Source organism: Saccopteryx leptura, chromosome 2 (assembly GCF_036850995.1).
Source record: "Saccopteryx leptura isolate mSacLep1 chromosome 2, mSacLep1_pri_phased_curated, whole genome shotgun sequence".
Lineage (NCBI taxonomy): Eukaryota > Metazoa > Chordata > Mammalia > Chiroptera > Emballonuridae > Saccopteryx > Saccopteryx leptura.
Window position 1 is genome coordinate 386,203,362 of NC_089504.1, and position 64,849 is coordinate 386,268,210.

General features: G+C 43.8%; 1 long non-coding RNA gene across 1 annotated transcript; it reads right to left on the reverse strand.

Annotated features, from left to right (window-relative positions):
- Positions 1–26,605: 26,605 nt before the first annotated feature.
- On the reverse strand, positions 26,606–59,748 carry LOC136392864 (uncharacterized). The gene is made up of 3 exons (XR_010748999.1): positions 59,677–59,748; positions 59,281–59,564; positions 26,606–26,649 (listed from the first exon to the last, which is right to left on the reverse strand). It is a non-coding gene; the product is annotated as an uncharacterized lncRNA (long non-coding RNA).
- Between the last annotated feature and the right edge of the window lie 5,101 nt (positions 59,749–64,849).

The following is a 64,849-nucleotide window of genomic DNA, read 5'->3' on the forward strand; positions in this document are numbered from 1 at the left end:
ATGCAGTGACATTGATAAATCAGGGTACATCTGTTCCGAGAAAACATCTCCAGATTATTATGACCTTTGATTATGCTGCATACCCCTCACTCAAAGTCAAATCGTCCTCCATCACCTTCTATCAGGTTTTCTTTGTGCCCCTACCCTCCCCCCACTCCCTCCCTCTCCTTCCTCGCCCCCTTCCCACCTCTCCATCCCACTCCCTGTTACCATCACATTCTTTTCCATGTCTCTGAGTCTCATTTTTATGTCCCATCTATGCATGGGTTCATAGAGTTCTTAGTTTTTTCTGATTTACTTATTTCACTCCATATAATGTTATCAAGGTCCATCCATGTTATTGTAAATGATCCGATGTCATCATTTCTTATGGCTGAGTAGTATTCCATAGTATATATGTACCAAAGCTTTTTAATCCACTCATCTTCTGATGGAGACTTGGGCTGTTTCCAGATCTTCGCTATTGTGAACAATGCAGCTATGAACATGGGGGTGCATTTCTCCTTCTAGAACCGTTCTATGGTATTTTTTGAAACCAGGTGCATGGGGATTCTGTTCGCATCAGGAAACCAGTAATATGATAAGATATTTTTGTTGACCCCATAAACATAGACGGTGGTGAGAACATGAGGCCTCCTGTGTTGTAGCACAAGTGACAGAAGAAGACCAGGCTTCACTGAGTTATGGTCCCAGTCTGGGTGTGATGGGCCACAGGAGTGGGGAGGGCAGATGTTTAGCTTGCTTATATGGCCTGGGAACAACTGTCAATTTATGAATTGTTTCCCTTTCTTAAAATGACACAACTATAAGATTCTACAAAATACCCAGATTCTGCAGGAGTGATTGGACTCATTTGGCACCAAGTGCAAATGCAGACATTCCATGTCATGTGGTGCCCCCCCCTACTTGTTTATGACAGATAAAATGACCGCTCAGCTGCCATCCTGAGAACCATGCAAGCCCAAAGGAGGAGGAAGGCTCAAAGCAGAACATTATCATCCTCCACAGTAAGGTTGTACTCAATTTCCTTGCTATTCTCATCCCTAATGGCTTCCTGGCCTTTACTTTGAAATTTAACAAAAAGTTTATCTTTGCAGGAATGTCAGGAAAAGCTTACATTGGGGAGGGATCTGACAATTAGAGGAGTTAAAATCACAATAGTTGTTTTTAAAAGACTAGCCACAGGCCCAGAGGCACCAGTACCAGCTGTTCCTGGGAGATACCTGACCCAGGCTGTCTTGGAGATTTACTAAGGACACCAGATAAGACCATGCTGATTAGGCCTGTGTTATATCAGAAGAACTTGGAAAGGACGTGTTTCTGCAGGTGAAATTCCCCACCTTCTACTCATCAAGTCAGTGACCAAGACCATAAACCAAGATATGCTAATCCGCCCCTAGCCTGTATCCACCACTCCCTCCCACAGCCCAGAGCTGACACCCTTTCCTGATCTCAGCCTGCCTGCACCCAGGACCTTCTAAAATAACTTCGTTTTGGAACATACTAGCCTCAAGTGTTCTATTAAGCCCATGTATTCTGGCTTTCTGTTTATTGAGAAAATTACAAATATGTATTCAGCAAAATCCATGGCCCTTTTACACTCTCCTGAGCCTCCTGAGAAACATACTGGGTGGGACCAGGGGCAGCAGGATGGATGTGGGGTAGCATTTCCACCTTGTATCCACACCTGAGATGCTTTGTCTTTATAAATGAAGTGGGTGAGAGGTGATGACGTGAGACCTGCAGAAGGAGACTGAGCGGCAGCTCTGAGAAGATGTGTGGTCACAATGGATCCCTGTTCATGGCACCTGGAGATGCGGGGAGTTAGGTCACCGGGGGAGGCACAGATGGCAGTCAGACCCAGCTCAGGTCAGAGGGCCCTGAGAGAGACTTGGGAGTCACCTGCAGACGGTAGCTTCACTTTAAGTAGGAAATGAAGATGGCACGAGGGCTGACCTGGTGCTAGTGGCAGGAAAAGAGAGACAGGAACAGTGACCCTGATGACCATTGCCAGAATTTCCTCAGCCCTTCACCTGTGTAGCATCCCTGGAGCCACAGATAATTGCTTCTTCTGACCCTCAGGAATGACAGTTCCCACAGACAGGTGAAAATGACCAAGTGTATAGGGCAGGTGACAGAACTCTTGATGCATGTCCCCAGGTTAGGAGTGAAGTGTAATGTGATCCCAGTGACCAAACAAAAGCACTCACACCACCTATGTCTCTGAGTCAGACTTCGACCCTGGGCTGGGCATGGGTGAGGTCAGACACCTCCTTCCTCACCCATTATCCCCATTATTGCCCTAAGCCCTGGTGATGTCTGTGTGCACATGGTCGGGGTGAGAAAGTGTTAGCAATAAATGAATTCATATTATGACTAAGGAAAATGAGAAGACATTAACTAAGGAAATGAGAAGACATCAGCACACCCACAGGTACAAGGAAAAGAGTTGCTGACTGAAGAGGTGACCATACATTTCACCTTGCATTACACTTGGTCCCAGGGTGAGAAAAGTTGACAGCCCCAGGCAGGGAGAGCACAGTGAGATTTTAGTCTCACTTCCCCGTGACTCTAGAGCACTGTGTAACTCTTACTGTTGTCGTCCCATGCATTACAGTAATAGTCCGCCTCGTCCTCAGGCTGGAGCCCATAGATGAGCAAGAGCCCTGCATTGGCTGAAGTGTCTTTGGATCCAGAGAAGCGGCTGGGGACCCCAGAGCCCTGGTGCTTATCTGAGTCTGACTTAAACATCAAGAGATACCGGGGAGGGCTCCCTGGATTCTGCTGGAACCAGTGTATGTGGTATTCACTAACACTGAAGCCACTGCTCAGCATGCAGGTGAGTCTGGCTGATTCTCCAGAAGATACAGAGAGGGAGGGCGGCTGAGTCAGCACAGGCTGGGACAGGGAACCTGCAAACACAAATGGCACATGAGGCAAGAACCAAAGTTATTGTGAGGGACTGAGTCAAAGTGGCTGACACAGGTTAAATGTCTGCCTTGTGTCTGGAAGGACTCTCCCCACCTGCACAGTGAGAGAGGAGCACGAGGAGGAGAGGGGTCCAGGCCATGGTGCTCACAGCCCTGAGCCCACAGTGGGGCTGGGCTGCCCCAGGCCTCCTTTTCTTCTCCCCCCTCTGCCAGAGGAGGGGCTGTCCATGTAAATGTGTGTCCTTCAGTGACTGTCCAGCCCCTCCCTGAGCCCTGGGGCTGAGCTCAGCTCACACCACACACTGAGGAGGAGGAAGTTTGACTTCACCCCTTGGCATAGCGCCGGGAAGAAACATGTGCTGAGAACACACCAAGGTGGGGACAGGGGACTCTACAGGGTCAGAGTGAGAATAGCTGCTGAGTCCCCATCAGGGAGCACAGGACCCAGCCCTCAGGCCCAGACACTATTGAGTGAATGGTTCTCACCAGCTGTGGTGGGAATTCAGGACTGTCCCACAGCGCCTCCTGCCAGTCACAGAGTACACACCTCCTCTTGGCCCAGAAGCCTAAATGTCTGGTGCTTAGTGCAACTCACCAGGTCACTGTGTCTATTCACATATCCATGGTCTGATTCCTAACACTACACTGCCGTATGGTTCAGCTATTCCATCTCTGGGTATTTATCTGCACCAAAAGAAAAAGTAACTAAAAAATATAATACATGCACCCCCATGATCAAGGCAGCATTATTTACAACAGACAAGATGTAGAAACAACCTAAATGTTCATCAACAAGTGAATGTATATTATGTATATGAACATATATGAAAATCATTCATTTCAAAAAATAGATAGACCTTTTGAACAACAAGGTAAGTGAAATAAGTCTGACAGAGGATGGCAAACACCACATGATCTCACAAGAGAAATTAAACCATAACCAGGGGATCACTTGCTCTATTCCATAATTCACATAAATTTTTTTACTTTTTTCTTGTAAACTTTCATTTCTAAATTATAATACTAAAAAGTTACAGAAACTGAATTAACTGAGCCAACAAAAAGCATTTAATAAGAGAGCATTCTCGGCTCTCAATAATTGAAATTATATAGTAATAACAACAATAACAATAACAATAGTACACACACCGCTGAGTTAGTATTGGTTATGGGGGCAGAACCTTTGCTTCTCCAGACTCGTAGATTCTCCGGCCTGTGATAGTCATGAGCTGTGTATGTGTGCATGTATGTCTGTATGTAGTGTTTGTATGTGCATGTATGTTTATCCATGTATGTATTCAGGTTTTTCTGAATCCATCCCTGTGATTTATACATGTCAACACTACTATATATATATGTATAGTTTTACTTCACAAAAACTAAGGTACCGTTTGTAGTTTAGCACTATATATACACATGCATACATAATTATATGTATAAATACATAATTATACATTTATAGATATCTATATCTAATTATATAGAGAGAGATCTAGACACTGAGGATGGCAGCGACAGCCCCAGCACCTTCTGGCCCAGGACCCTGAAGCAGGTTGAGCACCCTCACAGCTAATGGAACAGCCCCGCTGTGTGCAGCTGGTGGAAGGAGAAAGCGATGCCCGTCCCCCATACCGGCTCACTTTCCACCACAGGAAACTCCCTGTGCAGGGAGTGAGGAGGGGAGGGGAGGAACCCGGGCCATGACAGAGCCCAGAGCTCTGCTAGCTGAGGCCTAATGTTGCCACTGGGAAAATTCCTCCTTAGGTGTCTCATCCTTTGCCCACGGAGCACTGTGGGTCATGTTTCTTCATTTTGTTCTGTCATTTTCTATCTTTCCCGTAGATCAGATTGAGAGATGTCTCCATAAAAGGAGAAGATAAAATGGGAGGCAAATATTTGAGTCAGAGTTGAGTGCTCGTGTGACTCCGGGCGCAACAGGTGCAGGCAAATCACACCTCAGTGTGGACACTGCCTGCCCAAGTGTGCAAGAGCCAGTAGAGAACATTCCTAGCCTGCCTGGCCCAGAACCCTGAGCCTCAGGCGCAGTCCACCAGCGCCCCCTGCTGGTCTCAGAACACACATCCTGCAGCCCATTTCACACCATCCATCCCTCTTGGAAGGGCTCTGGTTTGTAGTTGAATCTTTCCAATGTCACTACTCAGGGCAGTAGAATGAGCAGATCCCCTCTGTGATATTGATGTTGAGCCATTAATTTTTCCAAGTCACTAATGAGCTCTGGTCAGCTCAATAATATGCTATGTTACCAGATACTAAAGGATTACTCGATAGCCGAGTTTACCTCTGACTGGTCCCTGTGCTCATTACCATTTCATGACCGCATTGTTTTTTCTTGGTCATGAGCTTTTTTTTAATTGATTTTAGACAGAAAGGAAGGGAGAGCGACAGACGGAAACTTTGTTCTGTTTCTGTATGTTTCCTGACTGGGGGTCGAACCCAAAACCTATCCATATTGGGAAAATGTTCTGACTCAGCAATCCAGCCAGGGCCATGACCACAGTGAGTCACATCTTAGACTGAAAGTTCCCCATTGATCTCATTAGTTCATACCAGGTAATAATTCTACTGGGATGATCGTGACAGGTTGAAATATTTGGTTGTTTGGCTATTGTTTGTTGTTTGCTGTGAGGGTTTCCTGTTAGGTCCCCAGCCCCCAGTGGACATACCCTGGCTTTTTTATGCCCCCTTTACCATGAGAACACGGAGCTGTCAAGAACCAGCGTCTCGTGTTCTTGATACTTCTGCAGGTTCTCATATCCCCTGAATGTAAATATAATAATTCTTTCTTTCCTCTGACTCTTGAGGTAGTAAAGATAGTTCTGTCCATTTATGTAATTTTTCAGTATAAGAATTGATATAAATATTATTATGAACAGAATATAATGGATTCTATGTGGATAGCATGAATAAGGTCTAGGTCCATATCAACTAACATTTATTCCATATCATTCCAACAGGACAGCCCACAGGAAAAGTAGGACGGGTCATGGGGTTAAACTAGAGGAAGTGAGCAGGAGACAGGACTCAGAGCCATGGCCTTTCTGGAGAGGAGCTCCCGGGGCCTGGAGGTCAGGAGCTCCTCAAAGTGTCATCTCAGAAACAAAATAAAACCTCAGCTTCCCTCAGGTGTCAGGGTTCAAAGAATGAGCATCAAATCATAAGACAGGAACAAGGACAGGTATGGGGTTGGTAGATGCCATCTGTGTCTCCCAGGTCGCATATCCTGAGTTTCTGTTGTCCTTCTCACTCCGCCCAGAACTCTGAAGGATATGTTGTATCTGGGTACAAAGTGATTCTGTTTGAACTGAAGACCTCTAAGAAGTGGAGATGTTTTCACTGACCTCTAGAATCAGGCCAAGGTGAGATCATGAGAACTCCTGTTTTTAAAGAAAAAGTGTCAGAAGAGACGAAACCTGAGCAAGCATGGTCACAGTCAAGGACAGAGCAGGACGGGTATCAGGGGAAGGAGGGTAGACTTTCACATCACTTCTCTATGGCAGGAAGTTCTCTGTGACATTGGGTTGTGCTGAGTTGGTGGCAGTGATGGTCAGTCTCCTCATCAGCTGGAGCCTGGGGGTCAGGGAGGCTGTGTGCACACACAGGAGCCAGAGCAGAGGAGGAACCCCATGGGTCAATCACCCCTGTTTATGTCACAAAGTAAGAGATCTGTCTGGTGTCTTGGAGCCCTTGGAAACATCGCCATGGTAACCCTCCATGTATGTGCCACACCCTGTGGAGGAGAAGGCTACCTCAGGTCTGGGCTCATCAAGAGCTTCACAGGGGGAGTGACAGACTCTGGGGTGTTCCTGCTCCTGATGTCCCAAGGCCCAGCCCACACCCTAGATTGTTGGAAACCTCCATTGGGGTGAGTGGACAGAGGACACAGTCTAGCCCTGGGTGCTCAGTAAACCCATCCACGAGGAACCCCATGGCTTTGAGTGCTGTCGGCTGTAAAAGGGTCTCATCCATGGTCCCACCTCTTCCTCTTCTGTGGAGCAGGCTCCACATTGTCCCAGCAGTGGTGGAGTGTCCCGACCCCCTCAGGTCCCATAGAAATATGTGCTGGACTCAGACAGCAAACCACATCTGCTCTTGACTAACTACCGTCTCCTGGACATCACCCCTGAAGGGACAGGCACCTGTGAGAGAGCAGGTCAGCTTTGTCAGTATTCTCCCCGAGCCTGGGTCCTCACACAGCATCTCACATCAGGTGCCTTGAGCCGAGGACACAGCGCTCCTTGGCCGCCCTGCGCACAGGAGCCTGGGAGGGACAGGAAGGTCACTGCTCCGACCCTGAAGGAAGGAATCCACACTGTGGATGATGGAGCTCCCACTGGGATGGCCCTGGGGACCCGATGAAGGTAAATGTTAATGAATCTCACTTCCCTTTGTATGAAGACAGACGGCGGCTCCACAGGCTCTTGTTTTATCACATCGATAATGAGGCAACATCAGTGTCATAATGGGTTATTTATTCTTGTTTTATTTTCTCTGATAGGATTTCAGAAACATTGAATGTAAAAAACATAAATAGACATATTATGAACCAGAAAGTACTTCCAAGTACAGTTTGTGTATATCTAAGTAATGTTAAAATGATTAAATTGTCATGGAGCAAGATTCTAAACAGGCTGATGTTTATGTCCCATGTTCCCATGTTATGTGTCACTGTGAGTAACATTATTGTGCTCGATCACATCACACAGTGACAGCCTGGTCCTCAGGTTGGAGCCCCGCATTGATTGAAGCTCCTTTGGATTCAGAGAAGCAGCTGGGGACACCAGAGCCCTGGTGCTTATCTGAGTCTGATTTGTTTGTTATACAGAAAAATTCTGGGGAAGGGGAGAGTTTCAGGCTTCTGCTGAAACCACTGTATAGATTTGCTGCCAACACTGATGTCACCTCTCATAGTGCAGGTGAGTCTCATGGAAATTCCCAGAGATGCAGAGAGGGAGGCTGGCTGAGGCAGCACAGGCTGGGACAGGTAACCTGCGAACATACATGGCACATGGGACAAGTAATTCTAAGGGTCTGAGTCAAAGTGCTCAGGCTGGATGTTTGTCCTGTGTCTGTCTGGCTTGTCCCCACTGTGCACTGAGAGAGGAGCACAGGGGTCTGGGCCATGGTGCTCACAGCCCCTTCTTAGGACACAGAGCTGGGGCTGGGCATCCCAGACCTCTCTTACCCCTCCCAGCGGCCCTCACAGAGGAGGGACTGCTCATGCACATAGGCCCCATCCTTCCCCTCTTCTAGGGGAGCTCAGCGATAGTCAGGGAGCCAAAATTGCCGGACTCAGAGCCAGAGAATCACCTGAGGACTCCTGAGGGTCTACTGCTATGCTAAGAGAAGGAAGCAGTTATCCTGTCAGAGGAGTGAGGACGGCCCAGGGGAACCCATTTCAGGGGGACAGCAGGTTTGTGTCTCACTTCCCCACAGGCCTGCAGCACTGTGTGATCACTGAGACTCTTGTCATAAGACTGGCAGAAATAATCGGCCTCGTCCTCAGCCTGGAGCCCAGCAATGGTCAGTGTGCCTGTGCTGCCCGATCAGGAGCCAGAGAATCTGTCGGGGACCCCCAAAGGATGACTGCTACTACCATAGATGAGGAGTTTTGGGGTTGTTCCTGAAAGCTGTTGGTAACGTTGCACATTATAACCATCCCTGATGTTGAAGCTGCTCCCAGTGCAGGAGATGGTGACACTCTGTCCCAGGGCCCCAGACAATGAAGGCGGCTGAGTCAGCACAGCCTGGGCCCAGGATCCTGGAAGAGGGAGAGACACAGAGATGGTGATTCTGGGTCAAGAGACAAAAGGGGGAAGCAGACACCATGAGTCTTCTCAAGGTCCTTTTTCTTTCCCCCTTATCCAGTCACCTGTGCAGACACCGATGAGGGTGAGCAGGAGAGGGGACCAGGCCATGGTGGGGATCATCCCTGAGTCCTGTCTCTGTGGCCCCACAGCTGAAGCAGAGCTTCCCCCACATCTCTCCCTGCCCCTCTTCATACTCTGCAAGGGAGAGGGGCCACTCATGCCAATGAGTATTTTTCCCCAGGTTTTTTACTCTTCACTACACCCTGTGCCTGAAGATGAGTAGGGGTAAGACTCTAAGGTGACAGCTGTGAGCCCTGAGCAGAGAGCCTCAGGCAATGCCAAGTAACAGGTCCCAGCTCTGATTCCCTCAGACCTTCAGGAACAGACCTTTTTCGCCCCCTGGTGCCCAAGCCTAGGTACAGCATGGTGTGACATGGGGACTAAGGCCCATCGGAGACAGCTTCTGCTTCCCCAAAGCCCTGTCCACTGACCTTTGCTTTAAGGGAGCACAGGTGTCCCCTTACATGACCTCACCATCACTTCAGGACACTTTTTATATTTTATGAAGACTCCTAAGGTGATTCTTTTTATGCCACCTTTTGCTGTTCAGTGGTCAAAACTGAGCTTGTTTTATTTATATTGTTTTTCTTACAGCAGGATCAGGTGAAGAGCAGTGACTGTCCCATGGAGGCGTGTTCCTTTTCCTTGTTGTTAGATTTATCCTTAAGTGTTTTTTATTTCGATGCCAATATAAACAGAATTTGTTTTTGTTTATTTATTTCTTTACTTATTTTATAGGGAGAGAGACAGAGATAAAGGGAGAGAGATGAAAAATATCAACTAATAGTGGCAGCAACTTAGTTGTTCATTGATTTCTTTCTCATATGTGCCTTCACCAGCAGGATCCAGCTGAGCTAGTGATTTGTTACTCAAGCTAGTGATCTTGGGCTCAAGGGAACAAACATGGAGTCATGTCTATGATCCCACACTCAAGCTAGCAGCCTCAGGATTTTGAACCGGGGTCCTCAGCGTCCCAGGCCGACACTATCCACTGTGCCATCGCCTAATCAGGAAACTTTTAATTTTTGATGGTTCATGAGGGAAAATTTATGAAAAATTAATAGATTTTCTGTTTTGAGTAATTCAACTACTTTCTGAAAATGTGACAACAGATGTTACTCTAAGTTACACCTGGTCCCAGTTAGAGCAAGAATGAATACTGCAGTCAGGGGAGCACAGAAAGGTTTTAGTCTCATTTCCCCATGACTCTGGAGCACTGTGTACATATTACTGTTACTTCCTATGTAGCACAGTAACAGCATGCCTCGTCCTCAGGCTGGAGCCCAGAGATGAGCAGGAGCCCTGCATTAGCTGAGGTGTCTTTGGGTCCAGAGAAGCAGCTGGGGAACCCCCGAGCCCAAATCCATACTTATGTAGTAGGAAAAGAGATACTGAGAGAGTTTCTTGGCTTCTGCTGGAACCAGTCTATACCATAGCTGCCAACACTGAATCCACTGCTCAGGGTGCAGGTGAGTCTGGCTGATGCTCCAGGAGACGCAGAGAGGGAGGGCGGCTGAGTCAGCACAGGCTGGGACAGGTAACCTGCCATCACCGCACTCAAGGATGACAAAGCAGGAAACAGGGTAAGGTTTCTGAGGACACTGAGTATGAATGAAATGAATCTGGGAAATGAGACCTGGTCCTCAAGACCAGTCTGTACCTGTGCAGTGAGAGAGATGAACGAGGTGTGGAGCAGTCCAGGTCACAGTGTTCACCATGGCCGGAGGCTGTGAGCACTGAGTGTGTCCGAATGCAATGCAAACCTGCATGAGCCGGGCTGCTGTGTTGGCAGCCCTGGCTACTGGCTTTACATTTGGCGTAGTCTGTAGCAGGATTCGATACAGATCAGTATGGAGTCACCACCACCTTTGAGTGGTGGAGTAGAGGACTGGATGCTGTTATGGTTCCCAATGGCTGTCCTTTTGGGGACCGTAGGCTGGCTGCATGAGGAAATTGAGAGCTCTGTGGAAGAGGCTGCCATGCGTGAGGAAACTAAGAGCTCTGTGGAAGCCATGCATGAAGAAACTGAGAGCTCTGTGTTAGAGGCTGCCTGGGACCTGCAAACTGAGCAGTGGAAGGAGCTGGAGCAAATGTGGGAGAAACAGATGCTGACCCTGGAGCTGGAGGAAGCGCTGGAGGAGGAGGCCGACCAGGATTGCGAGATTCACCTGGAAATGGAGCAGCTGCTGGAGGAGGATTCACAGGTTTGTGAGTTGCAGATTGCCCTGGATGCTGTGGAGAGCCAGCAGCGGCAGGAGGCCGGGGCTGAGGCAGGGCCCGGGGCTGCAAGCCCGGCAGTGTGAGCTGGTGTTTTCAGTTCCTCTTTGGAGGATGAGAATTGGGCTGGAGTTGCAATTCGCAGTCTCCATAAGATGAGAGCCCAGCTGGAAGGAGCACCTACTACGGCCCTGGTAGGTCTGTGATTTTGGGACCTAGGGCTGGACGTCATCATGCTCTCCGGAGCAGAGATGGAAATGCTGACTGCCATTGCCATGTGCTCCTCTTTGGGACAGTGTAAGACCTGCCAAGATGGCAGGGATGAGGGGGGTGGCTGAGGTCTCATGTGCATGGACTGATTTCCTGGACTACGACTGGAGTGTGCATTGGCTCCTTTGTTGGATGGATTTAGGGATTACGGATTTTGGACAATGTGAAATACCCTGATGGGGTGGGGGGTCGCTTTGCTGGAAGCATTCCCCTGCCCCGGTAAGCTTTTCCTGTGGCTAGAAAGAAGGCTGAGGACATTTTGCACTTTGGGCTAAGTGCTCAGAGACTGGTGATTGTTGAAACTATGATTTGTGCTGTTGTAATTTGTGTAATGTGCCTAATTTCCTTACACAGGGATGCCACTGATGTAGACTGTGGGTAGTAAAGTGAGCATAGGGGTGGATTGTTGGGCAGATAAAATATATACGCTCACTTTGTTAAAGATGGCACTGCCCACGTGGAGGCCGTCACCGAGGTAATATTAGTGTGGGTTGGAGGTGGGCTGTGGGCAGGCAGAATCCTTGTAGCCTGGAGCTTGGTTTTGGGATTAAGCCTTTCCCACCCATTTTGATGTGGGGTGGTACAATCCCATCATGTCTCTGATGGGTGACTTTGTATTAGAGACTTCCCTATTTCATATATTGGATTAAAGGTTTTGATCTCTACACTATAAAATGGGGGCAGAGCGGGAGCTTGCACACTTGTTTCCTGAGATTATCATTAGAGGAGAGAACAGAGCAGAGAGCAGAAGGAGGCCACATGGAGTAGGCCAGGAGAAGCAGCCAAGATGGTGGAGTGTTGAGTGAGAGGCCAGTTTGTGCAGAGTTTGGGCAGGGAGAAGGAAGGAGATGGGGAATAGAGGTGAATAAGGCTGGTGAGTGTTACATCCCAGGAGACAGGCCACAGAAAAACCAAAGTGAATTTTATAAGTTTTATTGCAAACCTGTGCAGGGACTGCAAGCAACCCACGCAAGGGAACACTGCAGCCCCAAGCTTCTAAAATGGCTCCTTTTTATAGGGTGGCTATCTAGGCTGAGCAAGCATTATACAGAAGCAAATGTGGCTGTTAGCTATTGGCTAGGGAGGTCGCACGCAGCATAGCAACGGGGGGGGGGGATATAGCTCAGTGTAGAATTTCAAACATAAATTTCTGATAAGGGTCTCTGACTCATAGCCTGTTTTTCTAAGAGTTAGACTCTGGCAGCCACAGCACACTTCCTTGAACCTAACAGTGAGCTAGAAACCTTTGATTCTAGGAAACTCGGATAAGTCAGTAGCTTTGTGAGCACTGAATGTGAGTGGGTTTTGGAGCCCAGTGTGTGTTTTTACTTGCCTGCCGGGTGCAAGCTAGGATTAAAGATAATGGCCCATCAGTTTTTGGCTCCGTTGTTTCTTTACCAACTGTCCAAATCCAATGCGAACCTGCATGAGCAGGGCTGCTTTGTTGGCAGCCCTGGATACTGGCTTTACAGAACCCAATATTAATTAGAAGCTAATTTGAAGTTACATTTTGCCCACATGCACCAAAATGTTCAAGGTAAATAAAATGATTGAATCAAATAGTAAATGTAATGTAACCACCCTTCCCTAAGTACTGGCAAGATTTACAGGTTACTCAGTAAACTGCTCAGCGTTACCAAGAGATCCAGTGCATCACCCAAGGACTGACTCTCACACAGAAAGGTCCACACACTGTGGTCCTGACAACACCCACTGCTGCCAACGTAGAAGGATGGCATGCCCTACTCGAACCACAAACCAGAAGCTGGTTTGTCTACGTACAGCAAATGTATAAAGAAACTCAGTAAGGACTCCTTTTTAATCAGACTTTGGGGAAAAGGAAAACTAGGGTAAAATGAAAGCCATCTTAATTGTCACTAAAGGTTAAAAGTTTTAAAATTAAGAGTTCTGACTAAAAGTAAATTGTTATAAAAGCTAATTAGTTTTATGTAAGTTGCAAAAGGTTTGTATAATGTATAGAAAATGAATCAATAATATTTGTTTCTTTAGTAAACTGTATTGCTATTAATGCTGTCTGTTAAATATCTGTTGCATGTTATAAGTTAATATCCTTATTTAACAGCCTTACACTTTTCAGTAAATTAAGTCAAAGATTTAACTTAGGATATAAAACCAGTGGGGAATGTTGTAAGGTACCAAAAAGCTGAAAAGTTAATATTGATATTTGTAAAGCCAGAAGCCACGGCCAGAGCCACTATCACAGCAGCCCAACCCATGCAGGTTCGCATAGAATTCGGACAGTCGGTAAAGAAACAGCGGAGCCAAAAACTGATGGGCCATAGCCTTTAATCCTACCTTGCACCCGGCGGGCAAGTAAAAACATACACTGGGCTCCAAAACCCAGTCACACTCAGTGCTCACAAAGCCACTGACTTATCCGAGTTTCCTAGAATCAAAGGTTTCTAGCTCACCAGCCTTCTTCTCCTCAGTTCCCCATCTCCTTCCTTATCCCTGCCATCCTGGCATCTCACTCAGCACTCCACCATCTTGGCTGCTTCTCCTGGCCTCCTCCACGTGGCCTCCTTTAGCTGCTGGCTCTACTCTCTCCGCTCTCTCATGCTAACCTCAGGAACCAAGGGCCGAGTCCCGTTCTGCCTCCCTTTTATAGTGTAGAAATCCAAACCCTTAATCCAATATACATAATAGGGAAGTCTCTAATACAAAGTCACTTCTCTGAGGCATGATAGGATTGTACCGCCCTACAGCAAAAAGGGTGGGAAAGGCTTAATCCCAAAACCAAGCCCCAGGTTACAACGATCTCCAACACACATTAATATCACCTGGGCGACTGCCTCCTCGTGTTATCTTTAACAAAGTGAGCATAATACATTTTATCCGCCCAACAATCCACCCCTATGCTCACTTTACTACCCACAATTTACATCACCAGCATTCCTGTGCAAGGAAATTAGAACATTACACAGATTACAATAGCAAAAATCATACAGTTTCAACAATTACAAAGGTACACTTCACCAGTCTCTGAGCACTTTGCCCAAAGCGCAAAATGTCCTCGGCCTTCTTCCTAGCCATGGGAAAAGCTTCCCGGGGCAGGGGAGCGCTTCCAGCAAAGCCACCCCCCACCCCCATCAGGGTATTTCACATTGTCCAAAATCCATAATCCGTAAGTCCATCCAACAAAGGAGCCAATGCCCACTCCGGTAGTAGTCCAGGAAATCAGTCCATGTACATGGGGCGTCAGCCGCCCCCCTCATCCCTGCCGTCCTCGCAGGTCTTACACTGTCCCAAAGAGGAGCACGTGGTAATGGCAGTCAGCATTTCCATCTCTGCTCCGAAAAGCATGTCCAGGCCTATGTCCCAAAATTGCAGACCTACCGGGGCCATAGTAGGTGCTCCTTCCAGCTGGGCTCTCATCTTACGGAAACTGCGGATTGCAACTCCAGCCCAATTCTCCTCATCCTCCAAAGAGGTACTGGAAACATCAGCTCCTGCTGCCGGGCTCGAACCCTGGGCTGCCGCCACCTTCTGCTCTGCAGACCTTGCAGCTCCGGACCCGGCCTCAGCTTCAGCCTCAGCCTCAGCCCCGGCCTCCTGCCGCTGCTGGCTCTCTGCAACATCCAGGGCAAGCTGCAACTCACGAACCTCTGAATCCTCCAGCGTTTGCTCCATTTCCAGGCAAATCTCGAACACCTGGTTGGCCTCCTCCAGTGCTTCCTTCAGCTCCAGGGTCAACATCGGTTTCTCCTGCGTTTGCTCCATCTCCTTCCACTGCTCGGTTTGCAGGTCCCGGACAGCCTCTTCCACAGAGCTTTCAGTTTCCTCACGCATGGCTGTAAAAGTCAGCCAGCCTACAATCCCCAAAAGGACAGCCATGGGGAACCCTAACACTAGCCAGTCCTCTACTCCACCACTCAAAGGCTCCTTGCCGATCTGTATCGAATCCTGCCACAGACTACGCCAAATGTAAAGCCAGAAGCCACGGCCAGAGCCACTATCACAGCAGCCCGACCCATGCAGGTTCGCATAGGATTCGGACAGTAGGTAAAGAAACAGCGGAGCCAAAAACTGATGGGCCATAGCCTTTAATCCTACCTTGCACCCGGCGGGCAAGTAAAAACATACACTGGGCTCCAAAACCCAGTCACACTCAGTGCTCACAAAGCCACTGACTTATCCGAGTTTCCTAGAATCAAAGGTTTCTAGCTCACCAGCCTTCTTCTCCTCAGTTCCCCATCTCCTTCCTTATCCCTGCCATCCTGGCATCTCACTCAGCACTCCACCATCTTGGCTGCTTCTCCTGGCCTCCTCCACGTGGCCTCCTTTAGCTGCTGGCTCTACTCTCTCCGCTCTCTCATGCTAACCTCAGGAACCAAGGGCCGAGTCCCGTTCTGCCTCCCTTTTATAGTGTAGAAATCCAAACCCTTAATCCAATATACATAATAGGGAAGTCTCTAATACAAAGTCACTTCTCTGAGGCATGATAGGATTGTACCGCCCTACAGCAAAAAGGGTGGGAAAGGCTTAATCCCAAAACCAAGCCCCAGGTTACAACGATCTCCAACACACATTAATATCACCTGGGCGACTGCCTCCTCGTGTTATCTTTAACAAAGTGAGCATAATACATTTTATCCACCCAACAATATTCTAGAAGGAAAAGGTCAGTCTTTCCTGTCCTTTATTTGGAAAATTGAGAAAAAGCATATAGAAGTCTCCTGACTTACAAGGACAACTAGGGTCACTTGGTTTTAAGTTCTCTGAAAGGATTAAGGTTGTCTGAAGAACTCCCTTTTGCTTTCAATAAGAGACAAAATTTACATACCACCCTACACTGATCTTAGCTCCTTCTCCCTTTCTGGAATCCTGAGATTAATGTGTACCTCTAGGCAAAGGAGGAGAGATAGATACTGAAAGGATTTGTGAATGTCTTTGATTGTATTACCTTGAAAGTTTTAACGTTTTCTGTAAATCCCCTAGACAAATGTTAATCTTGTCAATGTATGTGTCATGCTGTCATGCCCCCCCAACCTGTATGTAGTCAAAGGATATATAAGCAGCCTCTGAAATGTACTTGGCACTCACGATTTGGATCTGCAATTGTCCCATGTCAGCCATATGTAGCCGGCATATTTAACAAATCTCCTCTTTCAATAAAACTCTTCAAAATTCATCTAGACTGGGTGTCTCTATGTAAACCCAATGGAGCAAGGTATGGTGCCTTTCAGAATCTGGGGTACAGTACTTTATAACAGGTGGGGTACCAGATTTTTCCAACTTGTATCATAAATCAATCTCTTGGGAGCTTGGCCAGACTTCTGCTGAAACCAGTGTGAATAGTGACCATTGGTGACTGTTCCTGTGCTGGAACCACAGGTGAGAGTGACTGTCCCTCCTGGGGACACAGTCATAGAGGGCCCTTGAGTCACCACAGCCTGCTAACTGCATTCTGAAATAGAAACAGACACAGTCAGGAATGAAGAAAGAAGGCAGAGAGATCCCTCCAAAGGCTGGTCTCTGAAATGTTAGTGAACCTGAGCAAAGAGTGAGGAGTAGATGGAGGAAAGGACATGGTGTAGACTTTCCAAGATCTTTTGGCCTCATCTGGCTGATGTTGTCTGGTGTGTCCCTTTATCTCCTCAGCCCCCATGGGTAAAGGATAAATCTCATGGGGCATTAAGCAAGTATAAGCCCCTAACATCATCCATTTCTGGGTCCTGGGCCCAGTTTGCAGTTTTACTCTTAGGAAGAGGCTGGGGTGGTTGTAAGCTTTGCCTTTGTTCATTGAGAAAAAGCACTTGCTGTCACCTCAAATTCAGGTCATGTGCATGAGCACAGGGTCCATTCAGTTAGAAATATTTGAGTTCATTTTAGCCCTTGCAACTTAGAGAAGATCCACAGTTCCCCCTGGTGACGTCCTAAACAGACTATTCAGGGTGGTGGGAACTGCAGTAAGAATGGTAGCCAATTTTCTTTTCAACAATCAACCAATAAATCTATAAACATATTGCAAACAAATAAAATCAATAAACATTGCCTATTATTGATGCATCTAATAAAGTGTCCATCTATTGCATATTTTAGTTCTACATTTCTATTTGGCTTCTTTTTATTACTTCTATTTTCTATTTGAGATTCTTTCCCTTTTCTTCTAAGAGTGTCAGTAGCTGCTTGTTGAATGGATTTTATGATTTTGTCCTAAAAACATCTGTCTCATAATTTCATCATCTGGGGCATGTCTGTGTTGGTTTCAGAAGATTTTCTTAGTCAAATTTTTATTTATTTATTTATTTATTTTTGGTTCTAGATATGAAATATCCTATTAGTTAGTGGGTCTTGGACATTTGGAGATTACATTAGAAACTTTCATGTTTATTTACTCTTCCTTTAATCAAGCTTTCCTCCTGCTGAGCTGCGGTAGGTCAGTAGGTCAGTGTGTGTGGGGGTGTTCAGCTCCCACTGGCCCTGCACATGTGGAGCTGTTACATCCACTGTGCTGAGCTGCTGACAGTGGGTCAATGTTTGTCACTGTAAGAATGAGACTGCACTCTATCACCAGGTGTGCAGACTTTATTAGGGGAGACAGTCCTGCCGGGGCACTGCTCCGGTAGAAGTGCACCAGTACAAGCTAGGGGAACAAATTATATGGGGTTAAGAAAAATTTTGAGCATGTTGGTGTTAAATCAAAAGTCCTGGTATGTCCGGAACCCCTCCTTGGGGCAGCTTGTCAGCTTCTTGGAATTCCTCTGCCTCAGGGGTGATAGTCCAGTAAAGGTGAGGTCTGACAGATAAGCAGAACATCAAGAGGGCAGTTTGGAATACACATATCTATTATTTCTCAGCTCTGTGGTTACTTATAAAAGAAAGGCAGTTATTAACTTTATAATATATGGTGAGGGGTGATGAGAAAGAGAGGAAAAAATTGCAAAATTATTGCTTTTTCTGGAGAGAACTCAAGAAGGGAACCTTGCCAAGCCAAGTCCCTATCCAGTTAAGAAGGTCGTCAATTTTCATGCTGGAAGGTCTGAATCAGGTGATGTCTTCGAAAACCTGAGTGAGGAAGTAAAAAAATTTTGCGAAGTAATAATTTTTAGTTGCTTGCTACAAATGCCAAGTGGACAGAGTGACATGGTGATACATGGTCTCCTGGGTGAGCCTCATGAGATGTGCTGATCTGGTTCCTCTTGAATGGGAGGACATGTGGAGATTTTTAGAGACAAGAAACCTGTTGGTGTAAGTTTTTAGAAGGACTGAATATGTGTGGTTTAAAAGGAAGGGGGTTTGGAGAACATTCAGGAGGGAACTTCTAGGGTTGAAGGGTGGCTTCTTCCTGCTGTCAACCCTACCTATTTGATATTTCCCTTGTGAAGTTCTCCTAGGGGTTCTGAGGAATAGGAGTGTAAGAGCATTTGATTGTAGGTAATCCTAGAGATTTCTTTCATCTGGGCCTGTAGAAACTTGATAAAGAAAGAGGAAAGTATTTGGCAATTAGGAATGCAGAGATAAGGAGGGTTGTACAGCGCGGGGGGGGGGGGGTGAAAGTTCTTCCATGGTAAAGTTAGAGATATTTTTAACTGGCAGCCCTGGAGAGAGCAGTTAGCTTGAGCTAAAAGAAATGTTTCATGTCCATTTGTAGGCTCTTCTTCAGCCAAGAAGACCCAGTGATCTTGTCCCTTTACTAGTGAAGGGTAAAGAAACTGAGAAGTGTTAAGAGGTGAATGCTATTTATTCTCCTAGTTCTTCAGGGATACAGGAGAGATTTAGGGTTAGGGGACCTGTAGGGGTTGAAAGATAGGATTTAGAAGGTTTGCTGATATAGGGTTTCAGATTTTTCTGTTTCGCGAGGGCAGGTTTCAGGTTTGATGTGTAGGGTTAGGTAGATTTTTACAATTTTCTGATTGGTGAAGGTCTGCATGTGGTTCTATAAGAAACTCATGAACAAACATAAGATACAGTGTCCAAAAGTTAGAAAAACAGATAGGAGAGTGAGTGGACCAATGAAAGGCAATAGTCAAGACAACCAGTTTGTATAAAACCACTGATTCCATATTTACAAATTTGCTGGGCTTCAGAAAGAGAGAGAGAGAGAGAGAGAGAGAATAAGACAGGGCAGTGTTGCAAGTCCCACTCTCCCTATACCTACTTTTATAGAAATTTTTAAAGCAACAATAAGAAAAATTACCTGTATAGCTTGTTTGGTCTTTAGATTGACGGGTAGTGTATTAGGAACTGGAAGAGGCTCATGGGGTGGAATTAGGTTCATATTTGAGGTGAGATAGAGTAGGGTACAGGTTTCTGTCCAATTAGTAAAGAGACACATATAGGTGTTGGTCCCACACAAGTAGAAAGCCTTTGATTGGGTGAGGCAGGTTGAGAGGTAAATAGAGAATATAATGGACAAGGGGTCGATTTTGTTTCTCTGTTTCTGAGCTACAGATGGTCAGGGTGGAGGAAAGAGTCATCCCAATAAGTGGGGAGAGTAGAGGATTGTTAGCTAGGGTAACTGATTAAGCATTCTTTGAAAACCAGTTTTCTGACTGTACAAATTCTTTTTTCTCTGTACAAACTTCCTACAATCTGCACAAACCTTCTACAACTTACATAAACCTTCATCTTTCATGTACTTTCTTATCCAGAAATAACTGGCCTTCATAACAATGTGCTTTTCCTTTTTCTTTCAAAAAGTATTTCCATAACTTATACCTTCAATTCCTTATACAATCAAAACCTTATACTTTATACCTACAATCAAAACCATACAATTCCTTTCTAGTTAGAACTCTTGAATTAAAAATCTTTAACCTTTAGTGACAATTAAGTTGACTTTATTTTTACCCTAGTTTCCCTTTCCCCAAAGCCTGATTAAAAGAGTCCTTAGTTTTTTCATATATTTGCTATATGTAGACCAACCAGCTTCAGGTTTGTGGTTGGAGTAAGGCATGCCGTTTTTCTACTTTAGCAGCAGTGGGAGTTGTCAGGATCACGATGTGTGGACCTGTTCATGTGAAAGTCAGTTCTTGGGTGATGTAATGCTGAGAGTGCCTCTTGGACAGTCTTTGAATAGTTTGCTTAGTAACCTGTAAATCCTGCAAGTACTTAGGGAAAGGGTGATTACATTTCTACACTTTGCAGTTAGTTTCAGTCCCAGTCACCTCTGCTTCTAGCTGGAATTAGCAGGAGGCCCCAGCCTATAATAGGCATGGCGCATTGAGATAAGAGGAATAAAGGAGATACTATACATTAAATAAAGTAACAAAATCAGACTATCAATACCCACAGTAGAGATCTTTGAAGGATAAATAAAACTCAAATATTTAGGCAAGGCATAGTAGATGGCCCTTGTGTTTACAAGAAATGAGATTTGTTTATCTGCTACTTGGAGGAAATACCTTAGGCTAGTGAACAATGTTCTTGGGCCTTCAGTGCCAATTCCCAGTAAGCTGGGCAAGGTCAGGTCAGAGGTAGCTTGAGCAGGGCTAGAAGAGACTTAACTTCCCTCCATGGAGCAAGGGGGAAGCTTACCTTCTTGTGTCCCTCTTTCCACAATACAGACGTGTAAACTGATGGAGCCAGGAAGCCTGGCAGGCTTCAGTTCAATGACCTTTCTTTATACTCTTGAAGCAGGCCCCTGATGGAGTCCTATGAAGCCTTTTAGGGTGCTGGAGCCTTTAAGAGTGTATGCCAAAAGCTGGTGTTTCCTGACTTTTTGGGGGCCTTATTTGCCTTTTCTGTTACTTTCTTGGCCATTATAGACCTTAAAAGCCATGCTTAGAAGATCTCACTGAGGGGCTTGACTAAGAGAGCAAAATTGGAAATCCAGTGTTTAAAGAAGCCTATTAGACTGAGGAAAGAAAAGATTTGATCTGTGGTGGTAAGGTGGTTGGAGACTGCAGAGAGTCTGAATTTGACCTAGGGTGAGACCTCAGGTGGTAGGTGTTAAGGTGATGCCTAGATAGACTGCAGACTGAGACTGAAGTTGAGCCTTAGCAGAGAAGAAACGATATCATTTCATACCGAGGAAGTTAAGAAGGGTGGCGGTGTGTCTCTATGAGGCAGGCAGGGAAGGGCTACAGAGAAGTAAGTTATTTACATATTGTAAATGAGTACTAGTTTTGAGATTGCACGCTGTTAAATCCTGAGCTAGTGCCTGCAGAATCAGGCGTGGGCTGTTTTTGATCCCCTGGGGTAAGATAGTCTATGTAAGTTGCTGGGCTATATTAGTGTCTGGGTCAGTCCAGGTGAATGCAAACAGAAACTAAGAGTCAGGATATATAGGAATGGTAAAAAAGGCATTCTTGATGTCTAGGACCCTGAAGTGAGTGGTGTTTGAGGGAATGTGTGACAGTAACTTCTAGAGATTAGGGACTACTGGATGGAAGGGAACTACTGCCTCATTGATTAGGTGTAAGTTTTGTACAAGGCGATAAGCCCCTGAAGGTTGTTTTTTTTTTTTTTAATTTATTTATTTTTTACAGAGACAGAGAGTGAGTCAGAGAGAGGGATAGACAGACAGGAACGGAGAGAGATGAGAAGCATCAATCATTAGTTTTTCATTGCGTGTTGCAACACCTTAGTTGTTCATTGATAGCTTTCTCATATGTGCCTTGACCACGGGCCTTCAGCAGACTGACTAACCCCTTGCTGGGGCCAGCGATCTTGGGTTCAAGCTGGTGGGCTTTTTGCTCAAACCAGATGAGCCTGCGCTCAAGCTGGCGACCTCAAGGTCTCGAACCCGGGTCCTTTGCATTCCAGTCTGATGCTCTATCCATTGTGCCACTGCCTGGTCAGACCCCTGAACATTTTTGAACAGGAAGGATGAGGGTATTGCAAGGAGAGTCCATGGGAATGAGTAAGCCTGGTTTAAGAGGTGGGTAATTATTGGTTTAAGGCCTTAGAAACAGACACTGTTACACATTAAACAAAGACTTCAGATACACATTATGAATTAAAAAATTTAAATGAGCGCACTTTACTTGTTTTAATTTAAATTATACTAGAGATATTTTCTGACAAAGAGTCAAGATGGATTATTCACTCACACAGTTCAATAGATGACTTTGTTTTTTTAAGCTTTTTTTATTTATTCATTTTTAGAGAGGAGAGAGAGAGGGCAAGAGAGAGACAGAGGAGAGAGAGAGAGAGAGAAGCGGGGAGGAGCTGGAAGCATCAACTCCCATATGTACCTTGACCAGGCAAGCCCAGGGTTTCGAACTGGCAAACTCAGCATTTCCAGGTCGAAACTTTATCCACTGCGCCACCACAGGTGAGGCCTGTTTTTGGAATCAGTATTATGCTCACCTCATAAAAGGAGCTTGGAAGTCTTCCTTCATCTTGAATTGTTTGAAATAGTTTGAGAAGGATAGGAATCAGTTCTTCTTTGAATATTTAGAAGAATTTACTTGTGAAGCCATCAGGCCCAGGACTTTTCTTTTTTGGGAATTTTTTGATAACTGTTTCGATTTCATTTGGTGTAATCAGTCTTTTTAAGTTTTCTGATTCTTCCAGATTGACTTTTGGAAGATTGTATGTTTCAAAGAATTTGTCCATTTTATCTAGGTTGTCTAGTTTTTTGGCATACAGTTCTTCATAGTATTTTCTTACAATATTTTGTATTTCTGTTGTGTCAGTGGTTATTTCTTCACTCTCACTTCTAATTTTATTTATTTGAGCCCTTTCTCTTTTTCTCTTGGTGAGTCTAGTTAAAGGTTCATCGATCTTGTTTACCTTTTCAAAGAAACTGCTTCTAGTTTTATTGATCCTCTGTATTGTTTCTTTAGCCTCTATGTCATTTATTTTTGCTCTGATCTTTATTATTTCCTTCCTTCTACTACATTTGGGCTTTACTTGCTGTTCTTTTTCTAGTTCTTTTAGATGCAGGGTTAAGTTGTTTAATTGAGCTTTTTCTAGTTTCTTAAAGTGTGCCTGTAGTGCTATGAACTACCATCTCAGCACTGCTTTTGCTGTGTTCCATAAATTTTGAGTTGTTGTATGCTCATTGTCATTCATTTCTAGGAATTTTTTTATTTCTTCTTTGATCTCATTCTTAATCCATTCATTATTTAACAATGTGCTATTTAGTTTCCACGTATTTGTGAATTTTTGAGCTTTTTTGTTGTGGTTCATTTCTAGTTTCATGTCATTGTGATCAGAGAAAGAGCTTGATATGATTTCAATCTTCTTAAATTTGTTGAGACCACATTTGTATCCTAACATGTGGTCTATTCTAGAGAATGTACCATGAGCACTTGAAAATAATGTATATTCTGCTGCTTTAGGGTGAAAGGTTCTGAAAATATCTATTAAATCGAGTTGATCTACTGTGTCCTTTAAGTCTGCTGTTTCTTTGTTAATTTTCTTTCTCTAGGATCTATCTAGTGATGTTAGTGGGGTATTTAAATCCTCTACTATTATAGTATTGCTGTTGATCTTGCTCTTTATATCCATCAATGTCTGCTTTATATATTTAGGTGCTCCTCTATTAGGTGTGTAGATATTTATAACAATTATATCTTGCTGTTGGATTGCTCCCTTTATCATTATGTAGTGGCCTTCTTTATCTCTTACTATATTCTTTGTTTTCAGGAAAAATTTTCAATTTGCATGAAATATTTTTTTCCATTCTTTTACCTTCAGTCTATATGCATCTTTTGTTTTAAGGTGTGTCTCTTGTAGACAGCATATGTACAGGTCCTGTTTTCTTATCCATGCAGCTACCCTATGTCTTTTGATTGGATCATTTAATCCATTTACATTTAAGGTTATTATTGATATGTAGTTGTTTATTACCATTTTATTCTTTAAAGCTGTATTCCTCTTTTGCTATGTTCTTTTCCCACTTTGATCTCTTTACACCATGCCCCTTAACATTTCCTGCAGGATTAGTATGGTTGTAATGAATTCCTTGAGTTTCTTTTTGTCTGGGAAGCTTTTTATTTCTCCTTCAATTTTAAATGATAACCTTGCTGGATAAAGTAGTCTTGGTTGTAGGTTCTTGTTCTGCATTAGTTTGAATATTTCTTGCCATTCCCTTCTGGCCTCAAGTGTTTCTGTTGAGAAGTCTGATGTCATCCTTATGGGGGCTCCTTTGTAGTTGATAGCCTTTTTTTCTCTAGGAGCTTTTAATATTTTCTCTTTATCACTTAGCTTTGGTACTTTAATTATGATGTGTCTTGGTGTAGGTTTCTTCGGGTTTCTCCTTAATGGAGTTCTCTGTGCTTCTTGAACTTGTAAGAGTTTCTCCTGCATTAATTTAGGGAAGTTTTCAGCTACGATATGATTGAACAAAGTCTCTATCCCTTTTTCTTTCTCTTCTTCTTCAGAAACCCCTATGATGTGGATGTTACTTCTCTTCATGTTGTCACAGAGCTCTCTAAGAGTTTCCTCAGACTTTTTGAGTCTCTTTTCTTTTTTTCTTCTCTGCTTTCTTGCCTTCATTCAAGTTATCCTCCAACTCACTGATTCAATCCTCAGCTCTATCCATCCTGTTTTTAATTCCTTCCATCGTGGTCTTCGTTTCTGATATTGTGTTTGTCATCTCCAACTGATTCTTTTTTAATATTTCAATATCCTGTTTTATACTTGCTATTTCTTTATTTAGGTGTTTGTAATGACCATCCATTGTTGTTCTAAGGTCCCTAAGCATCCTTACAATCATTATTTTGAACTCCACATCCAGAAATTTGGTTATTTTCATATCACTCAGTTCAACTCCTGAAGGTTTCTTTTGTGGTTTTATTTGGATTGCACTTCTTTGTCTTCTCATTTCTGTGTTTGGGTGTTTTGCTTGTAGAGCTGGTTGAATTTAGGCTTGGTGTTGTCTGCCTCCAATTTTCAATTGTGTTATTTCTAGGTCTTCTTGGGTTGGCATCAGCTATTATTTGTAATCCACTTTTGGTTTTGGGCTGCTTTGAAGTCTTGATTTGATTGTTTTCTTAACAGGTGATAGTTTTGTTTACTGATCTCAGCAGGGGGCTTCCTTGAAACTTTATCCAAGAACGTGATGGGTGTAACCTGAGACTCTGAAAGCCTCTTCCACCAATGAATCTCTCTCAGAGCAGGGTGTTTTCTCAGCTTCAGTGGGAGGAGGTGTATCTCAGATCTCCAGGGAGATCTGAGATACTGCCCCTCCTCCCCACTTCTTGTTTTCAGCTGTGTCTTATTGCGCTGATTGGAGCTGGAGAGATGTCTGGAGATCTGTGATCTGGAAGCAGTTCAGTTTTGTTCCATGAAAGGATCAGTCCTTCCCCCACCTATGGCCGCCTCCAGTACCTGATGAGTCAGCTTTTTTAGGTCGTCCCCTGCATTCCTCTGCTCCTCACTGTCTGTCCCTCACTCTCCCCTTTCCTTTTAGAAGATAAGCCAGTCCTTTCAACACACCTCGCTCCCTGGTCACCAGGCAAGTGGCTGTGAACAGCATTTTCTGCTCTTTTCCAGGAGTGAGAGCCCCTCTGGGCTCTCATCCTTACTCTCCCCTTCATTCCTGTAAGCAGGGGAGATTCAGGTACTCCCTACCATGTTTGTTGGTGGCTTCTTCTTTGCTCCTTGGTTTTTGAGAGCTGTTCTTGTAGTCCAGAGTTGGTTTTTCATGCTGATTGTTCCTAAGTTGATTTTTATTCCAGTTTGGTGGTGAGAGCTGGGAGTCTGTGCATCTGCCTACTCCACTTCCATCTTCAGGTCTCTCCTCAACATCTTGACAAAGCTTCAGATCACAGTGAGATGGAGAAGAGAGGGGACCCTTACAGAACCTGCATGGGTGTGAGGAAGCTGACACTGGTGTTCCTTGTGCAGAAGGAGGTCACACATAGTCATGTCTCATTCTTGAAAAGACTTTTTTCTCAGCATCCTTTGAGCCACAGACCTACTTTCTTTGAGCCTCAGGAGGAGAATGATGGTTCCCACAGACGGGTCACAATGAGCACATGTAGAAGAGAGGTGACATAACCTTTGGAGCTGGTCCCTGGGAGATGAGTGAGTGAAAAGATCGACATAGTAACTGACCAGAATCACTCAGATCACCCACAGTGGTGAGTCAGACTTTGACCCTGCGTTGAGCATGAGTAACGTAAGACACCTCCTTCCTAACCCATCAACCCCAAGGGGAGGAGCACAGCCCTAAGATCTGGTGATGTCTGTGTGCACATGATCAGGGTGAGAAAGTGTAGCAATAAATGAATGAACATTGCAAAGAGGTTGACTGAAGAGGTGACAATAGATTTCACACTGAATTACCCTTGGTCCCAGGCTGAACAAACTTAACAACCACAAGCAGGGAGAGCATTGCATGCTTTTAGTCTCACTTCCTCATGACTCTGGAGCAGTGTGTAACTCTTACTACCATCGTCTCATATATCACAGTAATAGTCTGCCTCATCCTCAGTCTGGAGCCCAGAGATGAGCAGGAGCCCCAGATTGGCCGAGATGTCTTTGGATCCAAAGAAGTGGCTGAGGACCCCGGAGCCCTGGTACTTATCTGAGTCTGACTTGAAACTCAGGAGATACCAAGGAGGGCTGCCAGGTTTCTTCTGGTGCCAGTATATCCTGTACCCACCAACATCAAAGCCACTGCTCAGGGTGCAGGTGAGTCTGGCTGATGCTCCAGGAGATGCAGAGAGGGAGGGTGGGTGAGTCAGCACAGGCTGGGACAGGGAACCTGCAAACACAAAATGGCACATCAGACAAGGACCAAGGTAATGTACCTTAGGGTCTGAAGAAAAGTGGCTGATCCAGTATGGACAGCTGCCCTGTGTCTGTGAGGCCTGTCCCCACCTGCACAGTGAGAGAGGAGCACGAGGAGGAGAGGGGTCCAGGCCATGGTGCTTACAGCCCTGAGCCCTCAGTGGGGCTTGGCTTCCCCAAGCCTCTTTTTCTTCTACCCCCTCTGCTACAGGAGGGGCTGTCCATACAAATGTGTGTCCCTCAGTGACCGTCAACCCCTCCCTGATCCCTGATGCTGAGCTCAGCTCACACCTCAGACTGAGGAGGATAGAGGTTGACCTCACCCCTTGGGAGATCCCTGGGAGTGGGAGGAAGCACCTGCTGAGACCACACAAACGTCTCTGCTCAGTGGACTCTGCCAGGACAAAGAGGACACAGCTGTTGAGTATCCATCAGTGAGCACAGGGCCTATTCTGTGAGCCCCAGATTTTTTCAAGTGAATGGTCCTCGGTGAACAGCTGTGTAGGGGTCACAGGTCTGTCCCACAGTACTCCCACCTGGCAAAATCTAAAAATGTAAAATTTATAAAAATTAAGAGATAACATCTATTAAAAATAGATAAAATCCACACTTTTTTTGGAAGAGAAATTTTGCTTTGGATGAAATAAAGTAACAAAAAAAATTTTAGTAGAAAAATTTTAAATGTAATGAAAATACTGAACAGCGTAAGATACAGACGATTTGCTGAGAAATTTGACCAAGCCTTCAGAGATCAGAGGGTCCAGTATAATCGTTTCATATTTGCCATCATATTGAAAAGTAGGTAGGATGTCATAGCTTTTGTTACAATATTGATAGAGTCACTTTACTTATAAATTACACAAAAAGAAATTAACAGTCCAATAACATTGAATATTTCTACGAAATATTTTTTTAAAAATATTAACCGATATCTCAGTATCAGATAAATAATGTTATACACTGTTATGAAGCATCATTTATTACAATAATGCAAATTTTGTGTCATATTAAGAAATTTTCTATATAACACAACATATTAATGCAGTAATAAATATGATCATACTGTCTCTGTTGATGCAAAAAAAGCCTTTGAGCAAATTAACACCGACTCTAAAAAGCCATATGAAGAGGCAAACATATGCATTTATAAAGTGGTAATAAACACTCTCTCACACACAACCATAACTTCATGCTAAATGCAGCATCTTAGTTAATCAAATGGGGAAGTGGCACTTCCACAAATATCAGGAGCAGGCTAAGGTGACCTTTATCTCCATTATTATGCAAGTATTAGACAATGAAATTAAACAAGATAAACCTATATTTAGGTCTCAGCTTTAAGAATAACAGCCAGGTATACATTCTATTCTTGAAAATCAAATAGAAGGTATGGCCTTAGCCAGTTTGGTGTTGGTGCAAAAGCGACAGCAGAAACCTTCTTGTGACAAGTATTGGTAAGATTGGGTGACATAGGCGTAACGAGTGGAACAAGAGGAGCGAACGGTGACTTCGGCCTCTTCCCAGGGAGGAAGAACATGTTGAGAGACCTGAGGAATTGTCCCAGTCCGAAGCCGTTCACTCAGGCTGCATCACATTTATGGGACTTCTGTCCCCATACCAGAATCCCCGCACTGCAGAGGCTCCTTGTGCAAACAGTGGGAAGCTTCTGCCCAAGGGATCAACATGCTGACACAAAAGGATGTGAGTCTGGTGTCACAGGACCTGCTCTGCGTGGACCTGGAAGGTCAGACCCTGTCCGAGCCCCGGTGCTCCTTTCCCTAAGTCTGACGAACATGAGGAGACAGCTCGAAGCTCTGTGTCCTGAGTCCCACAGGGGAAATCAGACAACGAGCTGATTCTTATTTTCTGCACAGACTTTCCTAGCAGCCACATCTTCCTCGGAAATGCAGTCTGGGTCCTCATTGTCTATCAGCTCCAACATGTATCAGATTTGGCCAAAGATCCCACAGAGAACAAGTAGATGACAGCAATTTAAAACCATCTGCTGTGAGAGCCACACCCCAGACCTCATAGGGTGATGAGAACTTCACAGGGCCAGGAATGTCACCCATCCCAGAGCTCAGAGTGTATCCAACTGCGCTAGAGCCCCTGAGTGGATCACCCGCAGTCTGGCATTGCTCCCCCTACTGGCCACCAGGCACATCCTCCAGCCACTTGATGTCCCTGAGCACACCAGGCAGAAGGATATTTTCACAGGAGTCTTTTCTACATCTAAGAGAGTGAGGGGAGAAAGGACCTTTCTAAGTCTCCATGGAAACAGTGATAACACTTGGACTTTTACGTCAGTGGAAAAATATAATTGTGTTTTCAAATTGTCAATCCCTGTCTGTTGTCACACTTCAGCTCCTAACGTGTCTGCTGTGCCAGGCACCTCACATATGTATGGTAACAGGTAATAGGTGACACATGAACACACATATGCCAACACTGCCTGAGTGCATCTTAGGGGTACAGAGGGAAATGTCCCCATTAGCCTGAACAAATCTGAGGTATGTGAGTTGGGATCAGTGGGAGAGTCAGGTGATTCTCCTGGAAAAGGGTGGAGAGCGCTCACTCATGTCAGGGGTCAGGGCCGGTACCAAGGCCAGAGGAAGGGGGAGGCTGTTTGCTGCTGATGCTGGTAAATGACCAATTGAGGCCTGAGAGGTAGAGCTTCTGACCATGTGTGTCTGCCATCTCCACACTGTCTGTTCCTGCCCTCCACGCCCTGGGTCCTCACAGACCAGACGGAGAAGGAGGAGAAGAGCCTGGGGCAGAGGCACCTGGCTCTTGATCAGCATAGGCTCTGGTGGGACAGCTCACCCACTGAGCACACTGATGGCCCTGAGTGAGCTGCCAGCTGGTCGGAGCAACCTCAGAATTGTCACACACTGTCCCACTCTGCTCTCAGGCCCCAACCCCTCCTGTCCTCTCTGACATACTGGACCCTCCAATAGAATGTAACACTAGTGTTCTGATCCTGTTTACTGAAGCCCCTTGTGATGTCACAGCGGGACCCAGTCTCACTGGGATTGTAGACAAAGGGGGTGTGGGGCTAAGGGTGCCCCTCTCACTCCTAAGGGGCCTCAGAGACCTTGTGTTTTAAGTTAATCAGCAAAACAAACACAGACATTTATCACACATCCATTTCACCTCAAAAATGAAGACTATTTGCTCTTCAGTTTGTTATAGTCCAGATGTCCCAGTTTAAATCACTTCTTTTCCCAACATTCTCACCTCCTGTAACTGGAAACCCAAGTGAGACCCGAGGCTAATGAGTCTGGTCACATGCAGTCTCTAAGTCTTTGTTCCTGACATGGGTGGGATCAGCCTCCTCTGTCTCCCTGGTGTCTGTCTGGGCACACGCTGTGCCCTGTCCAAGGAGCTCCGTCCTGTATGGTCATGACTGGTGTGATTAAGAACAGCTAGATGGGGACAGTCTTGAAAAAACAAACACATGAAAGGACCTGTGATCCTCAGGTGCTGGTGACAGAGGTGACAACAATTACACAAGAATGGTGTCTGCTCAGGGGTCTCAGAGGGGGTGTCTGTGTCGCTTCCTCCTGAGCACACAGCACTGTGTGCATTGAGTCTCATCACCTACGGGAATGTTGTCAGAACATCGTTCTCAGGCTGAAACCCAAGATGCTGTGAGGCCACACTGCCTGCCTTGGAAGCAGAAAATCAATCTGGAATCACTGACGGCCTAGTCCTTCCTAGAGTCAGAGATCAGGGGCAGCCCCACTTCGAGCTGGAACCCATACACATTATAGGATTCAATGTTGCTGCTGCTCCCAGAGATGATGTGATCACTGGGTCAGAGTCCCCAACAACCAAGCGTGACTGTCAGCAAACAGGATGCTGAGGACCCTGAAATGAAGGACACAGTCACAGAGATAGAGTCAAGGTCCCTGCCCAGAACTCAGGCTAAGTACCATGGAGCAAGGCCTGGGACAGGCCTGGAGTTGTCATTTTAGTCTTAAAAGACAGTTCACCTTTCACCCCGGTGAGGACCAGACTAGAGGACTAACCTCACTGTCACAGCTGGAATCTATGTGACTATGGAGACTAATGGATAACAAAATGTTTATATTGCAATACACAAAGGTAGTATCTTCATAATTTTACCTCCTTGTCCCCACCTCTGAGGCTGAATTATGGTGTTAGATTTATATTTTCCAGAATGGTGCTGACCTAGCCAGCCCTGCTGCTGTCAGGGGAGACTGAAGAGAGCTCCCTGACTCTGCTGACACCAGCATATCCCATGTCCCTGACACTGACGTCACTGCTCAGGGTGCAGGGGGTGTCCCAGCAGGTCAGGGATGCAGAGAGGGAGGCCGCTGATTCAGCACAGATTGGCAATGAAAACTGCAAACACAGGCATGAGTGTATAGTTTTTAGTATATACATATTTTTATATATAATGTACATAATTATATATAGATAATTAGATAAAAGATAGATAGATGAATAAATAGATGATAGATAGATGATAGATAGATAGATAGATAGATAGATAGATAGATAGATAGATAGAAAGAAAGATAGATAGACGTTACCAGGCAAACAAAGATGCTCTCCTCAAATAGGTCCTTTGGGAGCTCAAAAGAAGCTGTCCAGGAACCACAGGAAAGACCAGAGTGTGCCCTCCTATGAACTCCAGATCATCTCGGTGACGGCAGCACCACATGGAGACAGAGCTCCCAGGACAGAGCAATGTGGGGTCAAGGGTGGGAACCTCTAAACCTCTGCTCCTTGTGTCTCACATTTCAGGCCAGAGAACTTGTTCATTCAGTCACTCAAGGAATGGGAGAATCAATTAGATTTACCAATGACCAATTGGACCCAATATTTTTTTTCTAAAGACCCATGGATAACTCATGGAAAGGTGGAGACAAGGGCAGACTATGTGCCTGAGGTAAGAAGCCTGTGACCCAGGTTGGGACAGAGGAGATTTTAGCTGAGCTGCCGACAAGGACTGGAGACTCACTCTTGGGCCCTGAGTGTCACACCCATCCCAGTAGAGCAGGTGCTCGGGGCATTTTCTGGCAGCTTTTATAACCAGACCCCAGCTACACTCCTGTCTCCGGGGTTCCTGGTGAGGGACAGTCTCCCTCCTGACGATTCTGACCCTGAGGATGCTGGGTTAGCACAGAGTGATTCCTGAGTTCTGGGGGGACAGGAGCCTGAGAACTCAGAGCCCAGGGGGTTGTGCAGTCAACGAGGGGAGTGTGTGTGTGTGTGTGTGTGTGTGTGTGTGTGTGTGTGTGTGTTACTGAGCACTGGATCTGTGGATCTGACACTGTCTTCAGGGAAATAGTACTGAATTGTTTCCCATTGTGAGAGAGAGAGAGACAGGTGTGTATCTCCAATGCTCCTCATGGAGCCATTTCCTCAGAGATGAAGCAAGAGGACAAGCAGACACCTCTCCCCCATTGTCTTTCAGTCCCCTGGGGGGGTCCTTCATGCAAACCCATCCCTGGGGCTCGTTCTCTGTAAGGCCTTCCAGGTCCCAAAGGCTGCAGTTAAGAAGGCCAGTGTGTTAGAAGCCACTTCCCTGGGACCCAGATGAAATTTAGGCAAAGAAGAGGAATTTGGTGCAGATTAGCTCTGACAACACTGCCACTTGATCAGCAGTCCAGGTCCTGCAGAATCAGGGAAATCTGTCCATGTTCCTCTTGCATACCTAGGACCCTCAGCTGTGGGGTCTCAGGTTCTCAATCGCAGGATGCATAGGGCGGAGTGAGGACACAGCCCCCTTCTTTCTGCCTGCACAACACAGACATCCTCACAATGCAGTGTGATCCCCACTACATACCTGGGTTTTATAAGAAGAAAGCATTTAATTTTATACTGAAAAAAAGCTAATACATGGGAGTTCATCAATATGAGATAAATGTGTGTGTAGTTAAGTGAATCTTGAAGTTCTTAGCATGCAAATACTCTTGGGAACAAGAGAACAGCTGGCACGTACTGAAATGTGATATCCAGTCCCTCCTTTGTCTATGATGTCAATACTGACCTTATGAGAAGTGTCAGTAATGCTGAGAGAGGTCTGTGCTCAGGACTTTCCCAGACCTCTATCCCGATGTGTCATCATCTGCGTGTCTGCCTGTGTCCTTTACCACGTCCTCTAATAACACAGAAATGTAAGCACATCTTTCCCTGGATTCCATGTGATGCCCCAGTGCGGTCATCAAGCCCAAAGACAGGAACATGGGAACCTCCAGATACAGAAAATTAAAACAGAGATTGTGGGTAGTGTGAGACCTCCTATTCCTGGTTGGCACCTGAAGAGGGGACAGTCTTGTGGGACAGAGCCCTAATCCTGTGGATGTGACCCTGTCTCCATGCAGATAGTGTGAGAATGGAGGTAACTCGTAGGACATACAATGGGTGCATCACAGAAATTCTTGTTGTGGAGAACACTTCCTGCACATTGAGGACAAAAGTGTCAAAACTAAGAGTTTTAACTGAGTATTAAAGAAGGAATAACAGGAGGAGAAAACTAAATTTTTTTTCATTACACAGTATTTTTTCTTGTTCATTTACTCCAGACCTTGTGGGTATGGAACTTGGGATCTATTATCTTGTGTGTGTGTGTGTGTGTGTGTGTGTGTGTGTGTGTGTGTGTGTGTGTGTAAAATCCTTAGATGCCCTGTTCTGGCTCAGGTGACAGCCATAAATTCCATGTTATTCTTTCCTCCTAAAAAAACTTGTGTTACCATTAAGAAGCCGCCTGTACAGATGTCATTACAAGATTATTTAAAACAAATTCAGAACCAAGACTTATGGTCCCAGGGGTTTTTTGTCTCACTTCCTCATCCACTGAGACACTGTGAGTAACGAAAGCTGCTCCCACTGCCATGAGCTGTAGCACAGTAATAGTCCACCTCGTCCTCAGGCTGGAGCCCAGAGATGAGCAGGAGCCCCGCATTGGCTGAGGCATCTTGGATCCAGAGAAACAGCTGGGGACCCCGGAGCCCTGGTGCTTATTTGAGTCTGAGTAGAACCTTAGGAAAAACTGGAGAGGGCTCCCCAGCTTCGGCTGGTACCTGTATATGTAGTAGTTACCAACACTGAATCCACTACTGAGGGTGCAGGTGAGTCTGGCTGATGCTCCAGGAGACGCAGAGAGGGAGGGCGGCTGAGTCAGCACAGGCTGGGACAGGGAACCTGCAGACACAGACACTCATGGGTGGGGAGGCAGGAACCCTAGTAAAATTTCTCAGGTTTTGGAGCAAGACTGAAGTGATATTGGGTCTTCTCCAGTGTCCTAAAGTATTGTCCCTACCTGTGCAGTGAGAGAGGAGCACGAGGAGGAGAGGGGTCCAGGCCATGGTGCTCACAGCCCTGAGCCCACAGTGGGGTTGGGCTGCCCCAGGCCTCCTTTTCTTCTCCTCCCTCTGCCAGAGGAGGGGCTGTCCATGCAAATGTGTGTCCCTCAGTGACCACCAGCCCCTCCCTGAGCCCTGGGGCTGAGCTCAGCTCACACCCCACACTGAGGAGGATGGAGGTGGCTTCACCCCTTGGGAGAGCCTTGGCAGAATGCACCTGCTGAGACCACACAAATGTCACTGCTCAGGGGACTCTGCCGTGACAGAGAGGACATAGCTGTGTGTCTCCATCAATGAGCACAAGGCCTATTCTGTGAGCCCCAGATTTTTTGAAGTGAATGATTCCTCGGGGAGCAGCTGTGTAGAGATCTCGGGGCTCCCCCACAGTTCCCCCACCTCGCAAACATATAAAAATGTAAAATTTATAAAAATTAATAGATAACCCCTATTAAAAGTAAATAAAATGCACATTTTCATTGGAAGACACAAGTTTGGATTTAGATGAAATAAAATAAAAAAATAGAAATTTTAGTAAAAAATTTAAAAATGTAATAAAAACTAATGTTCTGAAGAGCATGAAATACAGACAGTTCACTGAGAAATTTGATCAAGCCTTCAGAGATCATACAGTTCCAATTTAATCATTTCATATTTTCCATCATACTTAAAAGTAGGTAGGATGTCATAGTTTTTGTCAAAATATTGATAGAGTCACTTTACAAATAAATTTCATAAAAAGAAAAATTAGAGTCCAAAAACAGTAAATATTGCTACAAATATTTAAAACAAATATTATCCGATAGCCAAGTATCAGATATAACATTATACACTATTATGAAGCATGATTTATTGCAATGATGCAAGTTTTGAGTCATATTAAGACATATATTCAGCCCAGGCTGATTGGGTCAGTGGTAGATTGTCAGCCAGGCATGTGTAAGTTCCAGGTTCAATTCCTGGCCAGGGCACACAGGAAAAGCGCCAATCTCCTTCTCCACCCCTCCCCCTCTCCTTCCTCTCTGTCTCTCTCTTCCCTTCCTGGAGCCAAGGCTCCATTGAAGCAAAGTTGACCCGGGCGCTGAGGATGGCTCTGTGGCCTCCACCTAAGGCACTAGAATGGCTCCGGTTGCAACAGAGCAATGCCCTGATGGACAGAGCATTGCCCCCTGGTGGGCTTGCCGGGTAGATCCCAGTCAGGTACATGCAGGATTCTGTGTCTCTGCTTCTCATTTCAGAAAAGGAAAAAAAAAAAAGAAATATTTTCATATAACACAACGTATTAATGCAGCAATAAATATGATCATACTGTCTCTATTGATGTGCAAAAAGATTTTGAGCAAATGAACACCGACTCTAAAAAGCTGTATAAAGAGGCAAACATGTGCATTTATAATATAGTAATAAACACTCACACACATGCATAATTTCATACAAATGTAGCAGTTTAGCTAATCAAATGGGGAAGGGGCATTTCTACAAATATCAGAACAGGCTAATGTGACCTTTATCTCCATTATTATGCAAGTATTAGACAATGTAATTAAACAAGAGAAATCTATATTTAGGTCTCAGCTTTGAGGGGAACAGCCAAGTAGACATTCTTAAAGATACAAATGGAAGATATGGCCTTAGACAGTCTGGTGCTGGTGCAGAAGTGACAGCAGAGACCTCCCTGTGACAGTATTGGTAACAGTGGGTGACAGAGGCGAGATGGGTGGAACAAGAGAAGTGAGGGGTGGCTCTGGCCCTCTTCCGAGGGGGAAGAGCATGTTGAGAGACCTGAGGCCTTGTCCTGGTCCGATGTCACAATCTCCTGTTCACTCAGGCTGTCTCACATTCATGGGGATTCCGAGCCAGAATCCCCGCACTGCAGAAGCTCCCACTGCAGACGGGGGAGCTTCTGCTCAAGGACCCAACACTGACATAGAAAGATGTGACTGTGGTTTCACAGAAACTACTTTGTGAGGTGTCAGACCCTGTCTGAGTCCAGGTGCTTTTTTTCTCTAAGTCTGATGAACAGCTCAGAAGCTCTGTGTCCTGAGTTTCACAAGGGAAACTGACAACAAGCTGATTCTTATTTTCTGCACAGACTTTCCTAGCAGCCCACATGGAAATACATTCTGGGTCCTCGTTGTCTATCAACTCCAACATGTATCAGATTCGGCCAAAGATCCCACAGAGAACAAGGAGATGACAGCAATTCAAAACCATTTGTTGAGAGAGCCAGACTCTGGACCTCATAGGGTGATGAGAACCTCACAGTGCCAAGAACATCACCCATCACTGAGGACAAGCTTATTCAACTGCTCTAGAGCCCCTGAGTGGATCACCCACAGTCTGGAATTGCTCCCCCTACTGGCCACTGGGCACATCCTGCAGCCACTTGATGTCCCTGAGCACACCAGGCAGATGGGTATTTTCACAGAAGTTTTATTATCTGTATCTAAGAGTGAGGGGAGAAAGAACCTTTCTCATTCTCCATGGAAACAGTGATGCTTTAACACTGGGACTTTTATCTCAATGAAAAAATATAATTTTTTTCAAATTCTCAATCTCTGTTCATTGTACCACTGTAGCTCCTAACGTGTCTGCTGTGCCAGGCACCCACTTATGTTTGGTAATGAGTAACAGGTGACACATGAACACAGATATTTTGACACTGTGTGAATGCAAGTTGGGGATACAGAGGGAGCTGACCCCAGTAGCCTGAACAAAGCTGAGGTGTGTGAGTTAGGATCAGTGGGAGAGTCAGGTGATTCTCCCGGCAAAGGGGGGAGAGCGCTCACTCATGTCGGGGGTCAGGGCTGGTGCCAAGGCCAGAGGAAGGGGGAGGCTGTTTGCTGGTAAATTTCCAATTGCAACCTGAGAGGTAGAGGTTCAGACCATGTGCATCTGCCATCTCCACACTGTCTGTTCCTGCCCTCCATGCCCGGGATCCTCACAGACCAGACGGAGAAGGAGGAGGTGACTAGCCTGGGCCAGAGGCACCTGGCTCTTGATCAGCATGGGTCCTGGCGGGACAGCTCACCCACTGAGCACACTGATGGCCAAGCTCCCAGGTGGCCATGAGGGAGCTGTCAGCTGGTCGAAGAAATCTCAGGATTGTTACACACTGTCCCACTCTGCTCTCAGGTCCCAGACCCTCCTGTCCTCTCTGACACACTGGGCCCTCCAGGAGAAGAGCACTGGTGTCCTGATTCTCCTTTCTGAAGCCCCTTGTGACATCACAGAGGGACCCAGGGCCACTGGGATTGTAGACAAAGGGGGTGTGGGACTAAGGGTTCCCCTCTCACTCCTAAGGGGCCTCAGAGCCTTTGTGTTTCAGGTCAATCAGCAAAACACACACAGATGTTTATTACTCATTCATTTTACCTCCAAAAAGAAGACTATTTGCTCTTCAGTTTTTCACAGTCCAGATACCCCAATTTAAAACACTTCTTTTAAGCCCCTATTGGTGGTTAAGAAACTCAGGAGTATTTTTGTTTCTAAGTACCAGCTATTTAGTGTATTGTTCTCAAACAAGACCCTTCTGGGCGAATCTGGGTGAGATGCTGGACTCTGCTCCGTCTGCTCAATGACACTGTGCAGGGAACAACATTTTGAGAAGCTACCTAATGCCTGAGATTTTTAGTGCTGTAAAATATAGTAGCTAAAATTAAATGCCACTTAACTTTCTCAGAGATGAATTAATGGACAACCTGGTCAGATTCAAAGCTCTTTGATGTATGAAAATGTAAGAATGGAACTATTCCATCAATAGGCAAAGTGTAATGGAAATCGATCTAGATGGATAGTATGTAATTTCTGCACTGGTCTCTGTTTAATAATACATCACTGTACACTGGTCAGGAATCTTGCTCCAATAAAGGAACACAAAGATTAAAAAAAAAAAAAAAACACTTCTTTTCCCAACACTCTTACCTCCTGTAACTGGAAAGCCAATGAGACCCGAGTCTGCTGTGTCCGGGCAAGTGCAGTCTCTAATCTTTGTTCCTGACATGAGTGGGATCAGCCACCTCTGTCCCACTGGTGTCTGTCTGTCTGGGCACACACTGTGCCCTGTCCAAGGAGCTCTGTCCTGTGTGAACATGACTGGGCAGAGTCAGTGCCATTAGAAACATCTAGATGGTGACAGAGAAGGGGACAGTTTTGGAAAAAGAGACACATGGAAGGGTTTCTGATCCCCAGGTGATGATGACAGAGGTGACAACAGTCACACAAGAATGAGTGCCTGCTAGAGGTAGGAGGGGGTGTCTGTGGCTTCCTCCTGAGCACACAGCACTTTGTGCATTGAGTCTCATCACCAACAGGAATGTTGTCATAACCTCGTCCTCAGGCTGAAGTCCAAAATAGTTGTGAGGCCATGCTGCCTGCTTTGGAAGCAGAAAATCAATCTGGAATCAGTGAAGGCCTAGTCCTTCCTAGAGTCAGAGATTAGCGGCAGCCCCACTCAAGCTGGAACCCGTACACATTATAGGATTCAATGTTGCTGCTGCTCCCAGAGATGACGTGATCACTGAGTCAGAGTCCCCAACAACCAAGGATGACTGTCAGCAAACAGGATGCCGAGGACCCTGAAATGAAGGGCACAGTCACAGAGATAGAGTCAGGGTCCCTGCCCATAGCTCAGGCTAAGCACCATGGAGCAAGGCCAGGGGGTCCAAGCAAGGCCTGGGACAGGCCTGGAGTTGTCAGTTTAGTCTAAATAGACAGTTCACCTTTCACCCCGGTGAGGACCAGACTAGGGGGCTAACCTCACTGTCACTGCTGGAGACTATGTGACTCTGGACACTGCTGGATGACAAAATCTTTACATTCCTATACACAGAACTTTAGTTTCTTCATAATTTTGCCTCCTCGACTCCCTCTCTGAGGCTGAATTATGGTGTTAGATTTATATTTTCCAGAATGGTGTTGGCCCTGCCACCCTGCTGCTGTCAGGAGAGACTGGAGAGGGCTCCCTGACTCTGCTGACACCAGCATATCCTGTGTCCCTGACACTGACGTCACTGCTCAGAGTGCAGGGGGTGTCCCAGTGGGTTGGTGATGCAGAGAGGGAGACAGCTGATTCGACACAGGCTGGGGATGGAAACTGCAAACACAGACATGAGTGCATAGTGTTTAATATATACATATGTATAGTGTAGAAAGTTATATATAGGTCGATATATTGCTCACAAAAATTAGGGGATATATCAAAATAAATATAAAGCCATAAAATATCCCCTAATTTTTCTGAGCATTGTAGATGATAGATTAGATAGATAGATAAATAGATGAATAGATAGATGATAGATAGATAGATAGATAGATAGATAGATAGATAGATAGATAGATTCCAGGCAAACAAAAACGCCCCCTTCAAAAAGGTCATCCTTTGAGAGCTCAAAAGTAGCTTCTTAAGAGCCAAAGGAAACCCCAGAGTGTCCCGTCTTATGAACTTCAGACCATCTTGGTGATGGCAGGACCACGTGTAGACAGAGCTCCCAGGACAGAGATACGTAGGGTCAGGGGTGGGAGCCTCTACAGCTCTGCTCCATGTGTCCAGCATTTCAGAACAGAGAACTTATTCATTCAGGGACTCAAAAAATAAAGGAATCTATTGATATTTGAATTACCAAGGGTCAATTAGACCCAACATATTTTGCCAAAGGATCCACATATCACAAGGTGGAGACAGGGGCAGATTATGTGCCTGAGGTAAGAAGCCTGTAGCCCAGGTTTGGACAGAGGAGATTTTAGCTGAGCTGCCGACAAGGACTGGAGATTCACTCTTGGACCCTGAGTGTCACACCCATCCCGGTAGAGCAGGTGCTCAGGGCATTTCCTGGCGGCTCTTATAACCGGACCCCAGCTACACTCCTTTCTCCAGGGTTCCCTCTGAGGGACAGTCTACCTTCTGGTGATTCTGTCCCTGAGGATGCTGGGTTAGCACAGACTGATTCCTGAGTTCTTGGAGGACAGGAGCCTGAGAACTGCAGAGCCCAGGAGGGTGTGCAAGCAGAGAGAGGAGGGTGTGTGTGTGTGTGTGTGTGTGTGTGTGTGTATGTGTGTGTGTGTGTGTGTGAGTCTGTGCATGTGTGTATGTGACTGTGCACTGAATCTGTGGATATGACAGTATTTTCAGAAAAATAGTGCTCAACTGTGTCCCAGAGTGGGAGACAGAGACAAGAGTGTATGTCTAGAAGTGTATGCACCACATGGAGCTATTTCCTCAGAGAACAAGCATGAGGACAAGTGTTCTCCTGTCCCTCTTACTTTCTGTCTGTCCCCTGAGGGAGGTTTTTCATTCACACCCATCCCTGGGGCTGGTTCTCTGTAAGACCTCTCAGGTCCTGGAGCCTGCAGCGAAGAAGACCAGTGTGGAAGAAGCCACTTCCCTTGGACCAGGATGAAATTTAGGTAAGGAAGAGGAATTTGGTGCAGATTAGCTCTGACAACACTCCCAGTTAATCAGCAGTTCGGGTCCTGTGGAGTCAGGGAAATCTGTCATGTTGCTCCTGCAGGCCCAGGACCCTCAGTTATGGAGACTCAGGACTCAGGAAACATAGAGTGGGGTGAGCACATAGCCCCCTTCTTCCTGCCCACACACCAGAGCCATGCCTGATAGGCAGCCCTTTCTTTGTTGATGACATCAAATCTGGCCTTGTTCAGGGCCTCAGTAATTCTGAAGGATGAATAACACTGGGGAACAAGATTTTTGTTGCATCCACAAAAACACTAGTTCTTATCTAATTCGAATGTGCTGATCTCAGATCTGACATTAGCTTTTCTCTGTAAGCTACAATTGTTTTGCAATTCAAGATTTTAGGTTTTCATCATATTGTAAAATTTGCAACATTTAATTTAACATAATAAAGTAGAGTGTCATCTTGGGCATCATCTTTGTGAAAATATAATAATTTATATAATGCAGTAAATACACTAATACACTAAAAGATATGATTGCATCAGAATTTATCTACAATTTTGAAATAGAACATATTAAAACACTTATTTTAATCATAAAATTTGCACAAAAATTATTTAAATTCTATTCAGGCAAAAATTTGCATTTGTAGCTCTTGCGTTTGTGTACTTGCTGAGGGCAATCTTGTTTGATGCTCCAGCAGTAGTCTGCTCATCACTAACAGCTCTAAGATTTTCAGGAAACTTATCAAGGTGACTGTTCAGGAAGTGAATCTTAATGCTCATGCTACATCTAATGTCGTGGAAAGCCAACAGCATTCTTTGAACCAGAAGTTCATAGTTTTCTGCTTTCTTGTTGACAAGGAAGTTTTTTGTAACTGCCACAAAAGACTGCCATGCTGCTTTCTCCTCCTTATTCATCTTCCTGTCAAATTCTTAGTCACATATGAGGGTTCAAATTTGAGGTCCATCAAATACACCTGCTTTTATATTCTCGAAAGACAAGGCAGGAAAAGCAGGAATAATATGTTGAAAGCATTCATTTTCTCACTTCAAAGCCTGAACAAACTGCTTCATTAAGCCAAGTGTGATGTGAAGTCGGGAAAAAGGATCCTGTCTCAATTAACTACAGGTTCATTCACAATATTTTGCATCCCTACTTCCAGAGCTTCATGTTTCAGCCACTCCTTCTGTGTTTCTGTGTCCAGTGTTTCTCCCGAGCTCGGCTGTCCCACAAACACAGAAAGCAAGGATACTTTGTAAAACCTCTCTGTTGTCCTGGCAGGAAATTTACCATTTTAAGATCCACACAAATGATCCAGTTGTGCTCCTCATACTTAAGAAAGTCGAGGACAATTTTTATGTCGTTATAATCTTCTCGCAGATGAGTTGAATAACCAATTGGAACCGCTGCATAAACATTACCATTGTGTAGGAGAACACATTTCAGACTCGATTTAGAGCTGTCAGGAAATAGCTGTTGGACTGTAAGTGGTAACACCTAGCTGGCTGAGGAGACTATTGATATCATGACAGTAAAGAAAGTATTTTTCTTCTGAGAAAAAGTCCACAAAAATTTGTTCACGCTGCTGAAATGGAATACTTTAGCTGACCGGTGAAGTACATTCTTTTCTTGAAGCCTGGAGGCTAATAACTCAGCTGCTTTCCTTTTTTTTTTTTTTTTTTGTATTTTTTCTGAAGTTGGAAACGGGGAGGCAGTCAGACTTCCGCATGCGCCCGAATTGGATCCACCTGGCATGCCCACCAGGGGGCGATGCTCTGCCCATCTGGGGTGTCGCTCTGTTGCAACCAGAGCCATTCTAGTGCCTGAGGTAGAGGCCACAGAGCCATCCTCAGCGCCCAGGCCAACTTTGCTCCAATGGAGCCTTGGCTGTGGGAGGAGAAGAGAGAGACAGAGAGGAAGTAGAGGGGGAGGGGTGGAGAAGAAGATGGGCGCTTCTCCTGTGTGCCCTGGCCAGGAATCAAACCCAGTACTCCTGCATGCCAGGCCAATTCTCTACCACTGAGCCAACCGGGCAGGGCTTCCACTGCTTTCTTTGATAGGCCCAAATCTGTTACTAAGTCATTCAATTCAGGTTGGCTAAACTGCTGAGGGGTTAATGACTGCTTGGCATCAGAAGAAGACCCTTCAGATTCTACAACCATTTCCTCATGCATCTTATCAAAATACACTTGATCACCATGTTCACTTTCTTCGTCCTTAGAAAAATAAAACCATTGAAAACTGGAACTGGGAGTGTCTCAGAGTGTGGGATAGGTCATATTGCTGAAGCAATATTAGGATATGCAATCATATACCATTTTATCTTGCTGATGCCCTTTGTATGGATCAGACAGAAATAATAGTCACTGCTGTGGTCCTTAGGTTCACGCCAAACCATGGGAATACCAAAAGGCATTCCTTTGCATTTTCCTCTTGTCTAGTTATGAAGCATTTCCTCACAATTATGACATACAATATGAGGAGCCCAATTCTTGTCTTGATTGCCAAGGGGAACTTGAAAATAGACATATATGCACATGTCACAAATGATGAAATATTGTGCCTTTGTCATTGAAGTGTGTAACAGCCACATATGTAACAGAAGGTGTCAGAAATATTTTTACATTTACACCTACCCAAAGAAGCCATTATTCAATCTTTTTTTTTTAATAAATTTTTATTAATGTTAATGGGATGACATTAATAATTCAGGGTACATATATTCAAAGAAAACATGTCTAGGTTATCTTGTCATTAAATTATGTTGCATACCCCTCGCCCTGAGTCAGATTGTCCTCCGTCACCCTCTATCTAGTTTTCTCTGTGCCCCTCCCCCTCCCCCTAACTCTCTCCCTCCCTCCCTCCTATGTCCTCCCTCCCCCCACCCCTGGTAACCACCACACTCTTGTCCATGTCTCTTAGTCTTGTTTTTATGTTCCACCAATGTATGGAATCATGTAGTTCTTGTTTTTTTCTGATTTACTTATTTCACTCCGTATAATGTTATCAAGATCCCACCATTTTGCTGTAAATGATCTGATGTCATCATTTCTTATGGCTGAGTAGTATTCCATAGTGTATATGTGCCACATCTTCTTTATCCAGTCTTCTATTGAAGGGCTTTTTGGTTGTTTCCATGTCTTGGCCACTGTGAACAGTGCTTCAATGAACATGGGGCTACATGTGTCTTTACATATCAATGATTCTGAGGTTTTGGGGTATATACCCAGTAGAGGGATTGCTGGGTCATAAGGTAGTTCTATTTGCAGTTTTTTGAGGAACCACCATACTTTCCTCCATAGTGGTTGTACTACTTTACATTCCCACCAACAGTGTATGAGGGTTCCTTTTTCTCCACAGCCTCTCCAACATTTGTTATTACCCGTCTTGTTGATAATAGCTAATCTAACAGGGGTGAGGTGGTATCTCATTGTAGTTTTGATTTGCATTTCTCTAATAGCTAAAGAAGATGAGCATCTTTTCATATATCTGTTGGCCATTTGTATTTCTTCCTGGGAGAAGTGTCTCTTCATGTCCTCTTCCCATTTTTTTATTGGATTGTTTGTTTGTTTGTTGTTGAGTTTTATGAGTTCTTTGTAAATTTTGGATATTAGGCCCTTATCTGAGCTGTTGTTTGAAAATATCAGTTCCCATTTAGTTGGCTGTCTGTTTATTTTGATATCAGTTTCTCTTGCTGAGCAAAAACTTTTTATTCTGATGTAGTCCCATTCATTTATCTTTGCCTTCACTTCTCTTGCCATTGGAGTCAGGTTCATAAAATGTTCTTTAAAACCCAGATCCATGAGTTTAGTACCTATGTCTTCTTCTATGTACTTTATTGTTTCAGATCTTATATTTAGGTCTTTGATCCATTTTGAATTAATTTTAGTACACGGGGACAGGCTGTAGTCGAGTTTCATTCTTTTGCATGTGGCTTTCCAGTTTTCCCAACACCATTTGTTGAAGAGGCTTTCTTTTCTCCATTGTGTGTTGTTGGCCCCTTTATCAAAGATTATTTGACCATATATATGTGGTTTTATTTCTGGGCTTTCTATTCTGTTCCATTGGTCTGAGTGTCTATTTTTCTGCCAATACCATGCAGTTTTGATTATTGTGGCCCTATAATATAGTTTAAAGTCAAGTATTGTAATGCCCCCAGCTTCATTCTTTTTCCTTAGGATTGCTTTGGTTATTCGGGGTTTTTTATAGTTCCATATAAATCTTATGATTTTTTGTTCCATTTCTTTAAAAAATGTCATAGGAATTTTGATGGGAATTGCATTAAATTTATATATTACTTTGGGTAATATGGCCATTTTAATTATATTTATTCTTCCTATCCAAGAACAAGGAATATTTTTCCATCTCATTGTGTCTTTTTCTATTTCTCTTAGCAATGCCTTGTAGTTTTCTTTATATAGGTCCTTTACATTCTTTGTTATGTTTATTCCTAGGTATTTTATTTTTTTTGTTGCAATCGTGAAGGGGATTATTTTTTTGAGTTCGTTTTCTAATATTTCATTGTTGGCATATAGAAATGCTATGGACTTTTGTATGTTAATTTTGTATCCTGCGACCTTACTGTATTGGTTTATTGTTTCTAGTAATCTTTTTGTGGAGTCCTTTGGGTTTTCGATGTATAGGATCATATCATCAGCAAAAAGTGATACCTTTACTTCTTCTTTTCTGATATGGATGCCTTTTATTTCTTTGTCTTGTCTGATTGCTCTGGCCAGAACTTCTAGCACCACATTAAATAAGAGTGGAGAGAGTGGACAACCCTGTCGTGTTCCTGATTTAAGGTGGAAAGTCCTCAGTTTTACGCCATTTAATATGATGTTGGCTGATGGTTTATCATATATGGCCTTTATCATGTTGAGATATTTTCCTTCTATACCCATTTTGTTGAGAGTCTTAAACATAAAATTGTGTTGTATTTTATCGAAAGCCTTTCCTGCATCTATTGATAAGATCATGTGGTTTTTGTTCTTTGTTTTGTTGATATGGTGTATTACGTTAACCGTTTTTTTTTTGTTTTGTTTTGTTTTTTGCCTCTGAATTTTTTTTTTTTTATTAAATTTAATGCAGTGACATTGATAAATCAGGGTACATATGTTGAGAGAAAATATCTCTAGATTATTTTGACATTTGGTTGTGCTGTATACCCCTCCCGCAAAGTTAAATTGTCTTCTGTCACCTTCTATCTTGTTTTCTTTGTGCCCCTCCCCTCCCCTAACCCCTCTCTCCTTCTTCACCCCATCCCCCCTCCCCCAACCCCCCGCCCCTGTTGCCATCACATTCTTTTTCATGTCTCTGAGTCTCATTTTTATGTCCCTTCTATGTATGGATTCATCTCAGTTTTTTTTCTGATTTACTTATTTCACTCCGTATAATGTTATCAAGGTCCATCCATGTTATTGTAAATGATCCGATGTCATCATTTCTTATGGCTGAGTAGTATTCCATAGTATATATGTACCGAAGTTTTTTAATCCACTCGTCCTCTGACGGACACTTGGGCTGTTTCCAGATCTTCGCTATTGTGAACAATGCTGCCACAAACATGCGGGTGCATTTCTCCTTTTCGAGCCGTTCTATGGTGTCCTTGGGGTATATTCCTAAAAGTGGGATAGCTGGGTCAAAAGGCAGTTCGATTTTCAGTTTTTTGAGGAATCTCCATACTGTTTTCCACAGTGGCTGCACCAGTCTGCATTCCCACCAGCAGTGCAGGAGGGTTCCCTTTTCTCCACATCCTCGCCAGCACTTATTCTGTGTTGTTTTGTTGATAAGCGCCATTCTGACTGGTGTAAGGTGATATCTCATTGTGGTTTTAATTTGCATTTCTCTAATGATTAGTGATGTTGAGCATTTTTTCATATGCCTATTGGCCATCTGTATGTCCTCTTTGGAGAAGTGTCTATTCATCTCTTTTGCCCATTTTTGGATTGGGTTGTTTGTCTTCCTGGTGTTGAGTTTTACAAGTTCTTTATAAATTTTGGTTATTAACCCCTTATCAGATGTATTGTCAAATATGTTCTCCCATTGTGTAGTTTGTCTTTTTATTCTGTTCTTGTTGTCTTTAGCTGTGCAAAAGCTTTTTAGTTTGATATAGTCCCATTTGTTTATCCTGTCTTTTATTTCACTTCCCCGTGGAGATAAATCAGTAAATATATTGCTCCGAGAGATGTCGGAGAGCTTACTGCCTATGTTTTCTTCTAAGATGCTTATGGTTTCACAGCCTACATTCAATTCTTTTATCCATTTTGAGTTTATTTTTGTGAGTGGTGTAAGCTGGTGATCTAGTTTCATTTTTTTGCAGGTAGCTGTCCAATTTTCCCAACACCATTTGTTAAAGAGGCTGTCTTTACTCCATTGTATTTCCTTACCTCCTTTGTCAAATATCAGTTGTCCATAGAACTGTGGGTTTATTTCTGGGTTCTCTGTTCTGTTCCATTGATCTATATGCCTGTTCTTATGCCAGTACCAGGCTGTTTTGAGTACAATGGCCTTGTAGTATAACTTGATATCAGGAAGTGTGATACCTCCCACTTTATTCTTCTTTTTTAAGATTGCTGAGGCTATTCGTGTCCTTTTTTGGTTCCATATAAATTTTTTGGAATATGTGTTCTATATCTTTGAAGTATGTCATTGGTATTTTAATTGGTATTGCATTGAATTTATAAATTGCTTTGGGTAATATAGACATTTTAATGATGTTTATTCTTCCTAACCATGAGCACGGTATATGCTTCCACTTGTTTGTATCTTCCTTGATTTCTTTTATCAATGTTTTGTAATTTTCCGAGTACAAGTCTTTAGTCTCCTTGGTTAAGTTTACTCCTAGGTACTTTATTTTTTTGGTTGTAATTGTGAAGGGGATTGTTTCCTTAATTTCTCTTTCTGACTGTTCATTGTTGGTGTATAAAAATCCTTCTGATTTCTGAGTATTGATTTTATATCCTGCCACTTTGCTGAATTTATTTATCAGGTCCAGTAGTTTTTTGACTGAGACTTTAGGGTTTTCTATATACAATATCATATCATCTGCAAATAATGATAGTTTTACTTCTTCTTTTCCAACTTGAATGCCTTTTATTTCTTCTTCTTGTCTGATTGCTGTGGCTAGGACTTCCAGGACTATGTTAAATAAGAGTGGTGAAAGGGGGCACCCCTGCCTTGTTCCTGATCTTAAGGGTATTGCTTTTAATTTTTTCCCATTGAGTATGATGTTGGCTGTGGGTTTCTCATAGATGGCTTTTATCATGTTGATGTATGTTCCCTGTATTCCCACTTTGCTGAGAGTTTTGATCATGAATGGGTGCTGGATTTTATCAAATGCCTTTTCTGCATCTATTGAAATTATCATATGGTTTTTCTCCTTCTTTTTGTTTATGTGATGAATCACATTGATTGATTTACGAATATTGTACCAGCCTTGCCTCCCCAGAATAAATCCCACTTGATCATGGTGTATGATTTTTTCCATATATTGTTGTATCCGGTTTGCTAATATTTTGTTGAGGATTTTAGCATCTATATTCATCAGAGATATTGGCCTATAATTTTCTTTCTTTGTGTTGTCTTTGCCTGGTTTTGGAATCAGAATTATGCTTGTCTCATAAAAGGAGTTTGGAAGTCTTCCTTCCTCTTGAATTTTTTGAAATAGTTTGAGAAGGATAGGAGTTAGTTCTTCTTTGAATATTTGGTAGAATTCTGTTGTGAAGCCATCGGGCCCCGGACTTTTCTTTGTTGGGAGTTTTTTGATAACTGTTTCGATCTCCTTTGGTGTAATCGGTCTGTTTAGGTTTTCTGATTCTTCCAGATTGAGTTTTGGAAGATTATACGATTCAAGGAATTTGTCCATTTCATCTAGGTTGTCTAGTTTTTTGGCATACAGTTCTTCATAGTATTTTCTTACAATATTTTGTATTTCTGTTGTGTCAGTTGTTATTTCTCCTCTCTCATTTCTAATTTTATTTATTTGAGTCCTCTCTCTCTTTTTCTTGGTGAGTCTACTTAAAGGTTCATCAATCTTGTTTACCATTTCAAAGAACCAGCTCCTAGTCTCATTGATCCTCTGTATTGTTTCTTTAGCCTCTATGTCATTTATTTCTGCTCTGATCTTTATTATTTCCTTCCTTCTACTACATTTGGGCTTTACTTGCTGTTCTTTTTCTAGTTTTTTAGATGCAGGGTTAAGTTGTTTATTTGAGCTTTTTCTAGCTTCTGAAAGTGTGCCTGTAGTGCTATGAACTTCCCTCTCAGCACTGCTTTCGCTGTGTCCCATAAATTTTGAGTTGTTGTATGCTCATTGTCATTTGTTTCTAGGAATTTCTTTATTTCTTCTTTGATCTCATTCTTAATCCATTCATTATTTAACACCCTGCTATTTAGTTTCCATGTGTTTGAGAATTTTTGAGCTTTTCTGCTGTGATTCATTTCTAGTTTTATGCCGTTGTGATCGGAGAAAGTGCTTGATATGATTTCAGTCTTCTTAAATTTGTTGAGAGCCCTTTTGTGCCCTAACATGTGGTCTATCCTAGAGAATGTACCATGAGCACTTGAAAAGAATGTATGTTCTGCTGCTTTAGGGTGAAAGGTTCTGAAGATATCTATTAAATCGAGTTGATCTAGTGTTTCCAATAAGTCTGCTGTTTCTTTGTTAATTTTCTTTCTTGAGGATCTATCTAGTGATGTTAGTGGGGTATTGAAATCCCCTACTATTATAGTATTGCTGTTGATCTCGCCCTTTAAATCCATCAAAGTCTGTTTTATATATTTGGGTGCTCCTATATTAGGTGCATAGATATTTATAATAGTTATATCTTCCTGTTGGATTACTCCCTTTATCATTATGTAGTGGCCTTCTTTATCTCTTACTATATCCTTTGTTTTAAAGTCCAATTTGTCTGATATAAGTATTGCTACCCCAGCTTTTTTTTCATTTCCGTTTGCATGAAACGTTTTTTTCCATCCTTTTACCTTCAATCTGTGTGTGTCTTTTGTTCTAAGGTGTGTCTCTTGTAGACAGCATATGTACGGGTCCTGTTTTCTTATCCACGCAGCTACCCTATGTCTTTTGATTGGATCATTTAATCCATTTACATTTAAGGTTATTATTGATATGTAGTTGTTTATTGCCATTTTCTTCTTTAAAGGTGTATTCCTTTTCTTTTTTTTTTTTTCTGTATTCTTTTCCCACTTTATCTGTTTACACCAGGCCCCTTAATATTTCCTGCAGCATTGGTTTGGTTGTAATGAATTCCTTGAGTTGTTTTTGTCTGGGAAGCTTTTTATTTCTCCTTCAATTTTAAACGATAGCCTTGCTGGATAAAGTAGTCTTGGTTGTAGGTTCTTGTTCTGCATTACTTTGAATATTTCTTGCCATTCCCTTCTGGCCTCAAGTGTTTCTGTTGAGAAGTCAGATGTCATCCTTATGGGGGCTCCTTTATAGGTGATAACTTTTTTTTCTCTTGCAGCTTTTAATATTTTCTCTTTATCGCTTAGCTTTGGTATTTTAATTATGATGTGTCTTGGTGTAGGTTTCTTTGGGTTTCTCTTTAATGGAGTCCTCTGTGCTTCTTGGATTTGTGAGAGTTTCTCTTGCATTAATTTAGGGAAGTTTTCAGCTATGATATGATTGAACAAAGTCTCTATCCCTTGTTCTTTTTCTTCTTCTTCAGGAACCCCTATGATGCAGATGTTATTTCTCTTCATGTTGTCACAGAGCTCTCTAAGAGTTTCCTCTGACTTTTTGAGTCTTTTTTCTCTTTTCTTCTCTGCTTTCATGCCTTCATTCCAGTTGTCTTCTAACTCGCTGATTCGATCCTCTGCTCTATCTATCCTGTTTTTAATTCCTTCCATTGTGGTCTTTATTTCTGATATTGTATTTGTCGTCTCCAACTGATTCTTTTTTATACTTGCTATTTCTTTATTTAGGTTTTCAAACTGCCCCTCCATTGTTGTTCTAAGATCACTAAGCATCCTTACAATCATTATTTTGAACTCCGCATCTGGAAGTTTGATTATTTCCATATCACTCAGTTCATTTCTCGAAGGTGTCTCTTGTGGTTTCATTTGGATTGCACTCCTTTGTCTTCTCATCTTCTTTTTTTTTTTTTTTTTTTTTTATTTGTAGAGTTGGTTGAGGCTAGGCTTGGTGTTGTCTGCCTCCAGTTTTCAGTTGTGTTATTTTTAGGTCTTCGTGGGTTGGTATCAGCTATTATTTGTAATCCACTTTGGGATTTGGGCAGCTTTGAAGTCTTGATTTGTTTGTTTTCTTAACAGGTGATAGTCTTGTTAACTGATCTCAGCAGGGGGCTTCCTTGAAACTGTATCCAGGAATGCTGTGGGTGTAACCTGAGACGAAGGTCTCTTCCACCAACTAATCTCACTGGGTGCAGGGTTTTTTCTCAGCTTCAGTAGGGGGAGGTGTATCTCAGATCTCCATGGAGACCTGAGTTACTGCCCCTCCTCCCCACTTCTTGCTTTTAGCTGTGTCTTGTTGTGCTGATTGGAGCTGGATAGATGTCCGGAGATCTCTGATCCGGAAGCACTTCAGCTCTGTTTTGTGAAAGGTTCAGTCCCTCCCCCAGCTATGGCCGCCTCCAGCACGAATGAGTCAGCTTTTTTATTTCATTTCTTGCATACCTTAGCCCCTCACAGTCTGTCCCTCTCCCTGTCTTTTCCACTTGGGAGATAAGCTGGTCTTTTCAACCCACCTTGCTCCCTGGTCGCCAGGTAAGTGGCTGTGAGCAGTAGTTTCTGCTCTTTTTCCTCTGTGAAATCCTCTCTGGGCTCTCAAGCCTCACCCCCCTCCTTCGGTTCCTGTAAGCAGAGGAGATTCAGGCACTCCTTACCAGGATTATTGTGGCTTCCTCTTTGCTCCTTGGTTTTTGAGAGCTGTTCTTGCAGTTCAGTGTTGGTTTTTCATGCTGATTTTTTCTAAATTGATTTGTATTCCAGTTTGGTGTTGAGAGCTGGGCATCTGTGCATCCGCCTACTCCGCTGCCATCTTCTCTCTCTCTGACGTTAACCGTTTTACGTATGTTGAACCATCCTTGAGATTCTGGGATGAATCCCACTTGATCATGATGTATTATTTTTTTAATATGTTGTTGTATTCAATTTGCCAGTATTTTGTTTAGTATTTTAGCATCTGTATTCATTAGAGATATTGGTCTGTAGTTTTCTTTCTTTGTGCCATCCTTGCCAGGTTTTGGTATGAGGGTTATGTTGGCCTCATAAAATGTGTTTGAAAGTATTGCTTCTTCTTCAATTTTTTGGAATACCTTGAGTAGAATAGGAACCAAGTCTTCTTTGAATGTTTGATAGAATTCACTAGTATAACCGTCTGGGCCTGGACTTTTATTTTTGGGGAGGTTTTTAATAGTTTTTTCTATTTCCTCCCTGCTGATTGGTCTGTTTAGGCTTTCTGCTTCTTCATGACTCAGTTTAGGAAGGTTGTATTGTTCTAGGAATTTATCCATTTCTTCTAGATTGTTGTATTTGGAGGCATATAGTTTTTCATAGTATTCTACAATAATTCTTTGTATATCTATGATGTCTGTGGTGATCTCTCCTCTTTCATTTTGGATTTTATTTATTTGAGTCCTGTGTCTTTTTTCCTTGGTGAGTCTTGCCAAGGGTTTGTCGATTTTGTTGATCTTTTCAAAGAACCAGCTCCTTGTTTTATTGATTTTTTCTATAGTTTTTCTGTTTTCTATTTCGTTTATTTCTGCTCTGATTTTTATTATCTCCTTTCTTCGGCTGGTTTTGGGTTGTCTTTGTTCTTCTTTTTCTAGTTCCTTAAGGTGTGAAGTTAAGTGGTTTACTTCGGCTTTCTCTTGTTTGTTCATATAGGCCTGAAGTGATATGAACTTTCCTCTTATTACTGCTTTTGCTGCATCCCAGAGATTCTGATATGTCGTATTTTCGTTTTCATTTGTCTGTATATATCTTTTGATCTCTGCGCGTATTTCTTCTTTGACCCATTCATTTTTTTAGAAATATGTTGTTTAGTTTCCACAATTTTGTGGGTTTTTCCCCCTCTTTTTTACAGTTGAATTCTAGTTTCATGGCCTTATGATCAGAGAATATGCTTGGCACAATTTCAATTTTTCTAAATTTGCTGATATTGTCTTTGTGGCCCAACATATGGTCAATTCTTGAGAATGTTCCATGTACACTAGAGAAAAATGTATACTCTGTCGCTTTGGGATGAAGTGTCCTGTAGATGTCTATCATATCCAGGTGTTCTAGTATTTCGTTTGAGGCCACTATATCTTTATTGATTCTCTGTTTGGATGACCTATCTAGAGCCGTCAGCGGTGTATTGAGGTCTCCAAGTATGATTGTATTTTTGTCAGTTTTTGTTTTAAGGTCAATAAGTAGCTGTCTTATATATTTTGGTGCTCCTTGGTTTGGTGCATATATATTAAGGATTGTTATGTCTTCTTGATTCAGTGCCCCCTTAATCATTATGAAATGACCATTTTTGTCTCTGAGTACTTTTTCTGTCTTGTAGTCAGCATTATTAGATATGAGTATTGCTACACCTGCTTTTTTTGGGGTGTTGTTTGCTTGGAGTATTGTTTTCCAGCCTTTCACTTTGAATTTCATTTATCCTTGTTGCTTAGATGAGTTTCTTGTAGGCAGCATACAGTTGGATTTTCTTTTTTAATCCATTCTGCTACTCTGTGTCTTTTTATTGGTAAGTTTAATCCATTTACATTTAGTGTAATTATTGACACTTGTGGGTTCCCTATTGCCATTTTATAAATTGCTTTCTGTTAGTTTTGTATCTTGTTTGATTCTTCTCTTTTGTTTTTCTATCATTTGTTTTTGTTTGTTTGTTTTCCATACTTCTTTCCTCTGTTGCTACCTTTTTTAAGTCAAGTGTTTTTGTGGTGGTTTTTTTCAAGGGTGGTTACCATTAAGTAATGAAAAGGGTACCTACCATATTCATTGTAGTACCCTTTCTTATGAGTATTTCTGTGCTTCATCGTCCTTTGCTACTGTTAATCTTCATCCTTTCTCCCCTTTTTTTTCTTTTGTTGTCACAGTTTAAGTTTGGTTTTATTGTTTTCTTGGTGGAGCTGTTACTTGGGGTTATGTTTTCTTTTGTTCTTTGAATCTGGTTGGAAAACCCCCTTTAGTATTTCCTGGAGTGGGGGCTTTCTGCTGATAAATTCTCTCATCTTTTCTGTATTTGTGAATGTTTTTATATCTCCTTCGCACTTGAAGGATAGCTTTGATGGGTATAGTATTCTTGGCTGAAAGTTCCTCTCTTTCAGGGCTTTAAATATTGGCGTCCACTCTCTTCTAGCTTGTAGAGTTTCTGCTGAGAAATCTGATGATAATCTAATAGGCCTTCCTTTATATGTTGTATTCTTCTTTTCCCTGGCTGCCTTGAGAATTTTTTCTTTGTCATTGGTTTGTGTCATCTTCATTATGATGTGCCTTGGAGTGGGTTTGTTGTGGTTAAGAAAACTCAGTGTTCTGTTTGCTTCTTGAATTTGAGGCTTTGTTCTTTCCACAGGCTTAGGAAGTTCTCATCTATTATTTGTTTGAGTATGTTCTCCATTCCATTTTCTTTCTCTTCTCCCTCTGATATGCCTATTATTCTTATGTTATTCTTTCTGATGGAGTCAGACAATTCCTGTAGGGCTTTCTCATTTTTTATTATTTTTGAGTCTCTTTCTTCTTCTCTCTGTTGTGCCTCAAGTGGCTTGTCTTCTATTTCACTGATCCTATCTTCTATCTGGGCTGTTCTATTAGCTAAGCTTGTTAACTTGTTTTTCAGCTCTTCAATTGAGTTTTTCATTTCTGTTTGATTTGTTTTTATAGTTTCAATTTCCTTGGTAATATATTCTTTGTGATCGTTGAGTTGTTTTCTGATTTCCCTAAATTGCCTTTCTGTGTTTTCTTGTATATCTCTGAGTATTTTTAAGATTTCTATTTTAAATTCTCTGTCATTTGGCTCCAAGGCTTCCAATATGTTAATTCTTTTCTCCATAGATTTTTCCACATCTATTTGTGTTACCTCTCTATCTTTTGTATCCATAATATTCGATTTCCTTTTTCTTATTGGCATCTGAAGGTGGTCTTGTTGATAGTGTTAATTACAATTAATAAAAAAAAAAAGGAAAAAAAAAAGGAAAACACTCCACAAAAAAAAAGTAATAATTTATTATTTCCCCCTTTTTTCTTTCTTCTCTTCCCCTCCTCTCACCTCCTTAGGGAAATATCGTGATGACCTGCGAATTATATTATGCTAAATGGAACAAAAACTGCCTATAATGGAGGGCCTGATTTGGGGTGAAGAGTTCAAGGGGCAAAAAAGGGAGTAGGGACCTACTAAATGCAAAAAAAAAAGGGGGGGAAATCTTAGACAAGCATAAAATGATTTGCTTGTAAGTGATGGTTGACTAAGAGATATAATGAGAGGGATTAGAGGGAAACAGAAAAAAGGAGATAAAAAACAATAATTAAAGAAGAAAAAAATAAAAATAAAAATAATAAGTAAAAATCTGTTGTATTTAGTGGAGTGAAGACTAAATAAAATGGAGACTTTGGGTTGGGAGGAATGCTAGTGAGTTAAAAAGCAATGTAAAAAGTGCCCAAAATGCCACAAAAACAAACAAATAAAGGAAAACCAAGAACAAAAGCAGAAGAAGAAAATAAAGAACAAAAAAAAACCCAAAAAAACTTTAGTCCCAAATTAAATAATTTGTTCGTGATTGAGGCTTAAATGGGAGGAAAAGTAAAAGGAGAAAAGAAGAAATGAATAGAAAGGAAAAAATAAGAAAAAGAGAGAAACAAAGGAAGAAAAAAAGGAAAGGAAAAAAAAACAAAAGGGGGAGAGTGAGAGTTAAGGGTTTTGGAGTGTAGCCCTAAAGGAGAGTTAGGATGAAGAAAAGAAATAAAATGTAACATTCATGGGTAGTGTAGTTCAAGAAAAGGGTAGCATAAGATGGGCAGAGAGTAAAAGGACCGAGGTGGAAGAAATAGAAATAATAATAAAGGCAATAAGATAGAAGAAAGAAACAACAACAACAAAGAATTAGTGGAACAAGTTATAAAGTCTGTGGATTTTTCTTGATTTTGAGAAGTTAACTTCTTCCTTTTTCTTTTCTCTCCCTCTTCCTGGTTGGTGACTCTGTACCCAGGTTCTGCCCCTGTGTCACTCTTAGGTAGGAATTTGCAGTTGATGGGATTCTATGGCAATGTCATATAATTGGCTTTAGTCTCACTGGTAGTCAAGGCTTTTTTGCGTTTGCAGAGTCCAACAATGAGAGAGTTTGCTTTCCTGGAGTCTCTTTCCTACTCTCCCCTTCCTGAATTAGCAGCCTGGTGATCCAGCTATGAGGCTGCCACTGCTTCTGTCTGGGGAGTAAGAGGCTCAAAGAGCTGGGAAATCCCCACTCTATCCTCACTCAGCGCAAGGCTCTGGGTAAGGCTCTGGCAGTCAGAGCCTCCAGCGTAATCAGGTGGGGCTGGGAGTCAATTGTTGTCAAGGTGACTGTTCAGCGCATATCATTCAGTTGGACCACTCAACCCAGGCTTTCCACACTTGGTAGACTGTTTTGGCTGGGAAGAAGAAGCACTAGTCGCTGCTTGCTGTATAGATCTTAATATCTGCCAAGTCCCTCTTGTTAGGTATATCCCTGAATATAGAGGTTCTGTCAATCAGAAGTTGCCCCGCCCCTTTAGCGAAAGGCACTGAAAAATATCACTCCTCTTGTCTTGGATCGCTGAACTGGGAGAGATCTTATCAATTAGAGCCCCGTGGGTGTGTAGATTTCGTGGGTTAAGCTAATTTCAGTGATTGGATCCGCAGCTGTGCTCCAGAAAGTATTTCAGGCTTGATTGTTAGCTTGAATGGCTGGGTGAGGTGCCCCGCCCATGGAGAGAATCTCCTGACTAGGAAAGACAGCCTTGGCGCCCCTCCCGGACCGCGGCACGGGGCGCGCACGCAGTTTCTCGGGCACCCCGGTGGCCGGGGACTCTCCGTACCGCGGCATGGGGCGCGCGCGCGGTTTCTCGGGGCCGGTGGCCGGGGACTCTCCGGACCGCGGCCCGGGGCGTATGTTTGGTTTCTCGGGGCGCGCCGGTGGCCGAGGACTCTCCGTACCGTGGCACGGGGCGCGCACACGGTTTCTCGGTACGCCAGTGGCCAGGGACTCTCCGTACCACGGCACGGGGCGCGCACGCGGTTTCTCGGGGCCGGTGGCCGGGGACTCTCCTTACCACGGCATGGGGCGCGCGCGCGGTTTCTCGGGGCCGGTGGCCGGGGACACTCCTTACTGCGGCATGGGGCGTGCATGCGGTTTCTCGGGGCCAGTGGCTGGGGACTCTCCGGACTGCGGCACGGGGCGTATGTGTGGTTTCTCGGGGCGCGCCGGTGGCCGAGGACTCTCCGTACCGCGGCACGGGGCGCGCGCACGGTTTCTAGGGGCCGGTGGCCTGGGACTCTCCGGACCGTGGCACGGGGCACGCGCACGGTTTCTCAGGGCACGCAGCGGCGGCCGCCAGTGCCCAGGTTGCCACTCCCCGAGTGTGGGCGGGCAGCTGCACACGTGGGTTGACTCACCACAGGCGTACTCCCTCCTCGGCAACAGTCCTTTTGCTTTCAGTGTGTGTGTGGAACTCCGGAATGCTCCGAGGATAAATTTTTCTGTTTCTAGTTGATAAATTTGTTGAGATTTTGGGGAGATCTGTCGGTCGCGCTGCTCATGGCGCCATTTCCGTCAGAAGTCCATGATTCAATCTTAAAATAAAATAAGGGGCTGTTTTAATCAGATAATAATTTTTTACATTTAAAACAAATACAATTAAGTAAAAGTGATGTTTGTAAAACATTAATAGCCTTGTGGTTATGTTCAGTCCAAGAGTCATTGCCCTTTAACTCCAATTTAAAAACCAATGCAATACTCTGTTTTCTCTTCAGATCGCATAAATCTTTCGCCTTTTACAAACCAATGCATACCATTAACTGTGACAAAAAGAAATTAAAATTGCATAAAAACTGGAGCATGCACCAAAAAATAGATTTCAGATTTGGAATCAGCGATGCAGAAGTATATAGAAAACGTTCTAAAATCTCATGTAACAGAAAATGAAAAAAAAATTGTTCCCCAGTGCAATAAGTACATTAACAGTTTCTATTTATAAATATTCACAGGTTGGATAGACACATCATTTTAAGAAAAAAAGCAGGCCCTGGCCATTTGGCTCAGTGGATAGAGCATTGGCCCTGCATATGGATATCCCAGATTTGATCCCCGGTCAGGGCACACAGGAGACCTGACTATCTGCTTCTCTTCCCTTTTGTTTTCCTTTTTTCTCTTCCTCTCTCACTCAATTGGTCTGAACATTGGCCTCAGGCACTGAGGATAGATCCTTTATTTGAACATCAATACCAGCGGGGTTTTGAGTAGATTCTAGTCAGGGTGCATGTGGGAGTCTGTCTATCTCCACTCCTCTTACTGAAAGAAAGAAAAAAAAGAAAGAAAGGAAAAAAGGGAGGGAGGGAGGAAGGGAGAGAGAGAGACAGGTTGAGAAAGAGAGAGAAAGAAAAAGAAAGAAAAAGTGAGAGATAAAGAAAGAGAAAGAAAAAAAGAAAGGAAGAAAGGAAGACAGGAAAGAAAGAAGGAAGGAAGGAAGGAAGGAAGGAAGGAAGGAAGGAAGGAAGGAAGGAAGGAAGGAAGGAAGGAAGGAAAAGAAAGAAAGAAAGAAAGAAAGAAACAAAGAAAGAAAGAAAGAAAGAAGAAAAGAAAGAAAGAAAAAGAGAAAGAAAGAAAGACTATTAGATGGTCATATTAAAGAGACTGGCTGTGGGTGGTGGAGAGTGAACAACTCAATGAGGAGCTGACAGTAGGAAATATGAGGAATGGATTTATGCTGGTCTGCTATCTGTCCATCCTCCCTGAGCAAGCTGGGGTAATGAAGACTTCAGCAAGACCTTGCCAGTTTCTCTGAAACTAAAGTGGGGATGGTGTGAAGACCTGAAAAGCCAGAGGGAGAGACCAGGAGGAGGAGGGTCCCCAGCAGAGGATAGAACAGAGAGTAGAATAGAGTGAGGGGCTGTCAGTGATGGTCTGTGGATCTGGGTCCAGTTAGACTTGAAGGCTGATCCAGAGGGAGGAAACTGACTGTGACCAGCGTGAGTATTAACACAGCACTGTGGACACGTCATTAGCAACACAATATTGACACTTTGCGGCATAAGTTTTATGGCTGAACATGACTGACTTGGTCGTCATGTGTAGTAGACACAGACACAGTGTTAATTTGTTTACTTACTACTACCCTTTGGGCAGTTGGGCTCTATTACCTCACCTGCAATGCCCTGCACTACATAACGGAGTTACTCATTCATGTCCATGAACCAGTGTAACTGCGAACTCGCCCCTCAGTGAGGCATCTCCACAGAAGATTCTCAATAAGAGAGGCTGAGAAACAAGGGCTGTGTGCCCAGGGGTTTTTGTCTCACTTCCTCGTCATCTGAGACACTGTGAGTAACGGTAGCTGCTCCCACTGCCATGACCTGTACTACAGTAATAGTCCACCTCATCCTCAGGCTGGAGCCCAGAGATGAGCAGGAGCCCCGCATTGGCTGAGGTGTCTTTGGATCCAGAGAAACGGCTGGGAACTCCGGAGCCCTGGTGCTTATCAGAGTCTGACTTGTAGTACAGGAGATACCCGGGAGGGCTCCCTGGTTTCTGCTGGTGCCAGAATATCCAGTATCCATCAACATTGAATCCACTGCTCAGGGTGCAGGTGAGTCTGACTGATGCTCCAGGAGATGCAGAGAGGAAGGGCAGCTGAGTCAGCACAGGCTGGGACAGGGAACCTGTGAACACAGATGGCACATGAGGCAAGAACCAAAGTAGTTCTAAGGGCCTGAGTCAAAGTGGCTGACACAGGTTAAATGACTGCCCTGTGTCTAGGAGGACTGTCCCCACCTGCGCAGTGAGAGAGGAACACGAGGAGGAGAGGGGCCCAGGCCATGGTGCTCACAGCCCTGAGCCCACAGTGGGGCTGGGCTGCCCCAGGCCTCCTTTTTTTCTCCCTCCTCTGCCAGAGGAGGGGCTGTCCATGCAAATGTGTGTCCCTCAGTGACCGCCCAGCCCCTGCCTGAGCCCTGGTGCTGAGCTCAGCTCTCACAGTACACTGAGGAGGGTGGGGTTAGTCACTCGTTGGGAGTCACTGCAGCACCCTGAGCCCTGTCCCTTCAGGGCACCGAACCTACTCCTTCCTTTTCCTTTAGGGAAATATTGGCTTAAGTTTGAGATCATGGTGATAACGTACATTTTGAAAAATTTGAGTGACTTTTAGTGACAAAATGTGCACACATCTTGATAGATAGAAATAGAGAATTAACAAATACAGACTGTGGATAATATTGAAGGCACACAATCAGTAGGGAAGAGTTCTAAGTGTAAGGTCAGTGGACAATGGGGAAAGGTCAGGCCTGGGAACTTTGGCTAGGACCACCCACAACCAAGCGGGCCAAAAGAAACTTCCCAGGAACCCTTTGGAAAACAGCGACCATCTGCCAGCCAGTGAGATTTCACCACGTCATATTAGCTCAACCACCCTAGCGACCTTTTAAATATCCCTCACATAGGTCACTCCTTGCGACTTCCCTGGTCTTCATCTTTCCTCGGGGCCAGGGAACCTCGCTGGGCGGGATGTGCTCTCTACTCAATAAAGCCTTTTACTATTCCACATTTCATGGCTCTGGCCCCTTCCTTCCTTCTCGGCAGGGAAAAATACCTGACACTAAGTACCTGCTCCCATTATCTCTCATCAATCACCATCCCTAGGACTCCTCTTGTCCACCCTTTATCCCCTCGTTTACTCCCTGGACCAGTAGGAAAACACATCCATACACTGTGTCCATCATCGCTATGCGTTAGTGTGTATGTGCATTTTTAATGTCTCCATACTCTTGCACCCGAAAACATTGGTTTCCACCTACTCTCCCAAAAATATATCTGTGTTTTAGGCTCAGGAATGGTTAGCTAATTGATTGTTGCACCGACTGAAAGAGTGGAGAAGGAACAAGGCCTCCTGTGTCTGCAGTCTGAGGCTCGTGGATGACGTATGAGCAGAGGAAAGCCCAGACACGCACGCACGTCCTCAGACATTTATTGGCTTCCTTCACCAATGTCAAAGCACACATCGTGTCTTCGTTCACACGGAGAGTTCAAATCTGTCATTCTTGTTTCATGAATGTTCCCACTAGAATCCTTTGTGGGAATGTTGGTCAAAGAGTTGAATATTAAAATTCATTGATTACCTGGTTCATTTTGATCTGTGTATTTAGCACTGTGAGATAATTGATGATATTACAGACTTTCAGTTTAGTAAATTCTGAGATGTTCAAATGATTACCTTGCACTCGGCAGTACATTGGCTCCTGGAGGTTGTCTTGTTCTCTGTCATCAGTGTTTCTTCCTTGTCCACCTGCTGCTCCTGTCCATTTCTGGGACTGACACAGACATGCAGACTCTAAGAGGACAAGCCTCTGTCGTAAGTTTATTCCTCTTTTGTCTCATGCTTTAAAAATACTCCCTAAGAATAAAGATAAACAAATTATATATTCATGTGCATTGTGTGAAAATTTCAAAATATTAACTGCACAAATAGTCTACCCCAAATTTCTACTTGCTCTTTGTGTGAGAGGAGATTTCAGGCTCTTTGATTTCATATGAGTTCTGTATAACTGTTTCTCGTTAACACATATGAAAAAGGAAGAAAGAAAGAAGTTTAGTCTCTGTCCAGCTGATGACAAAAACAGGACAATAAGCCAAAGGCTGCACAAAGCTGAGAGCTTGTCTTTTTAGCTCAGTGGTTCTCAATCAGGGAGGTGTGTCCCCCTCGGGCAGTATCTGGAACTGTCTGGAGGTGTGTTGTGTGTCCTAATTTAGAGAGCAGAGCTTACTGCCTTGTGATGTGTGGAGCCCAAATAATGCTTTTTAATGTCCCATATGCACAGAACAGCCCTCTCCTCAAGCAATGACCCAGCCCCATTGTCTGAAGTCCAGAGGCTCAGAAACCCTGTTCCAAACTAAATCACCTCCATGAAGTGAGTGCAAAAGAATTAAGCAGTTGTCCATCAAGCCATGGTGGAAGTTTGAGAAAAATAGACTCTTGTACCCAAAATATCAACACACACATTCCAGCAGGAGACAGAAAAGAGCATCCCCTGCTGAAGGTGACAGACGAGAGCAGACCCAGCACAGGGAGGCTCTGGGAGTTTGGTATCGCTTCCCCAAGGGCCAGATCGACTGTGTGATACTAGCTACAACCATATCCAGACTGATAGTAGTAGTTGGCCTCCTCTTCAGGATGGAGCCCAGAGATGGTCAGCTAAGCCTGGTTAGAAGCTATTGTTGGAGCCAGAGAACTAAATGGAACCCCAGAGGGTCTTTGGTTGTCCTCATTTGTCACGGCGGTGGGACCATTGCTCAGGTGCTGCTGGTACCAGTACACACACCTATCCCCAATGTTGTGCTGCTGCAGGTGCAGGAGATGATGGCCTTCTCTCCTGGAGATCATAAAAAAGCACAAAGCTAATTCAAGACAACCTTGGCCCAGGACCGATTTGAGAAGGAATCAACATGGACATCAGTGGACACAGAATACACCCTGTTCCTAGGGAAATGGGAAAGGTCTTCTTTTCAGGTGACAAACAGCTGTCCTCCCAGAATTCTTGGCAGGCACCAACTGAGTAGTGAGAAAGGAGAGGGAGGAGAGCCTGAGCCCAGGCCTTGGTGGAGACACCCTCAGACTGCCCTTCAGCACCACAGCCCGTCCAGATTCTTCAAACATCTTATTTGTCATCCAGACCATGAGAGCAGACATCTGAATGCAAATATACCCTATTCTGGAGGCTGAGCAAACCCCACCTTGGATCCGCACCACAGATTCTGCTGCGGAAAGAGAGTATACAGTGTGGAGGGCTTCAGTCTCAGGATGTCACAGGAAACCTGCATCAGTCAGGGAAGACTCACAAATGAGAAAGTGGGACACGGGCGCCCTCTGGTGGATGCCATAAACATGGTGCCCTGGGATGGGAGCTCAGGGAGCCTCCAACCTCCATCCTCCACCCCTCAGTTTTAGCTTGTTCAGGTTGGCTGCTTTCTCTTACAAATATGGGTGTTGGGTACCCTACTGAATCACTTTCCATTGCTTACAGTACAGAATTTGTCTATTCATTCACCTATTAAAGGACACGGCAATTGCTTTTAAGTTGTAATAAACATGAATAAAGGAGCTGTGAACTTGACATGCATGTGCTTGTTTGGAAATTAATTATTGCTTTTGGGAAATACCCGAGGTGTGATTTCTGTACTGTCTCACATAAGAGTAAGGTTAGCTTTGTAAGAAACTGACAAAGTGTCTCCCACAGTGACTGTGGCAATTGACTTAATGGAGCATAAATGAGAGTTCCTGCTGCCTTGTGTCCTGGGAGCATCTGATGTCATCAGTGTATTGACTTCAGGAGGGAAGGATGGATGGGGCGAGGAAGAGCAGCCTAAGAGGGGGATGATGGTGGAAAAAAAATTGACTTTGAATGGTGAATGCACAAGACAGTGTACAGATGATGTGTTATAGAAAAGTGCACTTGAAATCTGCATAATTTTGCTAACCAGTGTCACCCAATAAATTCAATAAAAATTATTTTTAAAAAGGAGAAACATTCCTAGAAGTCTTTTATAAAAAATGGAGCAAGGATTGAAATTTGGACCCACCCCAGCAATCCCCACTCTCCTCTCCATTATAGAGCTGTTTGTCAAATGCTAACCATGGTCAAGCCATTACTTCTTCCATTTCCCGGTGCTACCTGAACTAGTATTCATTTAAAAACATTCTTTAAATAAACGGTTTAACTATATTTATTTTAAAAGGTTGCTCTGTATCACCATGGTAAACAAGAAGCCAGAAATAGAACACAAACTTACAAATCTAAACACAATGCAGATAAAGCAGTGCTGGTCCATTCTACCCAACACAGCTGCCTGGAAGAGCCCATGAACTGAGGTTAGGAGCAATTACTGAGGGAGATCAGCAGGTATGAGAGAGGCGTTAGAGACCCACTACCCCAGAAGGAGACTTTCTCCTTCCTGTAACCAGTCTTTTGTGAGATCACTGGAAAAGGGACTTGTGTTCTCAGTCACTTATTTAAAACTGGACAATTCCCGCCCACACTTTCTGTTACCTTATTTGCCTCATGGCACTCATAAACTAAGCACTGAAATACTGCACCACACCAAAAAATATATTTTTTGCTTCTCTGACAAAACAAAATAGGTATATTTTCATTTATTCACACTGCATGGCTATTGTTATATTGGTTGTTCTCTCTTTCTTTTTAATTTGACAGTCTACGGGAAAAGAGGTCAGTGCCCCCACTCGATAGTCAGATAGTGCATGTTTGAGATGTTCTTGCAGCACACTGGTTGAAAATCACTGGCTCAAGAAAATAATATTGTTGCCATTATTTATTTAAAGTGTACTTAATGTGACTCTCCCACGTGCCAGACACTGCTTAACGTACTTGGAACAGCACAGTGACCAAACTTGTCAAAACCCCCTTGATCTTATGAAACTTACTAGCAACACTGGTCGGTTCACATTATTCTGCTGGCTCCTAGGTGGCATTGAACTGTGCGCTTTCATGGATGCAGGCTCGTCCTAAAGGGTCAGGTTTTTGTTTCCCGAATTGAAGGACAGTCTTAGAAATTATTTCTGGTGCTGCATGGCCAAACATTAAATTATGGAGTAAGAATGCTATTCTCTGATGACCACAAGGAGAAAGTCTCAGTAGGGAGTGAGGATGCCTTCGGTGCCTACTGGTGAAGCTTGGTGGTTACAACAGGGACGCCAGGCTGCCCTGATCCACGTCTAAGCTGGGCACCTCTATGTTAGTCAACTTGGGATTCCATAACAAGGAAAGACTACTAGAGGCTAAATCAACACAAATTGATTTTCTCACATTTATGGGTCTTATTCCCACCATGCACACATTTTTGAAATTTTAATTATGTCCTAGAACGTCCTCATGCAATCTTCATCATGTGGCTGTCACAGTCTGTGTGGGCCATGAGGACGGTGAAGACAGCGCTG